Source organism: Natator depressus, chromosome 9 (assembly GCF_965152275.1).
Source record: "Natator depressus isolate rNatDep1 chromosome 9, rNatDep2.hap1, whole genome shotgun sequence".
Taxonomy (NCBI): Eukaryota; Metazoa; Chordata; order Testudines; family Cheloniidae; genus Natator; species Natator depressus.
Window position 1 is genome coordinate 87,956,699 of NC_134242.1, and position 72,089 is coordinate 88,028,787.

Sequence of the window (72,089 nt, forward strand, 5' to 3'; positions counted from 1 at the left end):
CCAGCAATGCCCCTCTGCCATGTACATTGGTCAAACTGGACAGTCTCTACGTAAAAGAATAAATGGACACAAATCAGACGTCAAGAATTATAACATTCAAAAACCAGTCGGAGAACACTTCAATCTCTTTGGTCACTCGATTACAGACCTAAAAGTGGCAATTCTTCAACAAAAAAACTTCAAAACCAGACTCCAGCGGGAGACTGCTGAATTGGAATTAATTTGCAAACTGGATACAATTAACTTAGGCTTGAATAAAGACTGGGAGTAGATGGGTCATTACACAAAGTAAAACTATTTCCCCATGTTTATTTCCTCCCCCTCCCCCTGCTGTTCCTCAGACGTTCTTATCAACTGCTGGAAATGGCCCACCTTGATTATCACTACAAAAGGTTTCCTCCCCGCCCCCCCCCCCGCTCTCCTGCTGGTAATAGCTCACCTTACCTGATCACTCTCGTTACAGTGTGTATGGTAACACCCATTGTTTCATGTTCTCTGTGTATATAAATCTCCCCACTGTATTTTCCACTGAATGCATCCGATGAAGTGAGTTGTAGCTCACGAAAGCTTATGCTCAAATAAATTTGTTAGTCTCTAAGGTGCCACAAGTACTCCTTTTCTTTTTGCGGACACAGACTAACACGTCTGCTACTCTGAAAACTGGTCTGGAATTGAATCTCTTGGTGAGCATAGAGAAAGCATTCGTAATCACCATGAGATACTCAGTCTATATAATACCGTGACAGAGCCTTGTGGATAAGGGTGAGGGGAACCAAACCAGACAAGGAAGAAAATATAAACACACACACACACACACACACACACACAAAGAGCTGGCTGCTTTAGAAAGGAGAGAGTGATTATTCCTGAACGTATCTTCAGTGCGCATCACTCTGTTGTGGAGGCTGGCTAGAAAGAAAATTTTAAAAATCCTCCTTCAGGGTACATGTCAGATCCACATGCTCCCTGGCATTATCCATATACTATTGTTTTATAAGAAGGTGCAAGTTTATCATAGCAAGGCCAAAGTCTGCTCTTGATGCACTAGCATAGAGCTCCCATTGCATCCACTGAGAAAACAATGGGAATCCCTATAGCAGGTTTATCCAGACAGAATTAGGTGCTTCACTAGTTTCAGTGACTATCATGTATCCTGCTAACCATTCTGTGCTACATAAGGGCTTTAAATATTAATTCTACTAAAGCAAGAAACAAAATTCAAGGAAATTAGTCAAATGAAGGCACATTACAAGAGGAAGAAAGGGCTGGAGGAAATGGAAACTCAAACTCTTCTCTGTTTTGATAAAAATAGCAGAAATTGGCCTGAGACACAGATTCATTTTGATTTCTCATTCCGTATTCCTTAATACCTGGAGTTCAGTTTTTAAATGCTGGAATTAAAGTGCTCAGATTCCAGGGTGATGGGTGCTAAATACAAAACCATTAGTGAGATAGAGATAATTTGGGAATTGTCTAATACACCTACTTATTAGCAGTATGTTAATATTTTTATATTCATTTGATTTTTACTTGATGTCAAGGTATTCACAGGCTCAGACAATGGGTAAAAGTCTTTGTAAGTGCAAATGAGTATAATTATTTTATACATGAATCATGTTATTACACCACCAAAGACTACTCAAAAGCTGTAGTTAATGCACAAGGTGGCTGTTGTCTTATTTAGTAGATCCTAAGAACTAGAACTAGGGCTCGTCAAAACTTGGAATTTCCATTCTGCATAAGCCAGGGTTCTCAGGAATTCCAGGCTCCTTGTTATGGAGGGGGGAGCCTTATAGCCTTGAGACCTTGGAAGTCTGCAAGTTCTGGAAGTTCAGGCTCCCCAGATGCCCACCATGTGAACTGGCAGTAAACTAGGCAGGTTTCCCACAAATTTGTCTGTGGTTCATCCAAAGTTTGCCAAACCCAACATATTTTTGTGAGCCATTTTATGGTTGCCAAGGAGGTATATTTCAATTAAACCCTGTTTCATCAGAAAATTCTTAACCACTTCTAATTATTACACCAATTCTGCAAAGTCTCCTCCGCTTAACCATTTTTTTCTGGGTGATACATCAGAGGATGTTTTTGCTCTTTTATGGTTTGGGTCTGTTCCTGGGGAGTAGGAATTAATCTCTTTTATCCTGGGATAAGGGAAGAGTCTCTCTTTAGGACCGATATTAGTCCAGCATATTGAATATTTTTTGTATTTAAGTGTGCTTATTCATAGATTTTTAAGGCTGGAAGGAACCATTCGATCATCTAGTCTGTCGTCCAGTGTAACATAGGCCATAAAATTTCACAAAGTTACTCCTGCATTGAGCCCAGTAATTTGAGTTGGATTAAAAAAGTATCGTCCTGAAAGGCATCCAGGTTTGAAGACATCAAGAAACGGAGACTCCACCACTTCTCTTGGTAGTTTGATCCAATGGTTAACACTGTTCACTGTTAAAAAATTGTGCTTATTTCTAATTTGAACTTGTCTGGCTTTAACTTGGTGCCACTGGTTCTTATCAAACTTGGGACAAATTTGCACAGCCAGGAATCGTTTGAGATGTGGTCAAATTATGTCTGACTCAATGGAAATGGAAGAGATGGTGTTCAGTGTGGTATTGATATATTTCAGTATCACCTTTCCCTGTCTGTTGAGCTAGTAAAGATCACTGCAGTTTAGTAGACAGATTTATTTATTTTGAACTCTATTGAACTACCCAGCTGATCAGTTTTCCTGTTATGGAAAATTAGATGCCCAATGGTTTCATTTTTCAGGGAGTCTGGTGAGTTTGGTACATAGTTATCTGTTAGATGTAATGCATCTGAATAACCTTTATTTAAAGCCACATGTGGAATTTGGAGGGCATGATGTGATGCCTGGACGGGTTTGTTTATTCATTGTTAGTTTTGAAATTTGTGCCTTGCTATGCTAGAGTGAGCTGGATCAAACAGGTGTTAAATAGAACTCTGTACTCTGCACCCAAAGCAAAACGGGCAATTTTGGATTGTTTTTTCACCAGTCCCTCTCTGGATGCATACTTTTGGGGTATTTTGTCAAATCCAGATATTATGAAAAAAAAAACGTATTGGGGGGGGGGGGGGAAATCCTTTTTTCCCCTGAAAACAACCAATCCATTTTCTCCCAGCAAGAAAAACTGAGTGCCAGTTATAGAGTTTGCAAGGCCTGGTCAAAGGTCATCGGGATACCTCTATAACTCTGCCTCAGCTAACCCATCCACTGGAAAGGCCCTGATGAGCAACCTGCTAGCAACTTCCTTAATAATGCTTTCCTGTTTCTTTTTCTTCTGCCCGCATTGTTTCTCTAGCACTTCTTTCACCCCCTGCCTCATTCACTGCAACTCAGTGTTCATTCTAACAGGGAGATATAGCTAGTACAACAACAAGTGAAATTACAAATGGAATCAGAACACCCAATAATCACAACCCTTTGTGTCCACCTGATGAATTCAATTGCTGTGAAGAAATATATCGAAGTACTGATTCAGAAACACAAGAAGTCAGCCAATCACCATCACTGGTAGAAACAGATGTTAGAGATAAATAAGATAATGGTTCAATACACATAGCAGAGCAGGACCACAATGTCCCCACTCCACTCTAAATAACAAGAATCTGGGCATCCTTAAGGGTCTCTTTAACAGTGGAGTTTTTTATGGGCCTTCGGTATGAGCCTCTACGGCTGCTCATAAAATGTAACTTCATTAGCCGGCAGCAGTAGTAGACTCTTTTCCTCCAGTGGCTAGTTCCTATATGAGGATGACAAAGATGCATGCTAGTGCAGATTACATATGCACTGAGTCCATTACTCCATCGGTTTTCAAGAGCACTGAATTCATTTATCTTTATACTTACTGATATGGGGAAGATCCTTCAAATTCTTAATTAAAAAAATAAAAGTAACTACTCCACTAAACTATTAACTATTGCATTTTTTAAAAGCCACCCTTTTTGTGTGGTCTACCTTCTTGAATCTACAGCAACAGCTAGAAAAGAAACACTATTCCCAGAACTATGCTAACACCACTGATGATGCTAGTGCACAAATAGGAACATAAACCAAAGAACTATATTGGTACCTAACCCATTTGAGACAGACGGAAAGGGAAAGAGTAACATTTGCCAAAGGTAACCAGACAAAAAATGATCAAGGAAAGATGGATTCTGGGTTCTCATTCGGAAAACACGTTTCCTCAAAATGGTGGAATAAACACAGGTACCTACACCATGAGAGAGAGAGAGAGAGAGAGAGAGAGAGACACAATGAGAATATAGGCCAACCACATGTCCAGTCACAAACATATACCTTACTGGTGCTAAGCAGTCACTTCCACAGCACCGGAGGTCAGGCCTTTCTGTGGCCAAGGAAGAGGAGGTTAGGCAGAACAGGGGTGCAGTGCCGGTTTAGGAACTTTGCTATTTGCTCAACCACCTTTATTACTGTGTGTGTTTGGGGCCTTCAGCAAGATTTTAGCCCCTAATTTTCAGCCTTCAAAGAAATATTACAATCAGTGGGGAGCAAAAAAATAAAGCCTATAAATTATTTAAAATTAAGAATTACCAATGTCCTTTTCCTCCTTCCCTAACCCTTAACATGGGGGTTAATTTAACGCAGTAAATTACATTTCACAGATTTTGACCTGCACCTGTCTTTCTAGTCAGTCCTTAGATATAGCCTTCCTTCCTTATTATTATACTGGGAAAAGGGCCATGAGCACTTTTCTCCAACAAATGAAGAACATTTCTGTAAAACATTAGCTAGCCTTTAAGTCATTTTAGTGATAGATTTGGCTTTTAAAATAAATTATAGCACCTCTGAGAAAATTTGAACTAAAAAGAGTTGGGTCTTTTTGTGGGAAGGGGGGCGGTTTATAAAAAAAGATTCACTTAAGTTAAGAAGAGTTTCCTACTTAGACTGAATGAAGAGGAACACTATCTTTTTTATTTTAATTAAAGAATTTCCTACCAATAAAATTTTTCCCAGAGACACTTTACAGTCCCTCTATTGAAAAGCCAATTTCAACTGCCATAGCAGCACTCCTACATCTTACAGTACAGCCTGAATCTACAAGGACTTCATTAATTATACATTGTTCTCAATGCATAATTATGTAAAGTAACAAATTTGATCTGATAGAGTTGTTTTGCCTTACGTGGCAACACTACATTTATATTTAACAAGGCCCCAGTAACAAAAATGGAAGGCTAAAATCCCTCTATTGTCCATGGTTATGAAGGAAGTAAATGAAAGATTTTCCTTTGGGTCCTTTGAGGGACATATAACCATTAAAGAGTACATGTAAAAAATGACTTTTTGTAGTGGCAAAAAAACCCACAAAATTTCTAACAATGCCATAACAAAAAGGGTTGTCTCTCCTCTCTCACCCTGCCCACCCAGGAAATTGCATCAAAGCCTTTTATTAAATATAAGCTTTTGGCTGAAACACTCAATATTGTTTTACTTTGCCAACAGCCTACGTATTTTTAAAAGCATTCTGCAGAACATCTTCTAGCAATCTTCCCAACAGCCTTACTATTTACTTCCCTATGATGTTTCAACATCCAGAGCTCACCTAAATATCCTCACCAAAATTCTCAGTATATATATGTAAACTACTTTAATTGCTGTTTTGGATTAAAAAAGGAGTTTTGGGTTGTTGCATGCCAAACACCCAGTGTACACAAAGGGAGTAGCAGAGAAATAAGCATATTAGCAATAAAATACAGAATTATTATTTATTTGTGGTGGCACCCACTACATGATAGATAATTTCCGAACACTAAAGAGAGACGGTCCCTCTTCTGAGGAGTTCCCCACCTAAGGACAGGCAGCAAGGGGAAAAGAAACAGGGAACTTACATAAAAGTCAACTCAATTTAATGTAGGCTAAGTGGGTTTTTTTCAGAAAAACTTAAATGAGGATGGGATAGAGACCTTGTAGATGAACTCAAAGAGCTTGTACCAGGCATAGGGGGCAGCACAGAAGGAAGCTTAGAGGTGACTGTGAGAATCTGGCAAAGAGGCAGATGAGGCTGGGAACATTAGTGGAGTGCAGGAAGATGAGGTGGGGACAATGGAAAGCTTGACAGGGGACTAGGAAGGAGCAGCATTATATAGAGCCTTGAAGACAAAGATGAGAAGCAACAGTGTGCGATTGTGATGGTATGGAGGTTACCCCTGTCCCAAATATTAATGATAGCCATGAGCACAAGTAGAAACTCACTCAGATATACCCAGAGATATTCATTGCCTCAGGCTTAGTCCAACCAGCAGCCCCTAACCCCTTCCTTCAGGAAACTTTTTCTGCACCTTAAAACAGTGACATTTGTTAACAGCGGAAAGAAGTAACTTCCTGTGAACATGGGTGTGAGAAGAGACTGGCATAAGGGCAGTGGCTTTCTCTTCAACATTACTGCGAGGATGGGACTTGACAAACAGGTAGTATGTGTCCTGATTTTCACACTGAATGCTACGGAAACCTACCAAAAACGTATTTAGTACAATGGAGAATAGTAATTAAACTATCATCTAGCCTATTTACACTGCCTTTGATGATTGAATCTCTCTCATTTCAGCCAACGCTGGGGCACTCTGTGTTCCCAAGTCTGTTAGATCACTACAAGAACTCTTCTCCTGAATCATTTCCCCTTTTTCTATCCAGGCAGTCCTCGGACTTACGACACAATTGGTTCCTGAAAATCGTGTCATAAGTTGAAACGTCATCACTTGGAACCGCAATCCACTCCATTGCGGGACGTAAAGTTGAAACCAATGGTCGTAAGTCAAATCAGGGCTCCAATTCAGAAATGTCGTAAGTGCCGTTCATCATAAGTCAAACGTCATAAAGTTGAGGACTGTGTAGGATATTTTTCCTATTGGTGTAGGATTGAAGATTTGGGTACAGTATACCTCTGAGTATCTCCATCTAAGTCAGCTCAGGATCTGGCATTTTCTCTCTTCCCTCAATTTAAGAAAACAAAAATAACTTCAGTCCACTCCTGGTGCATAAAATTCGGCATCACCGCTTCATTTTTTCCTTCTAAAATTCACCTTTAGGTTTTCAAGAATCTTACCTGTGTGTAAAGATGGTGACAACCATTTTGTTCTAAGAGTTGCTTCAGCTTGTTGCAAAGTAGACACACACACACACTGTGCTCTCTCATGGAGACTTTACTTTTGTACTTTGTTATTTTTCTTTAAGATTCATGGTAGACTGAAAGTTTAGATTTTGCTCTGTGTGTGTGGAAATAGAACACACTTCATCCCTGCTTCCTCTGCCTCTTTCCAGTGAAAGATCTTTTTCTACTACTCTAAACAACCAAGTGGCAAATTTTGCCAGGTAGTCTATTTTTCTTAGAATTGGTAAAATATTTTTTTCTCCCAACAACTGTTTGACCTCACTAAGCTCTCTTCACTTTGAATGCAAATATTCTATTCAGTTCTAGATAAAAGTCTACTTCCAAACTAAAAGTTTAACAAAAACTAAGATCATCAATATTTATACCTTTGTATTCACAAAAGAGGCTAAAGGAGATGGATAACAAAAATGTCTGAGAAGAAACCAGAAACGAACAGAACATTTAAAATATTAAATTAAAACCATTTATCTGAAGCAACAGATAAGTTAAAGGATTTTACAACAGAAGGAGAAGGTGACATTGATGAATGGAACAATTTGGTAACTGAAAGTTAGAGGCCATGAGGAGGAGAAGTTGTGGAGGAGGAGATCAAAGGAGGATAAATAAGAACAGAGATATTGGAGGGTGGAAGGAAAATGAGGATGGTTCTGTGTAGGCAGAAATAATGGCAGAAAAACATAAGGGGCAAATTCATCTCTGGTGAGAGTAAAGGGACCTCAGTGAATTTAAAAACAGATAAGTTTCAATTCAATATTTAGGGACCTAATTTAAGTACTACTTAGCTCCCACCAGCTGCAGACTTTCTGCTTTTCCCTCTCATGGAACTGTTGGTTCTAAGAAGCAAAGAGAACCAGTACCATTATAATGGTCATTTTAATAAAGACAACACCTCTTACCAAAATTAGGCATCTTTCCTTCGACTCCAATGAGTTCCGGATCATGTCCTTTGTGGTGCAAGATAAGGAGACGTGCAAAGTGCTATCCATAGAAAGGAAAAAAATTAGATGTGTAAGAGAGAGACTGCCCAGCAAGATGAAATTTAAACACATGCAACACTCTGGAGGGATTTTCCCCTCCCCTAGGTTCATACCATAGAAAACTGCAATGTGCAGCAGATTCATTCATTAACATTAGCCTATTGTTCACATAAGTTGTCATATTTAAAAGACAGACTTTTGAATAGTTGAAGACCTCCAAACCATTTGAGCAGCTAACAGAAAAAGTTTACTTTGATGATTCCTTTTCTGGGAAGCAGATCCTAAAGTCACATAGCCACTTCCTCCCTTATTACACCTTGAGCTCAGGAACAAAACACAAATATTCAAGACTACCGGTATCTACACTTATTTAGCATCCGTCCACCTGATCAGCTGTATATTTCCCTGCACTACATATGGGAAGACTGACTGATTTGGCCATGTGTCTTAAGTCTCATCTTATTAGTATACAGTGAAAGAAAACATGGCCAAAAGTATTTACATTGCAAGAGCACCTGTCGCCCCAAAGGACCTCAAGGTGCTTTACAATCTATTCTGTTCTACTCAGGTTTTTCTATTGTGCCCATTGCTATGGTATCAATGTCTTTCAGTGGCACATTAAGCAACATGAGTAGCATCTGTCATGTGCTGGGCCTGATCCAACCACTCTCACTCAACTCACAGGAGTAGTCGCTGCCATCCCTCTTTACTCCACCAACGATGCCAGTCTTGACTATCCATTTGTGTACATACCTCACAAACATCCCATTTTCTTCTATGCTGCCCTTTCTACACAGAATACCCTTACTGAACTAATATGGAAGGCTACAGTCTTCCCCTCAACATCAACTTACGCTAGGATACCCACAAGAAATCAGCCAGCTAGATTGTGGAAGAACTTGTGATGACACTTCATGATCAGGAGCTGCAGATCCCCAGCTACTCTGAAAGTCAGGCATAGATACTGTCCGTAATTGAGCACCCAAAAACTGAGGCCCACTAAATCAGTGAATACTTCTGAAAAGGCTGGTCTTTAGTTTCTCCCATTATTCACACATGGAGTTAACTTTTTTTAAATGCTTTGTACTTTCTTATTGTCTACATTTGTGCTGTACTGCATTGAAGTGGTTCAATATTTAGCTTCCAGCCCTCTCCCATGAATCTTACATGAAAAATCAGTTAATACAATCCTTAACAGCAAATTATCTGAAAAGACGACTGGCTGAAGGTGAACATCTTTAGTCTACATATTACTGGAGTAAAAATGTAATCAAAGTAAGATCATGAAATGGAACTGGTGCTTGTCCAGATAGAATGCAAAGCTGTAGGAAGTGAAACCCAAACAAGCAATATGAGCCAAATGGGGATTACTCACTGCTGGGTGTTTTCTTGTGGTCATGTCTGGCTAGTTCCATTCAAGTCTGATGCCCTCTTCTTTGCACTGAGCCCCTCCTCCTCTTTGGGGCGCTTCCTCTTCTGACCAGGAGGCTGAGCTACGATCATTATATTCCTCCCCTTCTGGGATATCAAATGGCACTGGACAAGGTGCCCACATACCATTCCAGACAGTTTTCCAATCCAAGGCAAGGCCCTGAGCCTCTTTCCCAGTGGCTGGTAGGAGAATCTGGGGACACCCACTACTCTGGGGTCCAGCCTAAGGACCCTATGTTCACCAACCATGGTTTGCTTGTTCCCAGACTCTGTAGCTATTTACCTGGACTCCTTCCTACTGCCCTTCTCTGTCTTCTGCCCCCTCCTCCACTTTCACAAGCTCAAATTCCCTCCTCCCAAGGAGTAACTGTAAATTACTTCTCCTCTTTGATTTCTTGCCCCAGACAAACGTCTCTTCTCCCAGGGAGCCGCTGCAGACTGCTTCCCCTAAAGCCTCTTTCCGGTCTCGGCTAAGTAACTGAGGAAGAGGCCCAAGGATACTACTGAAGATACTACATATGAAATTCTTCTAAAGGAACTTTCAATAGCAGTCTTCCAATTTGGCTAACCAATTAAGAATTTTCACAGGTAGTGGATAGCTCAGACAAGTGAGTGGTTAGAGGAGGCTTTTTATCTTCAGACTTTTTATTTTAATAGTGTAGCCCTTAGGGCCAGCTTAGCCTTATTTTACTTAGCAGTAATGTAAGGAACCTACAGGCCTGCATCCTGTAAGATATTGGATTAAGGAAGTTAGCATAAGTGAAGCATAGGACTATGACCTTTAGCATGGATAAAGTGGCCTAATGGTCACCCTAGATTTGGGGGACTTGGGAATAGCTTGCTTAAGAGAAAAGTTGGCATAAAATGAGAAGAGGCAACCACAGGAATACTGAAGTGATACTAAGCTTGGATGATACTAAAATAGGATCATTGGTAGATGTCTAACCACCAACTTGCTTTAGAAATATGGTAATGAGTCAATAGGAATTAATATGCTAGCCTATCATGGAAAGGCACCCCAATATTATGAGGGTGAGGCAGTTGGATATGGACAGAGGAGGTCAGGTGTTTGTATGAATATTCATGGTGATTCCCAGGCCTTATATAAGCAAGAACCCGCATGAAGAAAGTAGTTAGCCCTCCACCCTTCAATATTTTAGTGCTATAATTTATCATCTATCTTCAAGCACTGGGGATCTGGACCATCAGAGACATTTAGCATGCAAGACAGGGCTGGTCCTTTGTCTCTTACCACCAGGTCTTCAAGAAAGGGGTGTGAATATATGCTATACAAGGAATAACCGTTAAGATTTCTCTAATATGCTATTATTGCTATTTGTTTATGTAATTTGGAGCTTTCCTGTCTCTATTAATTGTATTAATAAAGGTGGTTAAGGTTCTGTTTTACTCTCCATGTAAATGCCCTTGCCATACACCTTGGGATTCCCTACAAGATATTGAACTTGTCAATTTTGACTCTGTTGTGTCTGATTCTGGGACTAAAACCTCAGTACACTTCTCATTAGTTGAGTACCAATTGGCATTCATTAAAGGATCAGGCTACAATAGAGCCCAAAGTCAATAATAACCAAAAGTTGTTACCACCTGAGGAGTGTAAACTATGAAATGAGTTTGGTGCGCACAATCCAATTCCCAACAGAAAGTGTCCACATCTCAGAAAAAGCACCAATTCAATTGCCAATAATAAGCACCCCTGCTGAAAGCTCCAGGAGAACTTGAAAAGTAAAAATTCATTTCAGCCTATAATTAAATCCCCATGAAAAGTATAGTTTTAAGTGTAACCTAGACATGTTTCTTCCTCTATGTTTAATATAAATGGATAAATAAAACTAAGTTAGGAAACATGGTCTTTGATACCACTGGAATTTCTAGATGAGCTTGGACTCTAAACATTTTGATAACACATTCAACGCTTTTAGACTACACGTAGCTTTCTGCAAAGGCAGCTGAGACGGGGATGGGTGAGAGGGGAAGAGGACATGTTTTTTCAGTAACAGAAGAATTAATGCTGCATTTTGAGTCCTTGGCAAAACAGTGAGCTGGCAAAATGTCAACACGAAGATGCCTATTAGCACACTTTACTGTGACAGCCATTGCATCTTTCAAAAAAACCAGTGGTGTTTTCACATCTTCTTTAGAAATCAAGAAGTTAGTAAATTCAATAGGCTAGGATTCCTTTTCAAGGTAGCTAGTTATTGCCCCACACTATAGAAGACAAGGTGAAGAAGTTATCTTAGAATTTAGGCAAGAGTTGAAATTATGAGTGATAAAAGAATGAACTAATTCACATTGTCTGTGTATATATCGGCTACAACACACTCATTAATATAGGACTCTGCATATTCTCATTGCCACCAAAGAAATTTTTTAAGACGACCAACTTGATGCTAATTGCTCAGAACAGGGCAATAATCTGTTTACCTGTGATTTGCATAACTGATTTGACATGGAGTTGCAACAACCTAGTAAATAATAATAAGAGCTTGAAGATTATGCTTCTCAATATGAGATAGTCTTCCAGGAATAAAGGGAAAAGGGGTCCTATGGAATATTGATCACTAACTCATTTGGGGAACTTCTTGCCCAGTTTACCAATGTGCCAAGACATGGAGTTTTATTCCCTATAGATACAACGGTTTAAGATGGGACAGATATCAATGAAAACATATGGTTCCATTTGTATCCACATGACAAAACTACCATGGGAAACTGAATGGTTTCGGGGATACTAACGGAGCCCTTTGCCTCTAGGGCCCAATTTTTCAGACATGGCTTCTGATTTTGGGTGCCCAACTTGAGATACCAGGAAAATAATAATTCTAATAATCATCCATGTGGAACTGTATCAAATGCCTTACTGAAATCCAGCTAGATCAGATCTACTGCATTTCCTTTGTCTAAAAAAATCAGTTATCTTCTCAAAGAAGGAGATCAGGTTGGTCTGGCATGATCTACCTTTTGTAAAACTATGTTGTATTTTATACCGATTACCATTCACCTCTATGTCCTTAAATACTTTCTCTTTCAAAATTTGTTCCAAGACCTTACATACAATTGAGGTCAAACTAACAGGGCTGTAGTTTCCTGGATCACTTTTTTCCCCCCTTTCTTAAAATGGGAATTACATTAGCAATTCTCCAGTCACAGGGTATGACCCCAGAGTTTACAGATTCATTAAAAATCCTGGCTATTGGGCTTGTAATGTCATGTGCCAGTTCCTTTAATATTCTTGGATGGAGAGTATCCGGGGCCCCCAATTTAGTCCCATTAAACTGTTTTGAGTTTGACTTCCACCTCGGATGTGGTAATTTCTACTTCCATATCCTGCTGTCATTAGCCACCCTGCCACTACCACTAAGATCTTCATTAGCCTCATTAAAAACTGAGGCAAAATATTTGTTTAGGTGTTGGGCCATGCCTAGATAATCTTTAATCTCCATCCCATTGTCAGTGTTTAGCAGTCCCACTTCTTCTTTCCTTGTTTTATTTTTCTTTATATGGCTATAGAACCTTTTACTGTTGGTTTTAATTCCATTTGCAAGGTCCAATTTTGCTTGGCTCTTGGCAGTTCTCGTTTTATCCCTACATTTTCTGACTTCCAAGAGAGCTTTCCTTGCTGATTCCACCCATCTTCCATTCCTTGTAGCTTTCTGCTTTCTCTTAATCACCTATTTCAGATGCTCTCTCACCCATCTTGGTTGGCAACCCTTACCTATGAATTTTTTTCCCTTGCTTGGGATACAGCCTTCAGATAGCTTCTGCAATTTTAACTTAAAGTAATTCCCAGGTTCCTCCACATTCAGATCCTTGAGTTCTTCAGTCCAGTCCACTTCCCTAACTAATTCCCTTATTTTTTTGACATTAGCTCTTTTGAAATCAAGGACCCTTATTGAAGTTCTATTTTAATTTAAACTCATGATCACTTGAGCCAACGTTGTCGCCTACAGCCACTTCTTCTACGAGGTCCTCACTATTCCCCAATACCAAATATACAATGACATCACCTCTTGTTGCTTCAGCAAATATTTGGTGAAGAAATCTGTCAGCTATCACATACAGGAAAATCTGGGCCCTGCAATTATTAGTAGCCCTTATCCTCCAATCTATATCTGGGAACTTAAAGTCTCCCATAATCACACAATTCCCAGTAGTATTTATTTCATTCAAAACATTAAAGAGGTCTCTATCCATACCCAAATCGGATCCTGGTGGTCTGTAACACACCCCAAGCACTATATCAGGGAAACCTCTAGTATCATAGAATATCAGAGTTGGAAGGGACCTCTGGAGGTCATCTAGTCCAATCCCCTGCCCAGAGCAGGACCAATCCCCAACTAAATCATCCCAGCCAGGGCTTTGTCAAGCCTGACCTTAAAAACTTCCAAGGAAGGAGATTCCACCACCTCCTTAGGTAACGCATTCCAGTGTTTCACCACCCTCCTAGTGAAAAAGTTTTTCCTAATATCCAACCTAAATCTCCCCCACTGCAACTTGAGACCATTACTCCTTGTCCTGTCATCTGCTATCACTGAGAATAGTCTAGATCCATCCTCTTCGGATCCACCTTTCAGGTAGTTAAAAGCAGCTATCAAATCCCCCCTCATTCTTCTCTTCCGTAGACTAAACAATCCCAGTTCCCTCAGCCTCTCCTCATAAGTCATGTGTTCCAGACCCCTAATCATCTTTGTTGCCCTTCGCTGGACTCTCTCCAATTTCTCCACATCCTTCTTGTAGTGCGGGGCCCAAAACTGGACACAGTACTCCAGATGAGGCCTCACCAATGTTGAATAGAGGGGAACGATCACGTCCCTCGGTCTGCTGGCAATGCCCCTACTTATACACCCCAAAATGCCATTGGCCTTCTTGGCAACAAGGGCACACTGTTGACCCATATCCAGCTTCTCGTCCACTGTCACCCCTAGGTCCTTCTCTGCAGAACTGCTGCCTAGCCATTCGGTCCCTAGTCTGTAGCGGTGCATGGGATTCTTCCGTCCTAAGTGCAGGACTCTGCACTTGTCCTTGTTGAACCTCATCAGATTTCTTTTGGCCCAATCCTCCAATTTGTCTAGGTCCCTCTGTATCCTATCCCTACCCTCCAGCATATCTACCACTCCTCCCAGTTTAGTGTCATCCGCAAACTTGCTGAGGGTGCAATCCATACCATTCTCCAGATCATTAATGAAGATATTGAACAAAACCAGCCCCAGGACCAACCCTTGGGGCACTCCACTTCATACCGGCTGCCAACTAGACATGGAGCCATTGATCACTACCCGTTGAGCCCGACAATCTAGCCAACTTTCTACCCACCTTGTAGTGCATCCATCCAGCCCATACTTCTTTAACTTGCTGACAAGAATACTGTGGGAGACCGTGTCAAAAGCTTTGCTAAAGTCAAGGAATAACATGTCCACTGCTTTCCCTTCATCCACAGAACCAGTTATCTCATCACAGAAGGCAATTAGATTAGTCAGGCATGACTTGCCCTTGGTGAATCCATGCTGACTGTTCCTGATCACTTTCCTCTCGTCTAAGTGCTTCAGAATTGATTCCTTGAGGACCTGCTCCATGATTTTTCCGGGGACTGAGGTGAGGCTGACTGGCCTGTAGTTCCCAGGATCCTCCTTCTTCCCTTTTTTAAAGATTGGCACTACATTAGCCTTTTTCCAGTCTTCCGGGACTTCACCCGATTGCAATGAGTTTTCAAAGATAATGGCCAATGGCTCTGCAATCACATCCGTCAATTCCTTTAGCACTCTCGGATGCAACGCATCCGGCCCCATGGACTTGTGCATGTGCAGCTTTTCTAAATAGTCCCAAACCACTTCTTTCTTCACAGAGGGCTGGCCACCTCCTCCCCATGCTGTGCTGCCCAGTGCAGTAGTCTGGGAGCTGACCTTGTTCGTGAAGACAGAGGCAAAAAAAGCATTGAGTACATTAGCTTTTTCCACATCCTCTGTCACTAGATTGCCTCCCTCATTCAGTAAGGGGCCCACACTTTCCTTGGCTTTCTTCTTGTTGCCAACATACCTGAAGAAACCCTTCTTGTTACTCTTAACATCTCTCGCTAGCTGCAACTCCAGGTGTGATTTAGCCTTCCTGATTTTTCATTCCTACATGCCCAAGCAATATTTTTATACTCATCCCTAGTCATTTGTCCAATCTTCCACTTCTTGTAAGCCTCTTTTTTGTGTTTAAGATCACAAGGATTTCACTGTTAAGCCAAGCTGGTCGCCTGCCATATTTACTATTCTTTCTACACATCGGGATGGTTTGTCCCTGTAACCACAATAAGGATTCTTTAAAATACAGCCAGCTCTCCTGGACTCCTTTCTCCCTCATGTTATTCTCCCAGGGGATCCTGCCCATCAGTTCCCGGAGGGAGTCAAAGTCTGCTTTTCTGAAGTCCAGGGTCCGTATTCTGCTGCTTTCCTTTCTTCCTTGTGTCAGGATCCTGAACTCGACCATCTCATGGTCACTGCCTCCCAGGTTCCCATCCACTTTTGCTTCCCCTACTAATTCTTCCCGGTTTGTGAGCAGCAGGTCAAGAAGAGTTATCTTCCTCAAAGTGATTTTGGCCTGAACAGACTCTGTCTTATCCATTCCATCACTTCTCATTTCTTTACAGTCTACCTCATCAATATATAATGGTACTCCACCACCTTTGCCTGTATTTCTGTCTTTCCTAAAGAGCACGTACCCTTCAATACCTTTACTCCAGTCATGACTACCATTCCTCCATGTTTTTGTTATCCCTATAATATGTGGTTTCACTTCCTGCACCAATAGTTCTAGTTCCTCCATTTTGTTACCCAGGCTCCTTGCATTGGTGTATAAATACCTTGACTGTTGCTGCTTGGCTTCGCCCACATTCCTCGCCCAATTGGGTACAGTCATTCTACTGCCAGTATTGCCTGACTGATAGCTGCACTGTCCTTTCTCTTGATGTCCATTCTCCTACTCACTGCTATTCCTTTCTCCATTGCTGTATCCTTTTTTACTTGATTTTCTCCCTCTCAATGTTAAAATCAGGCATGGTGATTACATGAACATCTCCCAGTGCTCTTCCCCCCGTTCCTAGTTTAAAGTTCTTTTAATGAGTTGTGCCAACCTCCATCCCAGAAGTCTATTTCCCTCCCTGCTCAGGTGGAGTCCATCCCATGAGATCTGTCCTCTGTCCATGAATGCCTCTCAGTGATCAAACAGTTAGCCCATCCCTTATGGGAAAGTCCTATAGAATTCAAAAAGAATGAAATTATTAGGAAACTAAAGAAATTATTCTGAGATCCTTTAGCCATCCATAGAATTTCACTGATAATTCTATCCCTGTTCTAGATTTCTATAGGTTGATTTATTTAAACACACACACACACACACACACACACAAGAAACACCATTCTTCTCTATTAAATTCTTTAGGATTTTTCCATAAGGGATGAATTAACTGTTTGAGTTGATTAGCCTGAATTTAATTTTCATTATTTAGCCTGAGACAAGGGGAGTACATAATTGATCTATCCATTATGAGGCTTGCAGACACTATAATAATCATTACCAACTGTGCGGCAGTTTTATTTAACAACGTCCATCACAATTATTTGTTATTTTACAGAAACCACCTAACTGCAGATCTTACACATGCAGAATAATTGACAGATTAAGTTCTAAGAAGGCAATGGTAACTCCCCTGCCCTGCAGCAATGATGAGCTCTGTGAAGGTCAGTGCTTAAAATGAGCATTTGTTGTTTCACATCTTACTGAGCCATTTTGCACTAATAGCTAACCCACCTCCTATTAATGCTGAGGAGTAAGTCATATTGTCATGGCCCTGTAAGGCATACTTAATAATGATTTTATTTTTACAACATATATCTTCAGGCAGTCTCCTTGAACTGATCCAGGAGTGTATTTACATTGTGGTTAGAAAGCAGATGGATACTGCATTTTGATTGGCTTTGTGTACCGTAATTCATATTTCCATGGAATCACAATTTGCCCTCAGCCAAGTGGTTGAATACCCACAAGAATTGTGCTTCTAAATATAGATAAATATTAGTGCTCTAATCATTTGTACTTCTCAAAGGCATCAGCCTAGCCGCAGCAGATTAGCAATTTCAAGGTATATATAAAAAGAATGTTTTCATGTTTATCAATTTGCATATTTAAACAGTAATGTTCTTCCACACAGTTACAAATGAGATGCTCAATTTACCTCTGATGTTTTTGGAAGTCAACGTTTATGATTCACTGCATTCAAATCAAAATGTAAGGAATGGATTTACGGATTTTAACAGAGGCAGTTTTATAAGCACTGTGCAAAGGATTACTATTGGAAGTGAAGGAGCAGGAGAGCATCTTTCCACCCTAACCAATCACCACCACTTCCAACATTAGGTTATATTCTGTATGTGGCAATGTATATATACCTCTCATGATTCCTACCCTCTGGACATCAGGAGGAGATTGTGTGCACCTTGCTAGCTATATCTTGATAATGGTAATTCTTGTAATTATATTGTCTCCTTCAGCTTCTTGGTCTTTTTGAAGATTACTCTCACTGTGTTATGGAAACTATTACAACCAGGAAGACAACATTCATTAAATGTAATGAGGAGATGCTAATCTCAAGGACAGGGAACAGGAAAGGGGTTGATTCTTTATCCTTTTCATTCAGAAAGTAGAAGAGCAATGATGTTTTATGTAATCTTGGTATGGTATGAGGTCATACTGAAGTTTTAAATCCCGTAATTCCGTATTATGTTTCTCAGAGACTTTTCAAACTTATCTTTCAACCCAGGCAATCTCTTCACTGAAGGAAAAAAAAAAAAGTATTTGCCTCCCAGCAGAAGAAATGCTATTCCTTTATTAAACAGGTACCTGCACAGTACATGGCTAGTGCAGATGCTTAAACACACCTGATGAGATGTTTCTTATTTCTTCGCTTTGGCATTTGCATTTAGAATACTTTGGTATTTCATTGGAAAGAAAATTGTATTTAAAAAAGTATTACTTGTATTAGTTATACTTTTGTGTACAGAAGATTGGAGTTAGTAAAATAATTATACAGAAGCGCTTGCAAAGCCATGAGATAAAAATACAAACCCCAAGTTGAGTGTTTAAGCATTAAAGGTGTGTAATTCTCTGTCTTCCGAGAAGGTCTGCTAAATACTTTCTGAGTGGTAGCCATGTTAGTCTGTATCAGCAAAAAAACTGAGGAGTACTTCTGGCACCTTAGAGACTAACACATTTATTTGGGCATCAGCTTTCATGGGCTAAAACCCACTTCATTGGATGCATGCAGTGGAAAATACAGTAGGAAGATATATATACACAGAGAACATGAAAAGATGCGTGTTGCTGTACTAACTGTAACGAGATCAATCCATTAAGGTGGGCTATTATCAGCAGGAGAAAAAAAAACGTTTTGTAGTGATAACGGCCATCCTGATTGCCACTACAAAAGGTTTTTTTTTTCTCCTTCTGATAATAGCCCACCTTAATGGATTGGTCTCGTTACAGTTGGTATAGCAACACCCATTTTTTCATGTTCTCTGTGTATATACATCTTCCTACTGTATTTTCCACTGCATGCATCTGATGAAGTGGATTTTAGCCCATGAAAGCTTATGCCCAAATAAATTTGTTAGTCTCTAAGCTGCCACAAGTACTCCTCGGTTTTTTTGCTAAATACTTTCTGAAACTTTGGAAGTGATGTTATTGCTCTATGAGCACGATAGCCGCATTAAACTGATAACATGCATCTCTATATCTTAGGGGAAAAGTAATAAACCCTGCTGTGAAATGCTATTTCCGTAGTCTCTTCTAGAGAAGATAACTTTTTACACAAACTCATTTTTCATTTCCACAGCATTGTCTTCCCTTCTCCAAACAGGATATAAGATGATTTCACAGGCAATTTTAGAAGTAAGCACCTACCAAAGTTCACTCTTTACACAAAGACAGTCCACCTCCAGAGATGACTAAAATTAGGAAAGCATATTTCTCAAATGCACGCACACACATGTGCACGCAAACACACAAAAAAGAGACACACAACAATAAAGATCAACACAGCTAATCTACTTCAGATTCTTTTAGAGGTGGAGACATAGCTAACTTCCATCAGCTAACAGGGCAATTTAATTGAGAAACAGCATTCCATACAATAAAATTTACTTTGTCGGTTCTCCTGGGACTAACTAGTCAACTAGAAACACACACTTACCACCATTTATTTAACTGTAAAATCCAAAGGACTCAGTAATGGTATTTTTCTATCTTATCGTAAAATGTTTGTCTTGGGAATACATTTCTAATGTACTCAACAAGCATAAATTTCCTTTTGTTTTTCCACCTAACTAGAATGACAGAGTTCTATCTTTAGTAGCCATTTCAGCACTCTGGATTCTGTGAAGGAAAGGTTCAGGCATCAACTTCCCTGGTGGCAGAGAAAATTGGGCTGAATGTTTCAAACATTTACTCAATTTCACAACCGCTACCATTAATCATACTTCCATTGCTTCCTTCTAATTTACTTTCCCTTTTGTCTTGGGTTATGGCTGTCTGCAGCACCCCCTGGTGGCCAATCCTGGCACTGTCAGCACTCCCTGTCTCAGTTTCCCTCCACAAGTTGGGTCTCCTCATTTTTCCACACATTGGTCTGTGCTGGAGATGTTGCTTATCCCTCCACAGCTAAGTGATTTAAAAAAAAAAATCTTACCCCCTTCCAGATTAGCAAAAATCTGACTAAAGAGTCCCAAACAAACAAAAGATTCCTTTGCTCTTCAGGGGCTTTTTTTAGCCTGTCTTCTAGGTCCTGTTTCCAGCCCCTGCTGGTCTCCCTGATTGAGTCTTTCTGACTCTGGTATAAAGCACTCAGCCTCCAGACTGAGTCCCATGCAGGGCTTTATGTTCACATGGGATTTATAAAAGGACTGAGGAAGATTAGTCTTGATATGCAACAACAAGGACTCAGTAGGCTTCTGTGGGAGGCCCAGAGCCAAGGTCTGGAGGAGGCTGAGTACCCCAAGGGAATCTTCTTAGTCTGGCCCCTCGGGCTAGAAGCAGCTAATTAGTTGTGTTGTGGCACCATCACCCCTTAAAGGGTGACACTTTTGAGCATGTTTCTGAAAGGTTAGAATGACTGTCTTTATAGTCCTTTTGAGTCAGACTTGATCCGAATTTATAGTCATTAGCAGCATAATGGCAGCATTACCAAGGTCCGGATCTCCAAAATATTTAGGTGCCTAATTCCCATTGAAATCAATAGGACTTAGGCACCTAAATATCTTTAAAGATATGGGCCTGACTTATCACTGATGGAATGGGAAAGGAGGGGATCCTCCTCAGCCAGTGATCCATAGGAATGTCAGGTCTCAGCCCTGCCAGACCACAGAGCCTGTGAGCTTTCCAGTATCCTCCCCGCTGTATGTCTGGGTCACCTGCCTTGTACTCTCCAACCACAGCTTCTCCTCTTCCTCAATGCCACGTTGAGGTCATTAATGCTGGTCACCAGCAGTGTTTTGCATGGGAATTTTAGGACTCAATCCTGCAAGGTGCTCAGCACTCTGGCTCTGTTCCACATGCTTAAATTGGCCATTTTTGGCCAGGACACATTTCAGCCCACTGGCAGCCAGTCAGGAAGTTGGGGAGGATGCACCTGGTAGCCTAGAAGTGACTGGAAGGAGAACCAATCTCCCACGGTGCCCCAATCACACAAGGTTCACACAGAGGGGCTTCTCTGGGTTCATACTACTCGCCCCCCACTCCCTTTCTAGTGCAAGTTCCTCTCCTTTGTTCCCTGCAACACAATGCAGCAGAGGGGACCACCTGTGCCTTGATGGCTGGCTTCCAAGGTGCTGGAATGTGTCCTGGACAAAATCAATCATTTTCTCATTCTAAATTTGGTTTTTAGAACAAAAATAAGAACAGTAAAGCAACCCTGGGGCAGATCAATGGCCCATTTAGTCTGACATCCCATCTTAAACAAATACCAATGGTTCAGCTCCCACAGGCCAGTTAATTGTACAGTGCTCGGCCATAAGGAATTTCTGATTGATCCCAGCTGGGGATCAGGTTTTGTCCTGAAGCATGATTCAGGGTCTGGCATTTATTGCTTCTCTATTTCCTAGTGTCAATGTAGCCCGACTATAATACTTTTTTTTTCTTTTTTTTCTTTTTTTTTTTTTTGGAACTTACCATCCTGTAGCAGTGAGTTCCAGAGCTAGACAGTAAATTGAATTAAAAACCTTATTTGCCTTTATCCATTTTAATCTTTTCTAGCCTCTCGATTTCATGTACTGCTTCTTTGTTCTTGTGTTATGGGATAAGCGAATTATCAAAAATCCACCACTTCAGAGGGAAGTTTAGGAGGCCCAGAGATGGATTTCCAGACATGACGACAACACTCAGCAAATGTCAAGCTTGAAAACTGTGCGACTTTTAACACACCTTTGGAAAGTCCTCTATACATGGCACTAATATTTCAAAATGGCATCTTATTTACCAGTATACTGTCAAGTAAAATAAAGCTAGTATATAGAAACAAACATGAATTCCAGGGCCCTAACAGCAGAAAGCAATGTATTTTTTTCCCCTCGAGAGGAAAGCAAGCACCTTTTATCAACGAGTCCGTTAATTAAGAGAAGGTGTTGTACTGGCAACTACTGGTGCGGGGAGAAAACCCTTAAAGATACAGAATCCCGTTCACATTTGGCAAAGTTGTTATCCATTCGTTTGGATGTGGTCTTTTCACTCAGCGTAGCAGAAGCGACGGCTCTGAGTTCAAACCCGTTTACTTCCTATTGAGGATATAGCTGCAAGTGCAAGCTGAGCAAAATGACAGAGAGAAAATGCTCAGACCTGAGTAAAGCGCTTTCTACTCTGCATGAGAATGAAGAGAAGCACAAATAGCACCAGATACCAATTTCTTCTGATACAGAAGGCAATTCCTTTGCTTCTTGTTTAAATGAAATCTCTGAATCCCAAAGGTTGATCCACAGCCTGTCAAGAAGTGTGTGAGTTATGAGATATATTGTGTCTGGATGTGAGCCAGTCATGATAAGTTCAAAAAATGTTCTTTACCTGAAGAACTGCCTTGAGCCTCACAATCTCCAGGATCAACTGAAAGTTTCTCCGAGATAAGGTGCTTCACACTAGTTAGCAGGTAAGCGAGACTCTTCTTTTTCCATTCTGAAAAACCAAGAAAGTAGGATTAGGGTATGTCTACACTATGAAATGAGGTCGATTTTATAGAAGTCGATTTTTAGAAATAAATTTTGTACAGTCGATTGTGTATGTCCCCACTAAGCGCATTAAGTTGGCAGAGCGTGTCCTCAATACCGTGGCTAGCATCAACTTATAGAGCGGTGCACTGTGGGTAGCTATCCCACAGTTCCCGCAGTCTCCGCTGCCCATTGGAATTCAGGGTTAAGCTCCCTATGCCTGATGCGGCAAAAACATTGTCAAGGGTGGTTTTGGGTACATTGTCAGTCACTCCTCCCTCCCTCCCTCCCTCCCTCCGTGAAAGCAACGGCAGACAATCGTTTCACGCCTTTTTTCCTGAGTTGCTGCAATGTGGTTCCCTAACTGTGGTGGGGCAAAAGATGGAACACATATCCCTATCTTGGCACCGGACCACCTTGCCAACCAGTATGTAAACCGCAAGGGGTACTTCTCAATGGTGAGGAAAGCACTGGTGGATCACAAGGGACGTTTCAGCAACATCAGCGTGGGACAGCCGGGAAAGATGCATGATGCTTGCATCTTTAGGAACTCAGGGCTGTTCAAGCAGTTGCAAGAAGGGACTTACTTCCCAGACCAGAAAATTACCGTTGGGGATGTTGAAATGCCAATAGTTATCCTTGGGGACCCAGCCTACCCCTTGCTCCCATGGCTCATGAAGCTGTACACAGGAAGCCAGTAAGGAGCAGTTCAACTATAGGCTGAGCAAGTGCAGAATGGTGGTAGATTGTGCCTTTGGACGTTCAAACAGCGCCAGCGAGCTTTTACTGACTAGGTTAGACCTCAGCGCAACCAACATTCCCATTGTTATTACTGCTTGCTGTGTGCTCCATGATATCTGTGAGAGTAAGGGGGAGATGTTTATGGCAGGGTGGAAGATTGAGGCAAATCGCCTGGTGGCCGATTTTGAGCAGCCAGACACCAGGGCAACTAGAAGAGCACAGCTAGGCATGCTGCGCATCAGAGAGGCTTTGAAAACCAGTTTCATGACTGGCCAGGCTACAGTGTGACAGCTGTGTGTGTTTCTTGCTGTAACCCCATACCCTTTGTTGATTTTAATTCCCTGTAAGCCAGCAACCCTCCCCCCTTCGATCACAGCTGGCAAAGGAAATAAAGTAACTATTGTTTTGAAGCCATGCATTCTTTCTTTAGCCTAACCAAAACAAGGTTGAGGAGAGAGTAATCATATCAGAAGGATAAATACCGGAGAGGGAGAGGAATTATTTACGCTCAGTACCAATGTGGACACAAGAACAAATGGATATAAACTGGCCATCAGGAAGTTTAGACTTGAAATTAGACAAAGGTTTCTAACCATCAGAGGAGTGAAGTTCTGGAATAGCCTTCCAAGGGAAGCAGTTGGGGCAAAAGACCTATCTGGCTTCAAGATTAAACTTGATAAGTTTATGGAGGAGATGGTATGATGGGATAACATGATTTTGGCAATTAATTGATCTTTAACTATTCATGGTAAATAGGCCCAATGGCCTGTGATGGGATGTGAGATGTGGTGGGATTTAAGTTACTACAGAGAATTCTTTCCTGGGTATCTGGCTGGTGAATCTTGCCCACATGCTCAGGGTTCAGCTGATTGCCATATTTGGGGTCGGGAAGGAATTTTCCTCCAGGGCAGATTGGAAGAGGCCCTGGGGTTTTTCGCCTTCCTCTGTAGCATGGGGCACAGGTCACTTGCTGGAGGATTCTCTGCACCTTGACGTCTTTAAACCATGATTTGAGGACTTCAATAGCTCAGACATAGGTGAGAGGTTTATTGCAGGAGTGGGTGGGTGAGATTCTGAGGCCTGCATTGTGCAGGAGGTCAGACTAGATGATCATAATGGTCCCTTCTGACCTTAATATCTATGAATCTATGAATCTATTAATTAAAAAAAAAAAAAGTCAGATAACTGACAAGGTAGCCTGGGTGGGATGGGGTGCAGGAGGAGGGAAGGACAAGGCCATATTGCTTATTGTGGCCACACTACAGATCAAAACTGTTTGAATGACAGCCTTCTCTTGCTTGGGCCATCCTCTGGAGTGGAGTGGCTGGGTGCCCGGAGCCTCTCCCCCCCAACCCTGCATTCTTGGGCATCTGGGTGAGGAGGATATGGAACTTGGGGAGGAGGGCAGGCGGTTATACAATGGATGCAGCAGGGGTCTGTGCTCTTGTTGGCTTTCCCGCAGCTCCAACAGACGCTTCATCATGTCAGTTTGCTCCCCCATTAGCCTCAGCATCACCTCCTGCCTCTGCTCTTTGCGCTCACTTAATGCTTTCCTGGCCTCTGCCACTGTATACCTGGCTAGTGCATCGGAGTTCAAAGTGCTGTCCAGAGCGGTCACATTGGAGCACTCTGGGATAGCTCCCAGAGGCCAATACCGTTGAATTGCGTCTGCGTCTAAACCACAGCAAATTCGACCCAGCAAGGTCGATTTTAGCACTACTCCCCTCGCTGGGGAGGAGTACAGAAGTCGATTTTAAGAGCCCTTTAGGTCGACGGAACAGGGTTGTTGTGTAGACACATTCATTTTAAAAATCAACTTAAAATGGTGGGACAAAGTTCCTCCTCTGCCTCGGTGGGTCCTGCGCTTATTGGCAGATTTGCTTGCCTCAGAGATTCACGGCAGCCCTCAGTTTGGCCACTCTTGCTAGTGGCTCAAACCTGCTGTCCACTCAGCTAACATCATCACTGGCCAGCATGGGGGAAACGGAGAACAATCCCCACAGTCTCTGTGTCCCACCTAGTGGGTTGGGGACAGGGCAGATCCTTTTCCAATTTAGACCTTCCCTTCTGGTGTTTCTCACAGACCAGGTCAACTCCTCCTGTGTCCGATCAGGAGTTGGGGGGATGCGGGGGAACCCAGGCCCACCCTCTACACCTGGTTCCAGCCCAGGGCCCTGTGGATAGCAGCTGTCCACAACGTTCCCTGTATCAGCTACGTGACAGCTACAACTCCCTGGGCTACTTCCCCATTGCCTTCCCCCCAGCACCTTCTTTATCCTCACTGCAGTATCTTCCTCCTGAAGCCTGATCACGCTTAAACTCTTCACTCCTCCAGCAGCACGCCTTCTCACTCCCTGCTCCTGGCGTGCCCCCCCCCCAACTGATGGGAGGTCCTTTTTAAACCAGGTGTCCTGATTAGCCTGCCTGCCATAATTGAATCTAGAAAGTTCTTAATTGGCTCCAGGTGTCTTGATTAGCTTGCCTGTCTTAATTGGTTCTGGCAGGTTCCTGATTGCTCTAGGGCAGTCCCTGCTCTGGTCACTCAGGGAACAGAAAACCGTTCATCCAGTGGCCAATATATTTGCCTTCTACCAGACTCCTGTACCCCCCTGGTCTGGATCTGTCACAATGGCTAAATTCAACCTAACCCTGTAGTGTAGACCAGGGCTTAGAGTGATGAATAATTTCTAGTCATTACAATGCCTAGGGAGTGAAGCCCCTTTTGGTGTTTCTCAAACTGTAGCCCATGGAGCCCTTCCTTGTGGTCCACAAAATTAAATATTTTGAGAACCAAGCAGTGAGGTATTGAGGATTGGAAGGACAGATAGTCCATGAGAGGGGAGTGGTTCACAAAGTTTAAAACAACTGGAAACTACTGGTCTAGAAACTGGAGAAAGAGAATGGAAGCAAGGTCTCCTCTGTTCTATTGCCACCCTGGTCACTGACTTACTATGCAACCCTGGACACATCAACTAACTGCCAAGTGCCTTATTTTATTTCTCTCTTACTAACTATTAATAATAGTACTTAATACCTCTTGGGGGGTGTCAAATATAAAGGGAAGGGTGACAACCTTCCTGTATACCGTACTATAAAAGCCCTCCTGGCCAGAAGCACAAAATCCTTTTACCTGTAAAGGGTTAAGAAGCTCAGGTAACCTGGCTGGCACCTGACCAAAAGGACCAATAAGGGGACAAGATACTTCCAAATCTCGGGTGGGGGGAGGTTTTGGTCCGTCTGTTCTGTGTGCTTGCCTGACACAGATCAAGGAAGCAAGCAATCCAACTCCATTAGAATCAGTAAGTACTAGCACGGGAATGCATTAGCTTATTTTTGTTTTGGCTTGTGATTTTCTCTGTGCTGAGAGGAAGGTGTATTTCCGGTTTTCTTTTTGTAACTTTAAAGTTTGGCCCAGAGGGAAATCCTCTGTGTTTTTGAATCTGATTATCTGTGAGATTATCTTTCATTCTAATTTTACAGAGGTGCTTCTTTTACCTTTTTTCTTTCTAATAAAGTTCTGTTTCTTTTAGAATCTGATTGGGGGTTTTGTGTGCGTGTGCGTCCTAAAAAAAACCCAAGATTGGTCTGTGCTCATCTTGTTTATTCTCAGGCCTCCCCAGGAAAGGGGGTGCAGAGGCTTGGGGAGGGATATCAGGGGGGAGTAGGAACTCCAAGTGGTCCTTTCCCTGAGTTGGTCTAAATCACTTGGTAGTGGCAGCATTACCTAATCCAAGGTACAAGGGAGAATTTGTGCCTTGGGGAGTTTTTAACCTAAGCTGGTAGAAATAAGCTTAGGGGGTCTCTCATGTGGGGCCCCACGTCTGTACCCTAGAGTTGAGAGTGGGGAGGGAACCCTGACAGGGGGCTTACACTGTCTACAAGGCACTTTAAGTTCTACAGATGGAAGGTGCTATTTAAGGCAAAGTATTACTATTATCATTCATCCACCTGAAGCAACTCTCCACCAAGTGGCATTTCTACAAACACCAAATTACACTTTCAGAAGCATTAGAGCAAGCAAGAGTGAGAGAAGGCAGTCGGAACGCAGAGCGAGATGAAAAATACTCAAGCGTTTTCCAAGGAACAACAAAAGCAGTGAGACTAGCACCTCTTTCTAAATTCCACATTGACCATTTTAGCCCCTTGTTGGGATTCCGATTTAGAGCAGGTATGGATTACCCTGGCTACAGTCAACCAGCATGAGAGCTAAATAATTTCCGTATTATTTCCATTGTTAGCTCATTCAAGTTCATGTTTCTGCTGAGGCATGCTGCCTCCAGCTCTTGTACTGTGCCAGTATAAGTGGGCTGTCCTCTTCTCAACCCCGCCACCACCCCCCCCCCAGATGTGCTCACCCAAAGGAATATAGGGATTACCATATCTAATCAGGTCCATCAAGTCCTGGTGTATTCTGAAACTGGCAATGGCAAGTCACTGAGGCTTCAGAGGCAAGCAAAAATCCCCAGCATGCACCTAGGCAACAGTGCAATGGTGTAGGTGGTTGTAGGTGGGGATTCCTTCCTGATCCCTACAGAGACCACTTTAGAAATTAGTGGATGGGATCTAACTATCCTTATCTTAGACTGGATAATTACTAATTTTATTGCTTGCTGCTACTACTCCTTATTTATGACGTTTTGGAGCTCCTTTATTAAATCTAGCCACATTACTCCATTCCGTTTCTCTATCTGCCTTAAACATCTCATCCAAGAAAGGGATAGTGGAGATTGTGCTGGCACATCATAGAGCTGAACTGCCATTTCTCCAGGCAAACAGTTTTGTTCTTTTGTTACACACCAATTCCACTGAGGCCCAACTTGACTGAATGCATTTCCTCTTCTGAAAAATACTGTGCCAACCTCCCTAAAACATCTATTAAATCATCAGAGGTACATAATTCTGATGTTCTGCATGTGGAAGCAAAACTATAAATAATCCAGCCTGAGTGGTTGTTACAGATTTAAGGCTGGAAAAAAAGGAATTACATGAGCAGCACTGTTCCATTCAGTGGGCTAAGTCTGCTGCTGCTTTCCTTACTAGGCAAATCTAGCTTTCTCCCAGCTGCTCCATAAAAATGCAGCATGGTAGTGCATTCTACTTACCAACTCTTACCTGGCATGAACCATAACTTAGGCTGCTGCCAGTTTGATGACAGGTGAGAGCTTAGAAATGCTTAGGTATGAAGGAGATAGGCACCCAATAAATATAACGGATGAACAGACAGACAGATGCTATCCTAGGCCTGCAGATATAAGTAGTTGTAAATGAATAAAAATAAAAAGGGGACCTTTAGGCTGAATTTAAAACAAAAACTTCTCAACAGTGAGACCTCTCAGGCTGTGGAATAATCACTTTAAGGAAGTGATGAAAATCCTGTTCATTGGGGCATCTACAAACTAGACAAAATCATGTGCTGGATTCTTCATCACTTGCCATCTTTAAAGGCAGGACGAGAGGTCATCAGAAAGATAAACCAAGGCTCAAACAGAAGTCATGGGTGTGATGTGAAGACCGGGTGAAGCGGTTTGATCTGCATTATGCAGGAGCTCAGACTAAATTATCATAATGGTCCCTTCTGGCATTAAAATCTATGGAAACACACTGCAGTGAACAATTTCTTATAGGCAGGGAGACTAATTAAATGCTCTATGATGTCTTTACCTTCTCTAACTTCTAAGATATCATGTGTGTCACTGGGCAGGACTAGATATTTTGAACAATCTAAACTACTTCTTTTTAAGAAATGTATAAGATTGATAGAAACTACCGTGACAGATTAAAATAAAACATCTTATTTTACAGCAATTTCTTTCAGAAGTAATAAGTTGCTCCAAATATATTGAATATGATTTTCCCAGTGACACTCACTAATACAAAATTGTATTTACTCTGCACTTATTTTTCTATTACCAATAATATAAGAAGCAGGCTTCAAAACTGCTTCTCTGGATCACTGAATCCAATTTAGAGGAGAAAACGTCTGGTTTGGAATACAATATATTGGCACAGGCACGAGCCTTCAGCTGCAACTAAAACAAAGGAAACCCTGCAGGATCAATGTTCTAATTGTTCCACAGTTAGCTGGATGGCTGGATGAGATGGTCCGAGGTAACAACAGTGATTTTTATCAGGCTATAAATAAATAAATAATAAAAATGAAAATAAAATTTTGATGTGAGAGTTGTCATCAAAGTCTACGTATACTGCGTTATACCTAAATAAACCAAGGAAAGAAATATACACACTGTTATATCTCCACTGGTTTTTATGATTAGATAATCATGCTCACACCAATATCTAATTTCGTACTAACACATGTTCTAGTCAGTCAATCTCTCTCCAATACTAAAAGTGGTATTGGCAGCTGAGAAAGAGTTGTGAGGGGCTGAATGCACACAGACAGAACTCCAGTCTCAGCACTAATTATGATCTCACCAAGTAAGGATGAAGACTCAGTGACAGGGAAGACATAGCAGCGGAGTGGAAACCTGCCCTTCCTCTCCTCGTGCCATACTTGCTCTGAGGATAAACTGGACTTCAAATGGCAAGGTTACCAAATGGGCACTTTGCACAAGCTTCAATTCACTTAAACAAAGATTCCTGCCATGAATACCCAATGCCCGTTCTACCTGCTGCTTTAATATCTGTTTGCTGCAACTTACTGAACCCATGCATTGCCCCTGCAGGGTCGGGTTTAGTCCTTTGTTTAAGTCAATTTCCATTTTCACCATTGCAAAGAAGTGCAAGACAGGGCCCCAGATTAAATAAAGACCCTTCCCATATCTCTTTAGGAGCACTGGGACAGGTTTAAAAAGTCCAAAACTACCATTTATATGAGGCAAGTTCTGATCAGCAGCTCCAACACTAACTTTAGGAAGGGGTGCACTCCACACCCAGTCCATCTGTTGACTTCTCACTGTAGTATCAGACACCCCTCTTTAAGCTCAAAATTCATTAAATAATTTGTAATTTCATAAAATGTAATATACGTCTTTACAAATTACCAGAGAGAAAGGAAACATTCAGCATGAAATGGAAGGACAATTACTGTTCCAGTATATTTTCCTTGGTGGCACAAGGACTAGAATAAATCATACAAAGACATTTCTGATCAGGCTATATCTGCACATGAAATGAAGAGAATCTCCTTGATTATACAGGATATGTATAAGATTGTCCACACCCTCCCACTATTTACGGCACCGACATATTTCTGATTGTATGAGAGGAAATACCATTAAGTACTTGCTTCTTGGGCAACAGAGACAGTCCATAAGCCATATGAGATTATGTATGCACATCAAAACATTCAGAATGGGGCTCTCAATATCAGTTGCTTTATTGTGGTTAACAAGATAACATGCTACACCTTAACAGCACAGAACACAGCACTAATACCGACTGTGATTTGTTTTTCCAAAGATAGCGGGCAGAAAGAACAAAAGACCCCTCTGTAATCACAAAGAAGCTGAATAAACTACAGGATTATTATATCTGTGTCAGCACTAGTAACAAGAAATAATTTACTGCTGAAATGTCATCAGCATTTTCTTCAAGTGTCATCACAAGATTATGCATTATTAATCCTGAAACAAACACCAATAAAAATAAATAAATCAATCAGAATGACACCAGTAGCCAGTATTGTAACGTATGTCAATACCAGTCCTTCCCCCAACCATGCCAACACTAGGTGGAAATGGAGGGTAGGGGGTTGGTTAAATTAATACATCCAGCTCTAATTTGTTTTCTTCTTGTCATTAAGGCTAAATTTACGTGTCAGATACATTCCCTAAAAAATCAAAGCCTAACACGGAATCACCTCTCTGATAAGCATAATCACAAACTGACAAACAAGCTGGCAAGACAAGTAAATTCTTATGTAGTCACCTCATTGCCACATCTGAGCCAAATGAACAAAAAAATCAAAAGCTCATACTCTGAGTTTACCTTCATAGCTGTAATAACACAAAGAAAACTCCTTTATTAAAGGTTATTAAAAATGCCTTTATTTGTTGACGAGTGCTGATACTGAAACCGTGGTATTGCTTTGGCTGAAAGCGAGTGACCAGAAATGTAATATATACCAGCCAAGTACAATGACACAAGAGCAACTCTTGAAGATATAACAACAACTTAGTCAAATATCAACCATGTATCACAAAAAGATATGAAATCCCATACAAAGTCCTTAAAAAGAAAAAAAGAAAGGTTAAGCACTCACATCTTTCATCCAATGCCAGGAGACAGTTAGTCTATAAAGGACAATCCAGAGAGGAGGAAAAATTCAAAGATCTTTCAAGTTTTATAGAAAGTCTGATATACTGCATTGATTATAACTCTGAAATTATTGTAAAAGAAGAAAGTGAAGTGTTCTGTGAATTAATAGAAGTAACTAAGATATTGCTGGAATGTCAAATTCTTGTATACAAAGGATGATATATTGTGGAAATACTTCCACTCATATGCTGTGCTATACTTAAAACTCAAACTATCAATCATACACATACTGTAGCTTCTCTTTTATTTTATATGAAATATTTCTGATAGCATGCCAACTTATTTCTTCATTCATAAGCAACACTGGAACCACTGAAATGAGATTTGAATGCTGGCAAAGAACATAGAATCATAGAATATCAGGGTTGGAAGGGACCCCAGAAGGTCATCTAGTCCAACCCCCTGCTCGAAGCAGGACCAATTCCCAGTTAAATCATCCCAGCCAGGGCTTTGTCAAGATCTATTATGATTTGTTAAGATCTACATGGGTACAGAAGAAATTAAGTTTTCTGAGCTTTTTCCAGATCCATTCATGTACAGCTTTGTTCACTTCCATCAAACAGCCTGAAAAAATCACAGCTGGATATTGTCATTAACCATGGCTTTAGTTACTCCCAGTATATATTATAGATAAGCCATGACTGAAATTCTTGATTTGCCAGGGAACAGACAGCTAACATCAAAATACTCCCATGTTTTTGGCCATTCCACCCACATATTATCTGAAAAAGTCTGGGAAGGATTGTAACACATTTGACCAGGACAGCCTTGGTTGGCCAGGACATCCTACACCCATCAACATCTGGTCCTGAGGAGGCTTGTTCTAGCTTTCTCTCCTGAGCTTATGACTAGCTGGGGTTTTTTGTTTTGTTTTACCCCCTCCACAGCGGTGGTTTTATGCTTTTATTGTATTGGGGGGGGGTTCCCCCATTTATTTGTTTTACCATTGGTTCCATTTTATGTTTCCCCTATATTTGTTCTAGATCATTTGTCTTCCTTGGGGGTAAAATCTTCCTCTCGGAACTCTTATCCGTATCATAGATCTCTACTATCTGCTCTGTATAAACGCCACAGAGTGCGGAGGAGCACAGGAATTGCCATACCAGATCAGACCATGGTCCATCTAGTCTAGTGTCCGGTCTCTAACGGCAGCCACTGGCAAAAGCTTCAGAAAAAAACATATTGACAATCATTTCCTAGCCAGCTCACAGGGGAATTTTCTTCCTAAGCCCAAGCAATTACTGACTGGCCACGTTCTGAACCTGGGATGGACTTTCCATAATGCTTTTTAATCCTATCTGACGTAAATGGACATGTTCTCATCATTGATATAAATGTCTAATATTACTGAGTTCCTCTTTCTGTGTATGGATTTACCTGTCCTGTCATTTCCTCATCCATTTTTATACACAAACATATTTGCATACAACTTTTTCTTGTCAGCCATTTAGTCTTGTGGGAGGAAACGCATGAGCGGTTGATTGGAGGGTGGGGCTAGGATGAATGACTCCTGGGTTCTATCCCCAGCTCTACTATGAACTCAGTGTGTTGGAACAAGTCCCTTATCCTCTTTGTTCTTCATTTTATCTGTCCATAAAATGGGCATAGTGAAAACAACCTCAAAGGTGTTTTGAAGTAATTCAATAATGTTTGCTTCATTGCATAAAGTTTGTAAAGTGTGATGTAAACTTTGGACAAATAGCATTATATGAATGCAGACTTATTGTTGGCCAAGTCCTAAAGAGTGAAATTAACCTAATGTGCAGACTGTCAGAAGTACCACTTAAAACTATTTTGAGGGCTTCGGTGTGACTTACATTGTGCATAAAGCTTGTGTTGCACCTATACACTCTGCTTTGGCAAACACCCAGCTTGGAGCAATGCCTGACTAAGGGCTGCAATGTTAGCTCATTCTTATTGGGTGAAATTCTGACTCCACTGAAGTCAACAGCAAAACTCCCATTAACTTTAATGGGATCAGGATTTCACCCATAGTAATTAACAATCCTAAAGGATAACAGCACTTGGAACTTAGGAAACTACCCATTAGATTTTACTTCTGGTGGCCTCACTACCCACGTTATATTAGGCCTAGTCTACGATAGAAAATTAGGTCAGCGTATCTACATCACTCAGGATGTGGAAAATCTACAGCCCTAAATGGCATAGTTAAGCTGACCTAAGTCGCCATGCAAACAGTACTAGGTCACCAGAAGAATTCTTCCATTGACCGAACTACCACCTCCTGCGGAGGTGGCTTACCTGTGCTGTTGAGACAACCCCTCCTGTTGGCATAGGTAGTGTCTACACTGAAGTGCTACATACCCTCACGTTCTCCTTGCCACACGTGCTATTGGCCATCCGCCAGGTTTTCTGTCATACGCGACCATGGTCATTGCCAGATTGTAAACTGGACAAATTACATACAATAAGGTTGCATGTTTACTTTTAAAAGGTGAAAGGGAGAAGCAGAAAACGTTACATCCACTTCCTCCTTGAACATCTTCTTGCTTAGGTTGATGTTTGTGCTTTAAGCCTGTGGTTGGCAGAGAAATTGCAGTCTCTGCTGCCAGAGCTTTTATCTTCCTGCACAGAGCAAAAAAGAAAAAAAGTCAGTGCAGAACCAAGACAGAAAATGAGGTGTACATATGTGACCTGATGCAGATCAGTAACCTTGCAGTTTGGGTCAATTAATTTTCAGTTTCCCACCATGGTCAAATACTAATTTTGCTTTAAAATTGGTTATTTCTGCATTAACAACATTAGCAGCAAACAGTTAAAAATTATGGTTTATCAGGTCTGTTTTTTTTCCCTTTCAGGTTGCTTTTGCTTACAAGTATCACCCAAATGAAAACGACAGAATAAAGGTAAACCTGCTGGACAATACATAAGGATAACAAACCAGTTTATTTTTAAAGCATTCCTTCAACTCTGCCAAGGTGCTCAGGACACTGTACAACTTGTAGCATAGTAATATGCTCAACACCTAAAATGAATACACACTGAAGCTAAAAAGGAGAAAGGATCTAACACAGGGGAAAAAAGGAGAATTAGAAAGCATGAAAGAAAGGAGCAAATAAAGTTGCCCAAGGGAAGTAAAACTATAAACAGCATTGGAAGGTGGAAGTTTAAAAGTGCCATTACAAGTGATGAACATGTGATATGGCTGTAGGATGACCAGATGTCCCCATTTTAGATGGACAGTCCCGATATCTGGGGCTCTGTGATATCTAGCCGCCTATTACCCCACACTCCCGTCCCGATTTTTCAGACTTGCTATCTGGTCACCCGATAGGTGATCCTTTTGTGGGACTTTAGGGGTAAACCCCTGAGAATCCATGAATTACAGGAAAACATTGTCCGTGGTCAAAGATAATGTCCACATGCATGTGGAACAGTAGTTCACAAGGATTCCAGTACAAAACACCAGCACCCACTTGCAAAATTCAGCTGCAAAAATCCTATCTACCAGCACAACTAAATGGTAACCATTGCTCTTCTCATAGGAGTACAGGTAACAGACTCCCCACAGCTGGCTAAACTCACATACTGCCTGGAAGATGAATACATCACAGCTCCAGCCCCACCTCTTTGTTTATGCGTGAAGCTTTGTCATACACCAAATAACCAACCAGATCCAGAACTCACCAGGACAAGACTGGGCTGGCAACGTCACCCAAGCGCGGGTCACTATAATGTGCAAGATCAATGCAACACCACCACAATAAAATCCATAGCAGACATGTTACATAGCCTGATTACAGATCCTCAGCAAAGCCTCCAAGAACCTATTATAATGGCTGTCCACTTTGTATAGCCTGGACTGGATTTGCAAAGAACAAACCAACGTTCAACTACAACTGCAGTTTCCCGGCAAAATAAAAAGCACAAAAGCACGTAGTTAAAATTAAAATTCAGCCCCATGTCCTGCATGCTACCTGATGCAATCAATACCTTCAACAAAGTTAGCATCACTGAGATGCAAGCAACGGCCCCCCAGGCGGAATCAGACAAGAGGGATAAAACACTGCTTCAAACAGCCAGACCCTCTCCGCCCCCCACAGCTAAAGCTGCTGGGATTGCTAGCAATACGGCCCGCAATGACAACCTTGCTGCCCGCAGTATACTAACAAGGGTTAGGAGCTCAGCAGGATATCTGTGGAAGAATTTGAACAAGCTCCTCGCCCTCCAAGAGAGCAGAAACCAAAGCACTGCAGGATTTGAAAGAGAGAGAAAGAAAGAGTAATCCTGTGGGAAGAACAAACAGATGTTCCTGCCTGCTCTTTCAGAGAAAGGGACTTTTTCCCTCCGATTCAGCAGTACTGATGTCAGGAGGTACAAATCACATCTCTCCACATCAGTGAGGCACCTTGTCGTAGGGTGACCAGACGTCCTTTTTCTAAAGGGACAGTCCCGTATTTAAGCTCTCCTACATGTGTCCCAACTTTTTCTTAAAAATGGGTAAATTGTCCCGTATTTTCCCCCAAACTGTCGTCCCCCCCACTCCCCATCAGTTCTGGTGGGTCCTGCTGCTGGCTGGATCCCTACTCACCCACCAGCGGTGAGTGGGAGGGTCCAGTGCCTGATGATGGGAGTGGGTGTGCAAGGCTAGTGGCGGGCCAAAGCTGCAGCGCGTGGGGCCAGCTGCACCCCCTGCTGGTCCATCAGCACAGCCCTCTCTACATGCCAGCTCTTGGCCAGCAGGGCCTCTCCCCTGGCCCATTTCCGGCCAGCGCTGGCTGTACCCTGTGGCAGTTGGTGAGTGCGAGCAGGCGCTAGGCAGCAACTGGTTATGTGGGGCCTCTACTGCCCACCCATCGGCCCTTTACGTGCTCCCCCTCTCACTGTGCTCTCCCTGCTTTGCCCCTTCAGACACACCCAGCCTTGATGCTCCTCCATATCCCCCACAGCAGGGCGCATCCTGCTCCCAGTGCTGTGTGGAGAACCAGCCCCTGCTTGGAGCGCTCAGCTCACCAACAGCCTGGCTGGCAGGCTCCTTCCTTCCCCCACTTCCTCTGGCTGGACCTGGGAACGCCCAAGACCCTCCAGCCTGAGGCACTGGCTAGGAGGAGCCAAGCCCTGTGTCATAAATATAAAGGGAAGGGTAAACCCCTTTGAAATCCCTCCTGGCCAGGGGAAAGCTCCTCTCACCTGTAAACGGTTAAGAAGCTAAAGGTAACCTCGCTGGCACCTGACCAAAATGACCAATGAGGAGACAAGATACTTTCAAAAGCTGGGAGGAGGGAGAGAAACAAAGGGTTTGTGTCTCTGTCTATATTCTGTCTTTGCCGGGGATAGACCAGGAATGGAGTCTTAGAACTTTTAGTAAGTAATCTAGCTAGGTACGTGTTAGATTATGATTTCTTTAAATGGCTGAGAAAAGAATTGTGCTGAATAGAATAACTATTTCTGTCTGTGTATCTTTTTTGTAACTTAAGGTTTTGCCTAGAGGGGTTCTCTGTGTTTTGAATCTAATTACCCTGTAAGGTATCTACCATCCTGATTTTACAGGGGGGATTTCTTTATTTCTATTTACTTCTATTTCTATTAAAAGTCTTCTTGTAAGAAAACGGAATGCTTTTTTTTCATTGTTCTCAGATCCAAGGATTTGGGTCTGTGGTCACCTATGCAAACTGGTGAGGCTTTTTATCCAACATTTCCCTGGAAAGGGGGGGTGCAAGTGTTGGGAGGATTGTTCATTGTTCTTAAGATCCAAGGGTCTGGGTCTGTAGTCACCTAGGCAAATTGGTGAGGCTTTTTACCAAACCTTGTCCAGAAAGTGGGGTGCAAGGTTTTGGGAAGTATTTTGGGGGGAAAGACGTGTCCAAACAGCTCTTCCCCAGTAACCAGTATTTGTTTGGTGGTGGTAGCGGCCAATCCAAGGACAAAGGGTGGAATATTTTGTACCTTGGGGAAGTTTTGACCTAAGCTGGTAAAGATAAGCTTAGGAGGTTTTTCATGCAGGTCCCCACATCTGTACCCTAGAGTTCAGAGTGGGGAAGGAACCTTGACACCCTGCATGTGCCAAAGCTCCACACAGCACTAACACACAGCCTCTCCGCCCCTCAGCTCAGCTCTGGAGTGGCAGGGGGAGGAAGCGATTTCTAGCCTATTCACACCCTGACCCTTCAGGCTCCACAGCAGCCCCCTGGGCGGAGCTTAGCACCCTCTTCACCCTGGGTACTGCCCCCAGGGAGCACAGGGCTGCTCTGTCCCCTAGGCACCCTCTGCTGCTTAGCCACCTCTCTGGCTGGGTTTGCTGAAGCCCCTGCCGTCAGGTTCCCTGAGCCCTGGTGCACAACACATCTATGGCTTAACCCCTTCCTTCCCATGCTGTAGCTGGGGGGCAGGAGGGGAGACAGGAGGTGGCTGGGTTATGTCAGTGCCCAGCAGCAGCCGGGAAGAGGTGTTCGCTGCCTTTTGACACTGTGTGGGCAGGAAGGGACAAGCTGCTTCCAGCCACAGAGAGGTTGGGGGGGGGGGGGGGGGAGAGAGAGAGATGAGCTCTGCAAAAACAGGAGCCAGGTCATCCCTTCCCTCTCCCTCCTCTCCTGCGGCTGGAAACAGCTCCCATCCCTTCCCTCCCATACAGGGCAGAAAGGTTGCTGCTGGGCACCTGGCAGAAACTGGGGGAGGCACGTGACCCTGTCTGCTCTTCCCCCCCATGTTGCCTCGGGAAGACACGGCGCCAGGTACCAAGAGATGCGGGTCCATCCAAGGGGCCCAGCCAGGCATGGAAGGCAGAGAGCGCTGGGCAGGGAGGGGAGGGCCGATGGATCACACACACATACACCCCCTGTAAGAGAGGTGTATGGGAGGGAGAGAGAGAGGTAGGAGGATGGGGGGGATGTCCGTGTGTGTCCGTCCCTTCCCCCTCTGAACCCTAAAGCCTTAAAGATAAAAAGGTAAATAAAAATAATCCAACTATGCCAAAGGGGGGCAAACTACGGCCCGCAGGCCACATCCAGCCCGCAGGACCCTTCCCTCTGGTCCCCGAGCTCCTGCCTGGGACCAGGGTCAGGCCAGGCTTGCAGAGGAGCCAGTGCAACTCCCCCACAGCATGGTGAGCGGAGCGGACACTAGCCCCTGGCCTCCCCCTTCTGCTCCCCTCCGTCCCTGCTTCCCCCGCAGTCAGTTTCCCCAGAACCTGGGCAGCATGGCTACAGCTCTGACCAGCTATAGCGCAGCCAGACCTGGTGCTCCAGGGCAGCACGGTCAGGGGGAGTTCCGGGGGGGAGGCAAGGAGCAGGGGGGGTTGCACAGGGGCATGGGCCTTGCTGCCGGGAAAGGGACAGAGCAAACCAGGGCCCCCCCTCCACCTCCAGCATGCTTGCCTCCTGTCCCCAGCAACCAAGCCCAGACAGGGAGCGAGCCCTGCCCGACTGCCAGGGGGAGCAGCCAAACAAGCAGGGGAAACGCACAGGGAAAGGACTGAGCCCCCTTTCCCCCACCCCACAGGTAACGTGGGGCAGGGAAAGCAGGGAGGGTTGGATAGGGAGCAGAGGGGTCCCAGGGGGATGGGGAGCAGGGGAGATTGGATGGGGTGGGGGCCCCAGGGGGATGGTCAGGGGACAGAGAGCAGGTGTGTTTGGATAGGATGTGGGAGTCCTGGTGGGCTGGAATGGGGGCGGGGGCCAGGCCACGCCTCGCTGTTTGGGGAGGCTTAGCCTCCCCCAGCCTTCCCTACTCCGCCCTCCATACAATTACTGTACCCAGTGTGGCCTAAGGCCAAAAAAAGTTTGCACACCCCTGAACTATGCCATATTTCTTTTTAAAAGGGGCTCAGTCAACTTGATGTTTAATTTGAACATTTGTACTGCATAGTTCTGATTGATTGCCGTTGAACTCGATTGAATACAAGTAATTTTACCAGGTGTCCAGTATTCTGCATAGGGAAATATGGTCACCCTACCCTGTAGGCACTCTAAGGGAGTGGGCTTCAGCCCAGCAGAATTAAGACTTCATTTCCCTGGCTCTAGCCTCTGCAGAGTGCCTCACAAGCTCTGCTAACAGGAGCTAATGGTGGGCGACACTGAATCAGTGCACTCACTGGATGCTCCTTCACAACCAGTGCTCCGATGTGAACGACTCAAGCTGTACTAGCCCCAAAGGCCCCGTCACAGAGTGCGTTCTCTGATTAAAGACCATGCTGCTGGCTCTGGTTTTACATTCAAAGAAAGGAGCTCCATGAGCAGGATGGGCTGGAACTCCCTTTTCCGTTCATGAGCAAGGGACAAGGATGGCTCCTAGCTGTTTACCGTTGGCCTCTTGCAGATAGCGAGGAAAGCTTGATTTCTGGGACATACAGTCCCTCCAAGCAGCTGCATTTATAGACCTGAAGGCTGGAGAGGCCTGCTGAGAAATAAGGGTGGGAGATATAAACAGATTCCTTGCAATACACCAGGGAGAGTTGGGGAAGTCAGCAGATTATGCTGAAGAAACCTCTAATGTTTTTCTTTGCTTGCTGTAATATTTTCCGTTATTCAAGTTTTGAGACAGGCAGTAGGTGCTTTGTAAAGCTCAAAAGTCAGGAAAAGCCATGGCTCCAGTGACACACCCAACTTTTAACTTGGCCCCCTTATGATACAATCTTTAACTACACGACTGCACATTATTACTCAGACAATAAAATATACGAGGTGCTTTTTCCCCTTCACCCTAGGATAACAGTATAGCATCTAGTAACATTTATTCAATCTTACATACTTCCATTAATGTATCTTCCAAAAAGCCTGTACGGTACCTAGCACATTTGGGGTGTTACTATCATATAAATCACCATGGTACATTTTTATAGAAAGGCTTTTTATATAAAAGTTATTTCTGCCTCAGATTTTATTTTTAATAATTCAGGCTGCAACCACATACTATACTCTTTCTTTCCAACCAGTAGCACCGCCTCTCTTAGATGTGTGTCCAGGTTCAAGGGCATTACCTGGCCCCCTGTAAAAAAAAAAAAAAAAAAAAAAAAAAAAAAAAAAAAGAGAGAGAGAGAGAGGCTCATCTCAGCTCAATTTCCCTCCACCCTTGCTCAAGTACTCAGAAAGAGGATAATAAATTATGAAGCCACCCAGGCTGGTCACCCAGGGATACCGAACTCCAAGCGGTGGAGATTTTCACCTCCTTTTCCACTTACTTATTTTGCTTTTTCGTTATGAACATACACCTCGAGGAAGAGACCTTTCTTTCTGCTGAGTCACTCAAGCAGTTTATGAGGCACAATACAGAAGATAAGGCAGCTAAACTACAAAGCTAATTTAGCGGAGAACACAAGACAGCTACTTTACCCGCATAGATGTCAGCACATTTTTGCTAATAATCATTGGTTTTTTAATCTGTAGTATCTCAAACTGTTGATATAAATGACTTAAATGGGCTCTGCCTGGAATATAGAGCAGAACACTGCACTAAAAGATACTGTAGAAAAAAATACATTGTATTATTTGATAAACAGTACTGGATCCTGTAATTAACATCTGTATCATTCGGCTGTGCACCAATGGGCAGTTACAGCTAACTCTGTAACCTTCGTTCTGGGATTTCCCAGCATGTTGGGGGTTTTGTTGGATGCTTATCCATACAGCCTTAACGTAGGTCTTTGATGGAATTCTCATGGGGGGCAGGGGAGGGGGGGGGCTGGGAGAGAGAGTGTTAAGAAAACATTTTGAAATCATTTGCATACTGTAGAATTATTTGGTTGGACATTCTATTCCATTCAAGATTTATGCCTCATGCCTTTCACTGTGGTATCTTACATCATCAGACTCTTCAATCTCATGCACCTTTCACAAGTTCAGCAGGAGTAAGCTCCTCTCCCTCTAACTGTAGGAGCTATACTGCTTTTACTTTCAAGATAGGTAGAGTTAAGCAGGAAAGACTTTATAGGCCCTTTGCATAGCATTTTGATTCCACCAGGCTCCCACCCCTTCATTTGGAAATTTTCACATGCTCAACACAAGCTTTCCACATGCAGCATTTCAAACTTTCAAGAAAGAAATTCACACTTGGGCAGAGACCAACCCTAGGAAATTGTAGCCTAGTAGATGGAAGTTTCACACGGTTCTGACTGACTGAAAACAGGGAATTAGAATAGAAACTAGTATGCAACCTTAATTGTAGTTGTAGCCTCCGTGACCTTTGTAACAATATGTAACTGACACCTTATCAACCATATGAAGAACCTGTCAACTATAGGAACTATAAGCCACATGTAACACATACAGCACCATCAATTTAATAAAAAGGAAAACCAAGGTGATGAGTAACCGATCAACAGAGAAGAAATAATAGGCATCAGTTTCAGCCAAGAGAACGTAGGTTAAATATTTGGATGAAAAAAAAAAAAACTTTAAGAAATGTTAAGCAATGAAAGACACTACCGAGAGAAGAAAAGGAGTACTTGTGGCACCTTAGAGACTAACCAATTTATTTGAGCATAAGCTTTCATGAGCTACAGGTCATCACCAATAAAGATGTTCAAGGCTACCCCTGTCAGGGTTGTTGTAGGTGTGATGGTGTTGTTGGTGGCAGCATCACTCATGGGTCCTTTATTGCGCTGTTTTGAGTGAACATTACAATTGTCTCTTTTTGGATAGGTTGCATTCATTGCACCTCTATCTAGTAAAATGCATATAAAGGCCTTCCCATGATTTCCAAATGCTTACATTTCTAGCATGCTATCATTCATCTCTTGCGATTCCAAGTTTTCTTCTTCATTGCAGTTGACTACCACCAGCCTTTTGTTATACCAGCCAGCTGCATGGCATATTCCTCTAGATTCTTTGTCCTATATCCTCCAGACTGAGCTATCTGACCTGTCAATTAAGCCTTCCGTTATGATCAGCAGCATCAGTATTCCCTCCCCTTGCTGTTTCATGAGGTTAGACAAATTTCATACATCTTGTTGCACTTTCAATTTAAAAACAGGCTATTTTTCCTTAGTCAAGGCAGGCAGGAAGTAGAATTGGCTTCAAGATGCCCATGTCGATGCTAAGCTGTAGGGTTCAAAAAGCTGCAGGTCAAGCTGAGCTGCAAGGCTGAGAGGAAAAAGTATTTTCTTTTTTTTTTTTTTTGTTGCCTTCCATTTTTATTATCCCCTTTGACATTTCCGAGTTCACAGGGCAATATACAGTCAAAAAGAAGAATTCCTCTCCTCACACTCAGCTGGAAGCTCCAAAAGACACCAACAAATTAGCAGGAATGGATTGCAAAGGAGAAATTGGGTTTTGCTCATCTGCAGCTGAGCTCTGCCCCCGAGGGGCAACTTTTATAAATACAATGCTATTGTTATCGTCGTTCAAACCACATTCTTAAATATCTAGGCTGCAGCACATTACTCTATGTAAGAAAGGTAGGCAAGAATCTCAAAAGAAAGCTGAGCGAACCATCACAATAGTCCAAGAAGTGAAGAGCAAATTAAAAGGGTGAAGATTTTCTCAATATATTTGCATTTCTATGACTGTTTCTGTAGCCTGCCTTGCTGCAGCCCCAAAACAGTAGCTATAAAAGCGAGGGCCTTAAAAGGCCTTATGTAATCTTTGTGTTTCCTATTCATCTTCAGTAAATGCTAATTTTACACAGCACTGAGTATAGAGTCAGTTGTACAAAAGAGGAATTTTATAGAATTCGGGAGAGCTGATGTCATCTGGGAACAGCATACTCCATCCATGCATTATGTTTGAAAAAACAGGGTCAGACACAAATCACAAGGAAATGCACTTCATATTTTATGAGTTCATAAATCTACCATTATGGATAGGCTGGGATCAAAGTATGAATCTTTAAGCACCATAATTCCTGGGCACTAAAGATTAATTTTAACCACAAAACGTTTGGACTATGAGCAAAACACACAGCAGCACAGGCAAATATATGGCATGCATAAAAAGAGCACGAACTAAAAATATTTCATTAGTGTTGCTCTACTGAACAAGTTCAAAGGCATTGTTATAAACACAAACAGTGCGTATCAGTGATATACGCATATGTGAAAAGAGACATGCATTGTCTGAACAGTGTGTAACATGCCCTCTAGTTTGATGGGTCGTTATATTGATTTCATTTCTTTCAGTCTGGGCGATTTATTTTTTGAAAAAACACCTATAAAATGATTAATGTACAAGAATCAGGAACTTATTGTGACTCTTTTCATTGGCGAAATATTACTTGTGTATGGCATGTATAAAAACTTCCTGATTGGAAGGCTGTGCGTTTTGCCACTGATTTTATCAACATGGAAGATGTGCTAATGCGTAAGAGCAGAGGGTTTAATCAATGCAGCATTTCTGCAGGCCAATAGTTGAAGGCTATGTCAGCCATGCTTCAATGTGGCAGCAAAATAACCTTCTCTTTAAGGAAACAGGACAGAATTATATTAATAGGCAAAATGTAAGATGTCCACTGATTTCTGGGACAAAATATATATATATATGTAGGATGAAAAATTGCGTTTCCATAATTCCTTCTGGGATCTATAAAGACTTTGAAAATGTCAGTGAATTAGTTAAGCAGATGCCAAGTATCAGAAGGGTAGCCATGTTAGTCTGTATCCACAAAAACAACAAGGAGCCCGGTTATACCATAGTTATAACCATACCAAAATGGTTATACCATCTGAAGAAGTGGGGTTTTTACCCAAGAAAGCTTATGCCCAAATAAATCTGTTAGCCTTTAAGGTGCCACCAGACTCCTCGTTGTTTAAGCAGATGCCTAACTTTAAACAGATGGAATGGTCTCACTGAAGTCAGACAGACTACTCAAGTGCTTAAAGTTAAGCACATGCTTAAGAACCTTGCTGCTCTGGGGCCTAAATGCTACCTGGGATCATTATCCCTATTTTACAGATGGGAAATTGAGAGGCAACATGACTTGCCAAGCCCTCATGGGATGTCTGTGGCAGAGCAAGGAAGAGATTCCAAGCGATCCGCACCTGTGCCTTAACCACACGCCCACCCTGACTCTCCAGAACTCCAGCCACCATGGCTACAGCGCAGTGATATTGCGCTACCATTTTACAATGCGGAAAAGGTGCCATACTATTTTAGGTACAGAATGCTTGAGTTCAGCCATCTTCATTCAACTGTCTCTCAAAGCACTTCACCGTTTGGTGGCAGCAGAGCAATAGCCTGTAGCACTGCATATCTATAGCATGCTATGTACTAGTACTTTAATCTTTTGGGAATCTGATCCAAAGCCTACTGAAATCAATGGAAAGACTCTTAATTTGGATCAGACCCATATTGCATCTTCCATTCAAGGATTTCAAAGAGCTTCACAAATATTCATTAAACCACATAACACCCTTGCAAACAGGTGTTCTACCCATTTTGTATATGAGTAAAGTGGGGCACAAAGATCATGTGACTTTCCCATGGCCGTAGATCTCAGTGGAGTCCAGAAGTCCTGACTCCCAGCCCCCTACTCTAACCTCAGTCGCCACAACCATCATAAAACAAAAGGTCATCAGAGTCAGTTAAAATACAGCAGAATTGTTTCACTTTGCTGCTTTATAGGGGAGAAAAATGGGCCAAATCCTCAGCTGGTGGAAACTAGCAAGGCTCCATTGACTCTACTAACCCCATGGACTTCAATATAGTTATGCCAATTTACACCAGCTGAGGATCTGTGAGTAGAGGAAAATATAATGGGAGTTCTGGATATTTCCAACTGTGGTTTTTTCCCCCATTTTCTTGAACAATTTGTAGGAAACAAATCACGTCTTCCTAGAATAATTCACATCTTCTCCATAATTATCAACGTTTCTTGGACTGTAGTAAAACAAATAATAAATAATAATAATACCTAACTGTTACACAACACTTTTTATCTGTAGAGCTCAAAGCACTTTTCAAAGGAGGTCAGTATCATCAACCTCATTTTACAGACAGGGCAACTGAGGCAGAGGGCAGTGAACTGACTTACCTATGGTCACAGAGCTGGGAATTGTACCCAAGTCTCCTGAGTCCCAACCCAGTACCCTATCCACTAGATCACACTGTGCAATGCCAATTTGTGTTCCAGTTATATAAATTACATGCACATCTGAGATATAACAAAGCAACAAAGATTTTACCCTGCAATTATTTAAAATAGGTTTCAGTAGCCACTTGTGTGTTCCAGCTTAGGCTTCCATTAATTTAAAACAAAAAAATTGACATACAAAGTTTAAGATCTCATTTGGGACTGAGAACTAAACAGATGATGTAAGCTATTGAGCAAATGTTGAAATAAACCTTAGATCTCAGCTGTACCTTTAAGGGGAAAAAAAACCACAAAATTCAGTGAGTGACTTAAGATTAAGGAAAAGTGTACCAATGTGAAACTATACCCCAATATGTGCATCTCTCAATGAAGTTAGAAATCAGATTTTTTTTTTTTAAAAGACTCATACCATTTTAAGGGAAATCTAGCTTGCAATGGGTTACAGCAATTTTGTGCAGTGACATCAATACTACTCCTAGTTAAAATAAATTACATGTTGGGATTTAATTATCAAACCCTGATGAGTCATAGTGATATTTCTGCATTTATCTAAACAAAACAAAACAAAATCTAGGAAGCCTCTAGCTCCACAAAGAAAATTCAAAGGAAAGGTGCATTCAAGCATTTGAGGGGTGGGGGAAGAGAGAACGAGAGAGAGGTGCATTAATCAGCAGGTTCAAGCTCCCAATGGCAGGGAAAAATTTATTGCTCATTTCAGGCATCCTTCAATCTGACCTGCAAAGCAAGCAAATTGAAAGTAGCATTCAGTTCCTTATTGAGGCTTGCTGGCTGCAGGCCAAAACTGTCTCCATTATTTGCATTTCTCTACATACATACAGATAAATGTCTTAAGCACATCAAGGTCATTCAATATCAAGGCCATTAAATTAAGTTTTCCTCTAAAATGAGGTCTCATTATCAAGACTAATTAAAGGATGACAAAACTGACTGAGCCGTTCCCTTCCTTTGCACAGGCTTATTCAGGACTAGGCCATTCCCTAGGAATGAAGTTGATTAAAATTATTAAAAGCTATTTTAATCCCTGAGGCTGTGTTAAAGGTCTCTTGACCATCAGCAATAGAACAGCATAAAATGGCGAAGATCCGTGTTTTTTCTATTTGCACTTTAGCCACATGCTTCTCACTGATCCTCTTGATTTACCTAGTCCCCTAATTTCACTGACTATCCCCCACAGTTCGTGACTCACAGTATGTGGAATAAGGGCGGGATGCAATGTGTCATTTCATCTAGTATTTCCATGTGAGCAGTTAGCGCAGAGACACAATAGGCTTGATCCCCAGCTGGTAGAAACTGACCAAGTTCCACTGTAGCCAATTTACACCATCTAATTCCTACCATCAAAGGTGATGTCAAAAGCCATGTTGATCTGCGCCAGGTGCTCTGAGAAGGGGGAAAAGCTCATTCCTTCATACAACTTTTAGTATCTATGCAGCACTGTGCACATGCATAATGCTCTGCAAACTCATCTGGGGTCTGCCTCTCTATTCCAATACACCAGCTTGTACCAGTTGAGTTCAATGGACATACACTGATGCAAACCCAGTATAACAGAGTGCATAATCAGGCCTGCAAGGTGTAGGGAGTTTTGTGGTACTTAAGTTGGAGGAGGAATTTATATCTCCAATCTGCAGATGAGTATACAGCATATCTACAGCCCATAGGGCACTGCCTACCCACCCCCCCCACACACACACACTTTCATAGTTTAAGACCAAAAGGACCATTAGGCCATCTAGTCTGACCCTCTGTGTATCACAGGCTCTTAAATTTCACCCACTTGCCTGTGTTGTGCCCAGTGGTTTGCATTTGATAAAATACAACTTGCGTTTGGCTCAAGCAGATCTTCTGGAAAGGCATCCAGTCTTGATTTGAAGATGTAAAAAGATGGAAAATCCACCTCTTCTGTTGGTAGTTTGTTCCAGTGTTTAATCACCCTCACTGATAAAAACGTGTATCTTATTTCCAGTATGTATTTTGTCAGGCTTCAGCTTCCAACCATTAGTTCTTGTTCTGCCTTTCCCCACTATATGAAAGAGCCCTTTAGTAGGTTGTATTCTGTCCCCAAGAAGGTATTTATACACCATAATCAAGTCACCTCTTTATCTTTTTTGATAAGCTAAATAAATAGAGAACCCTAACCCTAAGCTCTGTCCTCTCATTGTAAGGCATTTTCCCTATTTGAATAATTTGGGTGGCTATTTTCTGCACCCTTTCAGATTTTCAATGTTTTTCCAAATGTGAGCACTGGACCTGTACACGGTATTCATCTCAACAACGTCATATACAGAGTACGAGTCACCTCCATACTCTTACTCACTACTCCTGTTTCTACATCCAAGGGTTGCATTAGCCACGGCATCAGTCTGGGAGCTCATGTTCGGTTGCTTTCCACAATACAGATCCTATTCTGTAGGAATGCCTGCATTCCTTTTCCCTAGATGCATAACTTTTGCAGAGGGCCGTACTAAACACAAACTTTGTTTGAATGAGCCCAGGTTACCAAGCAATGCAAATTGCTCTATAGGACTGCTCTGCCCTTATCATTATTTACCACTCTGCCAATCTTTTTGTCTTCTGCAAATTTAATCAGCAGTGATTTTATAATTACTTCTAAATCACTGATCAAAATATTGAATAGCATCGGGCCTAGTGCTGATCACTGTGGAACCCTGCTAGAAACAACCCATTCAATCATGATTCCCTTTGGACAATTATTTTTTTGAGATCGGTCAGTTAGCCAGTTCTTAATCCGTTTAATGGGTACTTTATTAATATTGGATAGTGCACAACGTCATGCAGTACTAAGACTTGGTCTGCCCTAAAAAGTTCTCAGCATAGTACTTCAGTCAAGGGAGTGAAAAAAAAAAACAACAAACACACCTCTGGCCGACGTAGCTTTGCCAACTGAACCCACAGCGTAGACACAGTTATGTCAGTGGAAGAGGGCTTCTGTCAACATGGCTAACCTCATTTGGAGAGGCAGTGTTCCTACACCAACAAAAAAAACTCCTTATGTCAGCATCAGCTGCATCTACACTTAGGGGCTATGCCAGCAGGGATATAGCAGCACCATTACGCTCGTATAGTCTCTGTAGTGTGGCCATACCCTAAATCAAACACCTCACAAAAGCCATAACCACATTGGTCAGGGGTGTGTTTTTTTTCACACTCCTTACCAATGTTCCTATGAGAATATCACTGTCAAGTGTAGACCAAGCCTAAATATATTGAATCTTGGCAGTTACCTTACAGGGAACTGAGTCAGAGAGAGGCTAAGTGACTAAGTGTATGCCCAAGGTCATACATGAAGTCTGTGGCAGAGAAAGGAATTAAGCAAGTGTCTCCCCAGTCCTAGGCTCATGCCCTAGCCCTGGGTTAGGCACTTCATGTCTGGGCCAGGAGGTGCCAGTAATATTGAAGCAGCAGCATGTTCAGACCCTTCGGAAGGAAGAATGCCTCACTCTAGCCACAGGGAGCTGCTACAGTTTGGGAACTATCTGAAAAGTCTCTAAAGGGAGACTTCAACCTTTTCTCCTTATCTGCAAGGAGGTGAGGTCTTGAGAACGGGGAGGATAAGGACTTGTCTTCACAAACTATTAGACCACAGCAATCTGGGGTGTGAATCTGCCCCAACCTAGCTTGCCACACTCTAACTGTCCATGTGCACCCTGCTGATGCACAAAAGTGTTAAAGTGCTCTGAGCTAGTCCTCTTTGAAACAGGACTAACTCAAAGCACCTTAATGAACTGCTAACGCACATTGCCAGAGTCTGTCTGTGTGCATCCCTGCCAGTTAGATCACTGAGTAGATTCACATCCCAGTTTGCCTTGGCCTAATTGTTTGTGCAGACAAGCCCTATGTGAGAAAAGTGAAGGTGGACTCCTTGAAGCTCAGAGTGGTGAGAAAACCTCTCCAATCCACCTTCCAGGCCTCACACACTAATTTTACACACACACACACACACACACACAAAGGCACCCACAGCAACTTGAACAGAAAACATATCCCAGCATGGGCTCTTTTGACCTTGGCATGCTCTTATATTCTTCTTTCATAGATCTCTGTCTACCATTTTCATAGGCCTCTTTCTCTGCTTGTCTCTAGCATTTCTTCTCTTGATGGGCCTCTTTCTCTTTGCCTATGTAGGCCTCTCTCTCTCTCTCACACACACACACACACTCTGCTAAAATATACCACAGAGCTACTTTTTTTACTCTTTATCCTTTTTCACAATATGTGTTGTCAGCAAGCGTGACAATGTATTTACTGGTTCTACATGTTGTAGATCAAAAGTCACTGCAAATCCATTTCATCAATCATTTCTCCATTATTGAAAAACATTATAATCCAGTTGTGTGGTTCAGCAATTTCAAGATTTAGAAGGACACCGTCAAGACATTTTTTATTGCTTTTAATTTTATTTTAGTTTGTTTTATACTCATCATGTTTTAATACCCTCACGGCAGCTTGAAAAGCAAATGTCTTTCCCTATTGACTTTGTTCTTTCCCTTTGGCCAACATTGATTTTTCCCTGAGTTTTGAATGATTCTGAAATTAACGTGACTGCTCTGTTCAACACCAACAATTTTTAGCTGTCTGCGTTAGCCCCCTCCTGTGCCAAACAATCTCGTAATTTGTGATTCAGCATCGTAAGCAATAACTAAGCACTCTTCACAGAGCTACTAACTCTGAGTCAGTTTGGGAGCCCAAAAGGACATTTTAGTGAGCCCCATAAAAAAGGCTAGCTAGCTTTGGCTTTTGTTTAAAAAATTGTTTTTTCAGCTATATTGATATTTGGAATCAGGAGGATTTCCTCACATTAAACCATTAATAATGGAGAGTTCAAATAAAGCTAATATTTTTTCTGAGGACTTGTCTTCAAGGGGACACTCAGAAAAGTTAAGGCAAATCAGCTAAAGGTATGAAGTCAATATTCACAAGTTAAAGCACATTAAACCCCTATATGGCTGCTCTTGTTTAGGAGTCAAGTGGCCTTAGTTCACCATAACAAGAAGTATTCGGGGCTAGTTTACACTACAAAAGCTTTGTCGATACAGCTGTAAACAGTTTAGCTAAACCACCAGAGCCCCCTAGTGGAGATGCAGCTTATATTAAAAGGAGTTTTTCTGCCAATATATTTAAACCACCTCCCTGAATGACAGACTCTTTTCCTGGTATAGCTATGTCAGTCAGGGATGTGGGTTTTTCACCCCCTAGCCAGCACAGCTATGCCAATAAAACTTTTCAGCGTAGACCTGGCCTAAATTAGGGCATGTCTAAACTACAGCCACTACAGGGGCACAGCTAGGATGCTGCAGCTGTGCCACCACAGCGCCATGGTGTAGACGCTTCCTAAATCAATGGAAAGAGTTTTTCTGTAGATGTAGCTAATCCATCTCTCTGAGGCAGTAGCTAGGCTGACAGAAGAATTCTTCCCTTGACCTAGCCACGCCTACACCGGAGTTTAGGTTGGCAAAATTTTTCACAGTCCTGAGTGATGTAGCTAGGTAGATCTAATTTTTAAGTATAGACCTGACCTTATCTGTCTACACTGCAACATAAGTCCAGGGTTAGTAGAACCTGAGTTAGCAGCCCTTGGATTTATTAACCTAGGGTTTAAGTGTCTACACACATTTGTGATGCAGGTTAAGAATTGTTGAACCCTGAGTCCCATCCTAGGGTTCCAGCATCTACACTGCATTATGCAGGCCTGAGTCTAACCACCTATATTCCAGACTGCCTAGAGCCCTCCCAAAATGTAGCTGCTCTAGCCCCTTGCTCATGGTGCAGTGGGGGGAAACTTGACTGTCCAGAGGACAAAGAAAGTCTATCCATGGGATTGTGAGATACTTTTGGTGGACTCCCAGAGCAAGAGTCCAGTGGGGCTGCATCTATGCTACAAAGCAATAGGGCATGAACCCTGGGTCCCGGCTTGACTCAGGTTTGGACCCTCCATCCCTATTTGGTCCTGGGACTCTTGGTCTGAGCCTTAGGTTAGCATGATTTGTGTGTAGATGGAAGGGGGCTCAGGCTTGACCCTGAGTTCAAACCCTAGATTTACATTCAAAGGAACTCAGACCATTGTACTCCTGAGTGAGAGCATCCATACAGGGTTTAACAAGCTATAACTTGTATGTGTGGATATTGCACCTTAACTGATTCACATTAACTTTCCTGAATGTCCACAAAGGGTTCCTGTTATAGGATTTAGGGTTCTTCCTTTGGTCCCCCCTGCTCTCAGAGGTGCTGATTCATGGTGACTCATCGTGCCAAGTACAATTCTTTAACTTTGCCTTGGGTATGATGGATAGAGAAGTCCTACAGGAGGAACAGCCAAGTCTGGGGAGAAGACTTAGGCAAGAATCCACGTTTGTTAGCATCTTTGTTAAAAAGCTGAACCTTGGAAACGTGGAGAGTTTTATCTTTTCCAGTGTGTGCAGACCATGGCCCTGATCTTGCCATGAGCTCCAGGCAGACAGACCCCTGCCTCCATCTACAGCCCCATTGATTGGGGCCTTTATTTGGAGCAGGGTGGGAGCAGTTCACAGCCTGATTCTCCACTGCCTCATCCCCTGTGTACTCATTTACAATTACTCCTGATCTGGCAAGGAAATGGAGAATAAGGCCAACAATATTTATTGGGCCGTTTCATGGGACAAAAATGCTTCTCCTGGTAGAAGTAAAATATTTCTAGACTGCAAACGTGTTCATCAGACAGCTCAGAATCGTTTCAGGAGATATTAGACAGTGCAGTCTGAGATGTTTATACAGCACTTAAGAAGTCTTGAGGAGGGAGATTCAGTCTAATGCTTTTTATAAGACAAATAGAAAAAAAGCTTATGGTTGCTGCAGGGAATAAAAATAATGTCAGCATTACTGGTCTCCAGATTTTCTGCTGCTAACAGAAACATTCCTTGCATACACTGCACTTTACATCTCAGCGGGATTTTACAATTTCCCACCCCCTGGGACAGGTAAGATTTTGGATCCTTTTGACATTGGCATTTGTGATTTTTAGTTTTGTGTTTCGCAGCTGATCTTTGACTGACACTGATGCAATTTCCCTGAACACATCACCTAGGCTCATGAGCGCTTCACGTGAACTGAAGCTGACCACTGGCTCACTGACATTTATCTTTATAGAGCCACAGAGGGCAGCAGAGGTGCTAAGAAAATGGAGGAGGTAGGAGGGACAACACAAATATATTACAGAAAAAGAAGGAAATTAAACCAAACCAGGATTCCATGCCTGCAAACACTCATGTGTACTTCACTTTATACATGCAAATAGTTCCAGTGACTTCAGTAGTTCTAATGCAGTGGTTTTCAAACCTGTGGTCCACGGAATCACCATCCTACAGTTACACCACAGGCTGCAGCTAGGAGTTGTGAGACAAAGTTTAAAAGAAAAATGTAAGCTAAATACCAGGAAATACTTCCTGACATGGAGATGTGTAGAAGAGCCTCTAATGGGAAGTGGTGGAAACTCCATTGCCCTGCACGTGTAGAATTAGACTTTGCAAACACCAGTAAGTGTAGGATAGGAAAGAACCCTGAATCTGCTAGAGATGGACGAGATGACCTAATGGTCTTTTCAAGAGACAGACAGAGGTAGGTCCAGGGGCTAAGGCACTACACAGGGACTCGGGAGACTTGGTTCAATTCCCTGCTCCACCTCAAAATTCCTATATGATCTTGGGCAAGTTACTTAGTTTCCCATGTAGATTATAACACTCCCCTACCTCACGGGGTGTTGTGAGAAGAAAAACCTTAAAGATGGTGAGGTACTGGGATACTACAGTAATAAACACCATAAAAGTACATAAGATAGAGGTTCACTCAGAAATCAAAGGTTCTGTTAAAGCCACAGAAGCCAAGCAAGTCAAAGTACATGCATGAAGGCTAAAGAGGAACAATGGAAGAACCCTCTTGGAATAGACAAATATTGATGTCACTGTGGAAGTGAATTATGGGAGAGGCATTTTGTTAAATGTCAAGCCACATGAGATGCCAGGAAGGACGACTTTGTTGTTCAGAACAGTTAAAAACATGTCTTGATTAAGAAATCATCATCTGCTTTGTCACAGCTTCAGGGATGTAACACTTCTAGTAATGGAGACACTACTGCCAAAAAGGCAGGAGGAATTACATTTGAACTTGATTTTCAGGGACCAAAAGGCATGTCATAACATGAGGTGGCTACAACAGACTCTGGATACATCTGTGATGTAAGTGAATATGTGATTGTAGTGCCTGTAGGACTAGATTTACTCTAGCTAGGACAGGCAACAGCAGCGTAAATGTGGCAGCACAGGCTTCAGCTGCCCGAGTACAAGCTGACCGCAGACTCTGGGTATTTACTCGGACACCTAGCCTGCACCGTAGCCCATGCTGCCACATCTGCATTGCTACTGTTACCTAAACCAAAACTAGTGAGGATATGCCCAGGCAGGCTACAATCACACTTCAGTGTAGATACACCCTGTGTGAGAGCCCAGACTAGAGAGAACAGATTACCAGTGACAAAGCCTGTCAGGTAATATTGCTGTAATTTACAGTACAAGATCAGAATCACTTAAGGAACAGACTAGCTGACTCTCTAAGCAAACCTTAATTGTTGGCAAAAACAAAGCAAATGAGCAGATATAGGTCTCATCACAACTTAGAAGTCTTCCTGATCCATAGGCTTTCCCTGTACCCAACACTGAACACAGCCAGGTGCTTTGGAAATAAACGGGCACCATTGTGCCCATACTTCTAATCAAATGTTACCTCTGTCTGTGCTCTTCCTGACCCAAGGCTAGATGTGAACTTCCAGCAGCACCAGCGCTCCCCACTAACAGTTTGCCTTATTAGACAATCATTCGCACACAGCTCACTCTCCAAAGCTGTGGGTAAGAGGACATGTCCCCACTGCTCACTACACCTACTGTCCTACTAATACTAGTGTCCTATATTTATTCAGCACCTTTCCTCCAAAACAGACCCCCAAACACTTCTAAAATGTTGAAAGTTATAGATACAAAGGCATCTGTGAACCCATCACTGAGAGGCAGCCACCTCTGGGAGAGAGAATGGCAGCTATCTAACAACACATGCAACTCTACACCACAGGAAGTGAAGAATGTGGTGGCAGTGAGCCCCACAATGCCTGGATAGAGGCCATGTGATGGAGCGGTGGGAGGGATGGGGGGTAGAAGAGATTCCCGTAGGTTGACACTTCTCTGTGTTCAATGACAGGAAGTAGGTAGAAGAAGTACTGATTCCTTTCCAGCTTTATCCTTCAAAGGCGCTGAGGCCAATTAGCATGGTTTAGCACTGCTAAAATCTCCTGCATTAAAACCCATGTAGGAGAAAGGTTTAGTCTTATTATAACTGAAAGCTACAAGTTAATATCAATCTTCATTTAACAGAAGCTAGTGTCATGATACTTAATGTGAGCATATCTTTTCCTATGTTGCTTTTTTCCCCTCTGAATAATGAATTATTTTTCTATGCCAAAATAATGAGGCATTAGAGGCTCTCAGTAGACAGCATTGTGGGGTTTATATTATCATATTTAAAAGGTGACCCTTACATTTAAAAGCAGAGAAGTGATAATGAAGTTTAGGAAGTGTCTGGAAAGAAAATAAACCACATTATGTACTTATAAAACCCCCTTCACCACAGTACCTGGGCACTGCACAAACGTTAATTCATTTATCCTAAACTCCCTGCAGTGAGATGAGAGAGTAGTATTACATCCCTTTTACAGATGAGAACCGAAGCAGAGAAAGGATGAGATTATGTGACTTGCTCCTAGAGTGGCTGGACAGAGTTCACAGCTGAACTGTGATTTGCTGGAGGGTGGCCTGGCTGGGCTATGGAGAGGGGGAGAGAACAAAGACCCCCATCACCACAAGGTGCTCTAGGCCCACAAAACCAGCCTGGGAGCACCTCAGGGAGCCAGGCAGCAAATGGGCTGGAGAAGAGAGATGGAGACGGAACACAGAGCAAGAAAAAGGACTAGCAGAGGCAGCTGATTGAGGGTGTGAGCAGTTGGGAGTCTCTTACAGGCCTAGCTTTTGGGCACCTACACTTTCCATAAGGACAGCATTTGATGTGTATGAGGGCATGGCTAACCCCAGCAGCTACAGAACTGAGGGATATTCATTCCCTGGCGCGCGCACGCACACACACGCACGCGCACACACACGCACCCCCCCCCTTAAGTAGACTGTCCAGAAATTCTTACTACTGTGCAACTTTTTCCATGACTAGACATAACCCTTGGGCTTGGGCATGAGAAATTAGAGCACAGAAGAGCCTTGCCAGGAATTGAGCTCATCTTCAGACACGAAAACAAGATTTCTGGACAGTAAAACAGTGATTGCTTTTTCATGCAACTAAACCTGAGTTTAGAATTAGGCAATAATAATCTCCTCCGGCAACTTTTGTAACCTGTGACTAGAATTTATCCCTACTGAGCTGAAAAGCAATCCCTGTCACTATAGCCACGCTAACAAAGTAACATTCTGATAGAAACAAGAGAGACCTCTCGAGTTGCTGCAAGGATATTAGGCAGTAGGGGCAACGGGATTCCAATGCCCATTTATTTCACTGAAGCTAAACAATAGGGAGGAGGGGAAGAAGTTATTTCATCAGGGGCTGAAATGACTTCCTTCTAGAGTGGAAGATCTCTGGACTGAGGTGATTTGAACTCCCCTCCCCTGACTCATTTTGAAAAGCTTACCAACCCCTCCCATCTTGTATTTAACCTGGGACAAAATGCTACTTGGAAAGCTGCCGATACTGACACATGGCAATTCAGTTGTTTCTCTTGAAGTGTTAGCTGGTGTGGCAGAGACAATGTTTGTTTTCATGACTGGGGCTGAATTTTCAACACTCAAATTTTGGCACTGGCTAGGATGAGGGAAGTGTTTGACTTAAATGGTCTAAATTCAGAAGGGACTGATTACTTCTGAAGCTTGGATCCAGTTCAAAAGCTCTGCCCACCGATGCTACCTCTCAAACTGCCAGAAAGCCCAATTTTCAGGCTCCCGCAGCCTTGCGTGGTGCTAAAGCATGCAGTATATTAACGTATATTTTAAGGTTAACTTATTGCTTGTGAAAGGTGCCAGGTTAATAACCAGTTCGCACCCTCACCCCCACCAGGGTAAGTTAAAAACAGTGTACCCAGAGACAACCACCTCAAGAGACCATTCCAGCCATAAGGAACAGTCTAAGCACACCCACTAACTGCAGATTGTGAAGTTAGTGTGGCACCATCTCTATGCCACTCAGAAATTCCTCTTGCCTATGCAGGAGGACGTCCCAGCTCTCCAGATCCACCGGGTTATGGCAATGTAAAGGGACCATAAAGGAATGCAGAAACCAGCTGAACAGGACTACAGGTCACTTTTGAACTATGACCTTTGATTTCAAGCTAGATATTTTTATCAGGCTCTCCACCCCAACATCTGATTTGTGTTACGCAGAACACTATCGAGTCTATAAGTCTGTTAATTACAAATTATACATAAAAATAGTGCCAAAGATTTAGCTGCTAATTTATGTGAAGCTATTAAAGAGATAAAAAAGATCCTGGCACATAGTCCTAGCTCAGAGAGACATCACAAATAACCTATCATTATACACAGAGTAACAGAAAGGACACCCTCCTCCCTTGTGAATTTCAGCTGTTATTTTATTACTTTTTATCACTACAGATTTCCAAGGCAGAAATTAAGACGCAATATATAAAGACACACAGGTACCACTTAACTGACTCTCAAAGTAGAGCAGAAGTCTTAAGAAACTCATGACCCCTTCTTACAAAAACGCATTCACAATTTAAAATAAGTAGTTTTTACTGTCTGCAACAGACATGGACACTGGACTCAGAATCACAAGAGAACAGCTTTCATGGGCTTGTTGGAAAGTGCAGCATAGCATTATGGCACCCAAACATGTTGATGGAAAATTCATCCTTCACCTTGGAACTCCCAGGTGAGACACAGGACTGCCAGTTAGACAAAGCAAGGGGTAGCCAAGTGTGCTGAAGTATGGACCATGCAAAGAGACTCTCTCCAAGCTCCACCCACCAAGAACTTCTGTTCAGTGTCCTAGAACTCTATTCCCAGGTCATGTCTTCTCTCCCCCTACTTCTGCCTTTAAGGATGTGTATAGGGTGTGGGGGCAGGGAATGTATCTGGTATATGTAAAGTATTTATATAGCCCGCATTACCACATTATCTGAGGGCCTGGCAATCTTTAATGCATTTGTCCTCACAACAGCCCTTGGAGGTGAGGTAGTGCTATTATTCCCGTTTTACAGATGGGGAACTGAGGCACCGAGAGACTAAATGACTTACTTAAGGTCACACAGTAAATCTGTGGCAAAGCAAAGACTTGAACCAAGGCATCCAAAGTCCTAGATTAATGCCCTAACCTCTAGGCCATCCTTCCTCTCTCAGGTTAGACAGCCTCTTTCCACGTGAAGAATCCTATGTTCACAGGCATTTAAACACATTAAACACGGGGAGGGGAGCGATGTTATAAAACAAAACTAGCCTATCAAAATGTCTTCCGCTGTCACTGCTTTAGCCCAGGATCTTTCTGCCCCTCCCAGCTTCAGGAAAGGCCAAGGAGGTTGCAGTTAAGTTCTGTGCCTTTCAGACAATGAGGAAGGCAAACTGTAGTCCTCCGGCGACAAAATGACATAATGAAGCATAACCAATTGCTTTTGGGTGTCAGGACATGAGGGCAATTTGCTAAGAAGCAGAGGGTGTGGAGCAATCTCTCTAGCATTTTGATTTCACTGAATACAGCAACCAGGACATGAAAACAAACCATGGGCAGAAGGGTCTCAAAGATGACAGTAAAATGAATTTGTAAAAGCACTCCAAGCTCGGGTAACTAGGGATACAGGTCTAACATTACCCAATGAATTAATCTATAACAAGATCATTGCTAGAGCTTTGATTGTTGTAGGTCCATAAGTATGAAAAATATAGCATCAAACCCTTTTCGAGTTAACGTACAACCAATAAATCAGTGATCCAGCGATAAAAAGAAGTCTCTCTCTACTGTCAGCAATGCCTGGGATTCAGCAAAACAAAATATTGCTCAAGACAAAAATGTACAACTTTGCTTTGAATAAATGGATTCTTAAAACACTTACTAAATCATTGCACAATAACCAGTTCTATAGCACAGTAAACCTCATTCTCTTTTAATAGGAAACACTAGAAAAACAGCTTTATTTTGCAATGTATTTTTTGAATCTGTTATGAGCTGAAATTATGGAGCTCAGTCAGAAGCAGTTGCTTTGGGATTCATATGCTTTGCCCATTCTCAGCTAACTGGTATATGAAAGGCTAGAAAACAAGAAATACAACCCTTCAGTTCTTTACTGAACTAGCTTCTTCCATATCTTAGAGTATTTCCTCCTTCTAAAGCCACTTATATAATGTGCAATACCCAAGCTGTAAGCATCAAGCCTCAAGGTTACACACCTCATTGCTCTTTGTACAGTACATTGCTACCTAAACTTCTGATATCTGATGGAGAACCAAACTAAACATTTTGTACACCTGACCTCCCACAAAACCAGTTATTTTCTCAACTCCTTCCTCTCACGTTGTATGCTCTAAGAGGTCAGTTTTCAGTGGCTCAGTCACTCAAGATCAGATGCTCAGTCAACTGTAGGATGAGCCAAATTCTTGGGAGCAAAAGGGAGAACAGCATCGCTGCTGACATCAAATGTTTTTGCTTCCAGGAGCTTTTAATGAAGCAGTCCCCTACCCATTCCACTGAGCCACTCGAAATTTCAAGAATGCTTTTTACCCACAGCACTTGTGCCAACCACCTGACACCACATGCCTTAGCAGAAAGCCGTTTTGATCCCAGTAAAGAGAGAATTCATATGCTTCTGGACTGGGTGCAATGGCTCAGAACTATGTAGCATCTTGTTCAACAACATCATGCAGCAAGGAGAGGTGCTGACAGTTGTTTCTCAGGTGTTCATCAGCCTCTCTTTTCAGTCCTGCTCCACTCGAATCTTCGCAGACATGCCCGCACAAAGGAATATTTGATGGAGCACAATCTCAGCCAGAAGGCATGCACAGACTGGTGTAGTCTAGAGCAGACTTGACTCAACAGAGAGGGAAAGCAAACAGGGAGCTTTAGTCTCGGCTGTGAGGAGACAAACAGCTTGGCCATCATTAAAGACAGACTCATAAAATGGAATCCCACTTACAGAATGGCAGAAGGAAATACTGACAGGTTCTCACTGCAAATCCCAAATTAGCTCCTTATTTGGTCTTTGAGTGCCTGAGATACCAACCATAGGAATGTGTGTGACCATACACTGCAGTAGGTGAAGCACAAGATAACTACATCCATTTTCCCTAAATGAATGGGGAAACCCAAACCTAAAACCCCAAATCATGACAACCCTGGACGTTGAAGCATTTTCAGAATTTAAACCCACAGCCAGTCCCTGATTTCACAGCTGAGGCTCAACTGTATAATGGCCTGAACTAAACCTCCCAAATTAGAACCCCATATCCCAACACCTGACTCTTGGGAATTTCGGATACAGGTCCTTAACTTTGAGGTGCTTGGCCATCTCTTGCTATGATGTAGATGTCCACGGACTCAAAAGTGGACTAAGACCACAGAGCACTTTATACTCTCAATTCCCAAGACCGCTCAAGGTCAGAGGTGAGACCGCAGTAGGTCTAGACATACCTGAACTGGCTTTGATCTAGCAAGCTCAAACAATAGCAGTGAAGTTAAGCACCAGGGGGGGCAGTTCAAGTACATACCCAGGGTCCCAGGCGGAGCTGTACAGCCTGTTCTGCTGCTCATGCTACACCAGCGTCACTGCCATGCTTCTCATGCACAGTGTCCTTCTCAAAAGGAAGGGGATGACTTCTGAATACACAGCATCAACTTCTGCTGCATGAAAATTTTTTTTAATGCATCAGAAAGAAGCCATTTATTAAACACTGAACAAACCACCACCAATACCTTACACGCTTTGAGGTGTAACCATGCATTACCACCTCGGCAATGTGCATTCTGTAGCAAATCTGAGGAAAGGTGAGCTGCACCACACCAGTCCTCATAGGGTGAAAGTCGCTGGCAACAAGCGACCACAAAGGTTTAGGGCTGGTTACCTTGCATGTATGCCCCACCCAAAAATCCCTTGCTAGTAGCCTTGGCAAAACAAGACTCTAGCAACATGCTGACCTGACACAAGAGAGGACAGCGATAGGACTTTGCAACACCATGGCGGATGCTAAGAATATACCCATGTGCTGCAAGTATAAAAGTGTGCTAGGAGGGTGAGATTTTCAAAAGTATGCCAGTGCTGGTCTAACTCTATTCCCCATGAAGTCAAGGGGACTTTTAGGGCATTTCTACACTACAATTAAACACCTGCAGCTGGCCCATGTCAGCTGACGTGGACTTCCAGGGCTTGGGCTGTGGAGATGTGAAACTGCTGTATAGACATTGGGACTTGGGGGCTGGAGCCCAAGCTCTGGGACCTCATGTGCAGGGTGGGTCCCAGAGCCCAGGCTCTAGCCCAAGCATCTACACCACGGTTTTACAGTCCTGCAGCCCAAGCCCAAGGTGGCTGACACAGGGGTTGAATTGCAGCGTAGACATACTCTTACAGTGATTAATGGACACAGAGCTAGGCCAGCTTTGGCAAGTCTCACTTATAATGTAGACTATTGGTTATCCTAATAAACGGTGTATGAGAATGCATAGGAGCTGGAACTAGGGGTGCTGCCACCGCTGGCTTCAAGTGGTTATCATCATCGACACGGTTTACAGTTTGGTTCAATGGCTCTCAGCACCCCCACTACACAAATTGTTCCAGCACCCCTGAGAGAATGCTCATAAAAACAGTCAGTCATATAAAATATAAATGGGGGTTCAGCACTTGGCTTTCCATAGCACAAGCCAAGTGCAGCCCAGCACCATTACCGGCAGTAAGACAGCCATCAGATGGTAATACTCTCTTACTCTTAACCGGTGCTGGATTTGAACCGGCAGTTTAGCAGCTAAAAGCTTACAGTCCATTACCAATACCCTGAGCCACCCAGGTCCTTGAAGCTTGCTTTTAAAAACCTTTGTTGCTTAGTTCCCATCATGTTTCTGAGTTACACTTGACCTATTATCCCACTTTCCAAAACACTCGTTTACTCCCCGCAAGTTTTCAAATTAGCCTCTAGATCCTAATATCGCCTAATACTGATCCTCAGACACCAGCTTCCGAATTAAAGTGTGCCTGGATAGCCTGTTTTCAACCGTAAGAGCACAGTGGTTAACCAAAGCAAAATTCGGTATGTCGGGTTTCTCAAGATATCTGAGAGGATTTGATGCTGCCCAGGATGGGGAGATCTGCTTTGCCAATGGGTCAAAATACGTTCAGTGAAAGGAAACTCTCACCCTATGCAAATATTTTGTTAGTTTCCATTAAGATCCAGTGCATCCTGATTTATTTTACCATTCAGAGCCTGTTTGAGTTCTATACTTTCAAGGCTTTAGTCATAGTAATTAAGAAAGATCTGCCATGTGTTCGTATAATCCTAAATTAAACTGTCTCAACATAATTAGGCAAGTATCAGAAATGGCATTAAAGCTATAAATGTACCCAAACTGTGATTGTCTCTTGTTTCCCCCCCTTCCAATGAAATTAGTACTGTAGTTCTTCTAGCTTATTTAAAGAGGGGGAAAAGGGGAATTCCCTTTCCTATTTTCAAATTTCCCTAGTCTGAACACAGTGAAAAGCAAAGGAGTGCAGAGTGTCAAACCTGTGCAGAGATCTCTGGGAAATCTCTTCTAAAGGAGACTCCACACAGCACCTGTCAAGTCGCATAGTTTCATAGCCCATAATCGCTTCCGCGAGAAATTCTCAGTCACGCATCATCATCATTTCACCCTGGCTGAGCTCCCTCCTTGTCCTTATCTATGACTGCTGAACTAGCCTCACCTTTTCCGCATCTGTCTAGATCAAATGCCAGCAGGGACTGTCAGCTCCTACACGAAAGGGACACGACTCTCTAGAGACAGCAAAGAGGCAATTTTTTTTTTTTTTAAATCTCACTAAAAGACTTTTCCAGTGCAAAAAAAAATATAGCACTACAAGGAAACCAATAATATTAATTAACAAGCAGAACACAACAAGGAGTAACTGTCTGTACAGAAAAACAAAAACATCTATTCAGTATTTTTGCCTCTGCCGTTCAGGACTGCAAAGTAACTTTAAGCTGCTGGCTGTGCCATACTGACATAGCATAGGCCCCAAAACCTTTTGTTTTGACGTATTTCTCCTTATTAAAGAAAAGCAAGTGAAATGGCAAGTGACGCAGGCTCCCTGTGGGCTCAAAAATCAAGCACCCCATTTGCAGAAGAGCAGAGAGAACCAGGTAATGGGCTTGTTTCCCCACACATGGGCAGGGAGCAGCTGTGCCAGTACTAGCACTCAGCCCTGAGCCAAAGTAGGGCTGAGGCAAAGGGTTCTGCAGGGAGCAACAGCTGTAAACTCCATCCAGGGTTCCTAGTAGCTGTAATAGTGCGCTTAGCGGCCCTTCTTCAGTTCCCCTCCCCGTGGATGCGGTTAGCTCCTCGGCTAAACCATAGCTCCATACCTTCCAGGGCAATGAAGGTCCCAAATGAATAGAAGCCCCTAATGAGCAGTCGTCCTCCCCGTCTTTCACTCTGGGCATTTCCCTCTCCTTTGAGGAGCAGCACCTCCTCAGCCAGTATCACTCCCTTGAAGGCCTGTCAGTCTTCTCCCCTCTAGGGGATGAAAGCATCCCTGTCTGCCCCTCTTTGGAGTACCCCAAGAACCAGATGCCACCCCACAGCCCCTACAACCGGTCTCCTCCCCAGCTATCTGCCTGCATGCTCTGTACCCTGAGGTTCCTCACCCCCCTCTTACGCCTCTTCTCAGCCTCTTTCTCCAAGCTTCTCTCAAGGCAGCAGGGAGCTGGGGAGCCAGAGCTGGAGTCCAGCTTACAGGCAAGGAATGGAGAGAAACAAAAAGTGCAGGGTGGGCCGCATAGAGAAAAACACAGCAGACGGAAGCCTGGGAGGCGACCCACTAAAGCAGGCCACACCCCACCCCTTCCTCAGAAGGAGGCTCTGTGCCAGGCCATTTGGACAATACCCCAGAAGTCCAACCACTTGGACAGCACAGTCAAAAAGCCCATCTTCTAAAGTCATCACTTTCAAATATAATCATTGATAGATTTTTACATTGATAGATTTCAACTACAAGCCAGGGCTGCAAGGGGCAGACGTATGGGAATGAGAAGTGTTTCATGACAACAGACTCAATTACCATTGTAGCAGAGTGTAAGGGATGCTTGCTCTGGAATTTCGTCTGACCATGCTGCAGAGATCAAAGTGACTCGTGCCAGGGCATTCTTGCTGCAGACCGACCTGCTGCTACAGGGTGTCTTCAACAGCGTGGGCCACTTGCAGGCCTCCAGTGATTGTAATCCAGACTGCAAATCTGCCCCCACAGTATCTTTTAAAGTGATCTTTCCCACCTTGATTTTTTTTGCACCTTGCTCCTGAGAAAAACCACATATCTAATTTTTGCCCCACCTGATCCCAGTAGTGATCATACTGGGATCTCTTACAAAAGTCCTTGCCTTTCACAAAGCTGCCCAGCCTTGCGAGTGTTGTCCAAATACATAAACCAAGGAAAAGCTCTCTGTGTTTACACACTCCGTGTATTAATGGACAGTTAAGAGCATGCCAGTGAATCAGTAAAGTATAAAAAAAAATTACGTTTGACCAGCATGTCAGTATCAACAGTCAGAAAGCAGTAGTGAAAATTAACTTTGTGATCTAACGATTACAGCCTTATTACTTCTGCATGACCTACATATATTCTTCCGCTTCACCTGCTCTGTCCTCCGCATATTAAAACAGTGTTTTATGCAGCCTATTATGCTTCATAGCTTTCCACAAGAACCATTATGACAGCAGTGCTCTTTTCTTACCTGTATTATTCTTTTACAAAGCTGTCGTTTGATAGAGAGGTCAGACAACAAGAAGGGTTTAATACGATAATAGCGCACATTTGGGGCTATTGCATGCAATGATTTGAGATACGATCACTTGTTATGCTTAATCACATCTATCATTTCATTCTTTTAAAAAAAAAGACAATTCAAGTCAAGTGCAAGAATGTAAATATCAAGATCTAGTTTTACTGTACAACAGCTTCTACTGGATAAAACCAAATTTCACGATTAAGAAACTGACACTTGAGCAGTGGAGACTATATTCCAGTGGTTTTCAAACTTTTTAGACTGCATACCCCTTTCCAAAAAATGTAATCTACTGCCTACCTCCCTCTGAGATAAGGTCATAATATACCTATGATTAGATTGCCAAGTCTTACTAAATAAATGTGTTGTCCACCATTACAGGATTTTTCTGGTATACCCTGATGAGAGCTTGCGTACCCCAGTTTGAAAACCACTGCTCTATTCAATTCTGTGGAAACTTTTACTATACAAGGAGTCTTCTTAAAGGATTCTGTTCTTTTATGGTACATGGATCCATAACTAGCTGTGAGGAGATGATCTCAAGAAAGGGAAAATTTATGCTGAATATCAGGAAAAGTTTCTTCACAGTGACAGATATTAGACCCTGGAACAGTTTCTGGAAGGAAGTAATAGAAGAACCTTCACCTGGGACTTTTAAACATAGACTGGACCAAAAAAGAAAAAAATCCCTAGAAGTGTCAACAGAACAATTCTGCATTGGTAGATGGATGGCCCCCATGATCCAATAAAACTTCACAATCGCTAAGGCTGGATTCTCTGATCTGCTAAATTCACTTTCTGGCACTCACTCAAGTAGTGCAAAGTGGATTTAAAGTGGCCAGAAATGGCCATGGGAGCATTACCTTTGTGCGAGGCATATTTCTATTGACAACAAAGCTTTGGAGGGGGCAAAGCCAGCCCAGGGCAGGGGGAGGAAGAGACATGTCAGAGCAGAGTTTTACTATGCCCAATACACCACTAGTATGCACCCTGACTGATTTTACATCAGCGGAGGAAGTTAGAGCTGCTCTTGAATCTAATCCCTGTGATCCTACAACTCCACTGGTTTAGCTTTTAGAACTGTAATCTCTTAGTGCAATACTTGACATTGCGTCCAACATGTGCCTGCTCATCTTTTTAGGAGATATTTCAGAGATACTTAGGAATTAGGGATTACTGCTGTTTAAATTACAAATAATGGCAGCTTGATCATGGTCTTACTATATAGGCATAATTCCTTAGAGTAGGGGAGGGAGAGATTTATTTCTGGGGAAATTGCATGCAATCCCTTAAGGGGAAATTTTAACCCACATGCTAATATTTTTCCTTTTCTCTATGTTCTTCCCTCCCCTCACCCCTTAAACTGTTTTGCTGGCTATTTTTAGTTCCCAATTTGCAGTTTGATTCATTGTTACATTAATTTTCCATTCCTTTGTGTTCATCTTCATCAGCTCCATTGTTAATAATTGTACCAAAAATAAGCAGATGTTCTGTATGGCACACCTGTGTCCAATTAAAATCTGCCAGAAGTTATGAATTTGCAAGTGGTAATATGGGAAGAGAAATATGGGGAGAAAACAGAGTGGCATGCAGTGTTAATTTTCCTTGTCCTGAAATACAGCATTGCATGAAAGCAAACAGTCCTAGGAAAAATCTGTCACGTACATTTAGAGGAAAGATTTGCTGTCCCAAAGAACAATTCGTGTTCATTTCTGCCAGGAATATTCAACCATTCTTTAATTTTTTAAAGAGTCATGCAGCTACTCCAGCTTTTATCCCCCATTATGAAAAATATGTTCGCTCTAATTTTGGATTGTAATAAAAGCGCTGCCTGGGGCCGCTCAAATTTTTCTATTTCTGTGAGGCACATGTCCTTGAACCAATTCAAGGTAGCCAATACATCTGCTTGTGAAAGTCTGCACAGGTAAATACCTAGAGAACATACCTGCCAATGACCTTGCTGCGTACTGCAAAGTGATATTCTAACGAGAAATCTATTTTTTCAACCTTTCATGGTCAAGTAGCATAATGCATTTTTATTGCATATTCTGCCTTAGACAAAGAATTCAACAAATATTTAAGTAAGGTTTTACATATTCAAGTGTTTCTTTCATGCAGCTTATTACATGTTATTGGGACATCAGAAGTTCACTCCCAGCATTATTACAGTCCATTCCTGGGGACGCTGTTTTAATATCTATTTGCACTAAATGATTTCTAAAGCAGAGATACATCCAAGACAAAACCCCAACTCAGAACAGGACTGAGCTTTGGAGGAGGTTACATCTGGGCTGAACTTCCCAATTGGCACTTATCTACAGGGGCAGCAGATTTGTATAATATTTGGTGGTGCCCAGAACAGGTCCCAGGTACATACACACACACACACACACACACACGCCTTGTAAGCTAATATATATATTTTTAAGTAATGTAAAAATGGACTGGAAACAGTAAGCATTTAACAGTTTCCCTATATTGCACAATGTGAGGGCTCTGGCTGGGGGTGAGAGCTCTGGGGTGAGGCTGGAGATGAGGGGTTTGGAGTGTGGGAGGTGGCTCAGGGGTAGGGCAAAGGGTTGGGCTGTGGGGGGCATGGAGATGAAGGGTTCAAGGTGCCGGAGGGGGCTCAAGGTGGGGCAGAGGGTTGGGGCGCAGGGGTGAGGGCTGTGGGGTTGGGCCAGGGATGAGGAGTTCACAGTGCAGGATGGGGCTCAGGGTGTGGGGGGGTGAGGAGTTTGGGGTGCAGGCAGGCTGCCCCAGGGCTGGGGCCAGAGAAGAGGACTCCACAGTCCCCCGCATCCCTCTCCCCACTGGCAACAGCGAGCTCTGGGGGAGGGGGTCTCCTCTCCCCCCCAGCAGCACACTCACCCGGCACCATCACTGCATGTGCTCCTAGAGGCCGGGCCCCTCTCGGGTCCAGGAAACCCCCTCGCCTCCCTTGTGGGTCTTGTGCCCAGCTGAGAGTCTTGTTTTCCTGTGTAGCCATTCCCTCTGTGCACAGAACTCCCACTGACTTGGAGGGTCGTTCACACTGGCTATAATCCCTTGTGACGGGGCAAGGCCCGATGGCTATAGAAAGATAGTGGGAGATAGATATATTAGCTCCAGGGTAAACAAATCCCTGGTACCTGGATAAGTGAAATGGCAGCTGCTCCAAGTCAATTAAGACATCTGGGGCCAATTAGAACTTTCCAGAAGGCAGGGAGAACACTAGGTTGATTGGGACACCTGAAGCCAATCAGGGGCTGGCTGAAACTAGTTAAAAGCCTCCCAGCCAGTCAGGTGGGTGTGCATGTCAGGAGCTGTGGGAGGAAGTTGTGCTGTTGGAGAGACTGAGTAGTACACACCATATCAGGCACAAGGAAGGCAGGCCCTGAGGTAAGGGTGAAGTGGAGCTTGAGGAAGTGAGGGCTGCTGTGGGGGAAGTAGCCCAGATAATTGTATATGTCATGTTTCTAAAAGGTCAGCTACCATAGCAGATACTATTAGGGTCCCTGGGCTGCAGTCTGGAGTAGAGGGTAGGCCTGAGCCCTCTCCCCCCCTTTGCCCCCTGATCAATCATGGAGACTGGGAGACAGAGACTGCAAGGATAACTTCTCCACCTCCCTCGCTGGCTTATGATGAAAATGGCTCAGTAGACTGTGACCCTTGTCTCTAGAGAGAGAAGGGTTATGTGGAGGGTCACAGTGAGCCTCTGAGGCTAGCGAAATCTGCCGGGACCCAGGGAGGCAAGGACAGAGCTTTGTCACATCCTTTAAGGTGAAACATGCATTTACACAAAGATCACTTCCTCCACCCCTGAAATGCAGCCATGTCTAGTGCATAAGTGTGGCGTGCGATTGACAGCACAACTGAGGATAAAAAATAAAGAATACTGAATCCAGTTAGAACTGCAGGGGGAACAGTACGCAAAATGCATTTATCCAAATTGAGGTTTGAGTAAGACATCAGGGTTAAAGCTCCTGCTCCTATGAAAAATGCCATCAATCTTTAAATGGACACAAGTGATTAGGACCTCTTGCTAAAGATCATCATGGCAAATTCCAAAGGAACATGGCTTCCTTGAAAATCAAGTACCACCTGGATCAATCTCTGGTTAGGTGCTCAAGTGGGCAGGATATATACTCAGTTTATCTTTCTCAAGATAGCACTTCCAAAATAAACACCCTCTTGCACCATGCTGGGGTATACTGGATGTACTATGTGCCATGCAGTACCTCTTGCACTGATATGGCACAGCCTGGGACAACATCTACGACAGATGGAATATGGATACGCATTTGTTTTCATAAGATCTTTTTCCCTGTTCATTTTGTTTTGACTTGGTCGTGTGGCAGGCTCTCCAGTAGACTTGATGCTGTGGAGTGATTTTCCACTGCCTTGCACCCGGTGTACACATTTACACCTATGCAAAGTGGATGTAAAATGATAAATTCTGAGCTGGTAACATTTAACTCTATGTTGCTCAAGTGTAGTTGACTGCACAAGATACCTTCAGGCCCATTGTCTCCATGCATTCTTCAGCAGACCTGTTGACCAAATTCAAATACTCCAGGCAGCCTGCAGGGCCCCACCTTTCAGAAGAGCAGGTCAGGGAATAAGGATTTTAGTTTCAGCCCGAGATGGAGGAGGGGAAGAAAGAGGTTTATTATATCTCTGGGGATAGTGTTCTAGCCACACCATACAGTGAATCAGAGGGAAGGATGCCACCGCAAGACTAGGTGCTCTTAGGAGGGCTCTAATCCAAGCACAAGCCTAGGCTGACCTTGCCTACTTGGTGGTATATGGCAGGAGCACAGCTGCAGGCACTTAAAGGATTTTATGTTTGAAGACTTTTCAGCCATTCTCTACTCGCTTGTTTGATTTCTTCTGGTTGTTGACATGGGTTTACGTGCTCAAAGCCAGGTAATTCCAATATCCCTTCAATAGCTAACTAGAGTACGTGCAATAGAGTTTTGCATTACAGCGCTGATTATCCTGAAAATCAATGCCTGCATACTTCTGTGGGCCAGGTCTTGAAGGTAATTTGGCTGCAACACTTTATGCGTTCACATGTACTCACATGTACCAGTGAAAGCGTAATATTGTATAATCTGTATCAATACTGCTGCAGAACCGGAGACTGAACAAAAAAGCATTGTTAAAACCTCTTTGATCCATTAGCTGAAAATCATCTCTCTCTCTGATCTATTTACAGGACACAGACTGGAATGGACAGTAATCATGGAAAATTATTACTGCAGGAGTTCAAAATGTGAACCCTGAGGCCCGATGCCTGTGGCAGCCTGAGGGAAAGACTGGCTTCCCAGCAGTCACTCAATTCTCCATTTGTTTTTTTCCCTTGAGAATGAATTTACTCTCCCTGACCACAGGAGGAAGAGCACAGCCCTCACAAGGGCCCTACCAGACAAACAGCACCTTCAGGTGGAGAAAGGAGGAACAACAAGTTACTTCACTCAGCCAAGTGAAGTGGGGCAGAAAACAGAAGGGCAGAGTCATGCACAAGATTAAACGCTCAGCCAAGGAGCCCATGAAAGGTGCCAAGTTCCAGCAGGTACAGCACGGCAGCAGCAGCAGGGAAGGTTATTCCCTTTGCCCTGTGCCTCAGATGTCACCCAGAGAGATCTGTCTAGGGGTGAGAGGATTGTTTGCTCTCCGGGCCTGTTCAAGCCTTTTTGCCTCCAGGCACCAAGGAGTGCTCATAGTAATAGCAATTTTGTGTCACCTGGATATCTGTTCCCTGAGAACCAACACCAACAGATGATGGTAATGACTCTCAGCCACTGCCAACTTGCAGCATCGCCCACTGAAAACTTGAGTCACCATTTCATTATACACCCTTCGAAACGGAGAACACAATGAGGATCCATCTCCCTTTCTCTGGGCTATATATTGGTAGTTGATGTCAACTGTGACAGATTTTTGGAGAGCCTGTGAACCTCCAGCTCAGGGACCTTATCTGATACCTAATGTATCTCTGGGCACAGTTTCCCTGACTTTAACAGATTGTATGAGGATTGACTAGGTATCTGTGGTGGGTTTTGTACCTCCTCAACCCTGGATTTTGATTCCGGGGGGGCAAGGTTAACCCCGCCTCCTACACCCTCCCCGGTAGTCAGGGCTGTATGGCCCAATGGCCAGAGTCCCTCTAAATCATCTTCCCCGGATGGGATAGTGTGGTCTAGCGGTCAGAGTCCCTATAGTGTGCTCCTAAAGCAGCGTGGCCCAATGGCCAGAGTCTCCCAAAACTCTCTTCCTCTGGTGTGATAGCGTGGCCTAGCGTCCGGAGTCTCTCTAGTGCACTCCTAAAGCAGTGTGGCCTGAGGGCCAGAGTCCCTCTAAGTCTTCTTCCCCCTCATAGGATATTGCTGCCCAGCAGCCGGAGTTCATCTATCTCTTCTGAGATAAGAGAGGGGTCGGTGAACTATGTCGTCACCAAAAAAAAAAAAAGGGGGGGGGTGGTTTAGAGACCCCCAGTAGGGGAGCCTGGGTCCACCTGCCTTCACTGGTCTCCAACCCAGGGCCCTGTCATTGATGGCGTGATCTGCCCCGGCTCAGCGGGGAATCCTTGCCCTCAGAGTGGTGGGAGATACCACTCCCTTCTCTTTCCTGGGTCACTTCCGACCAGTTCACCAAACGTAGCAGTTCCTGTGGCATCAGGATCTTCAGGTTTCCCAGCTCCCACAGCTGCCAGTCTCTGGTACCACTTCCTGGCCCCTCTGCTTCCTCCTGTACGAGTCGCCACTGCTCCTCGGCTGGAGCCTCCACTGAGTGTCCTCCTTCCTCAGCTGCCCACCCTGACTGAGCAGCTCTGCAGGCTTTTATACTTGACTCTCTGTTAGAGCATGCCCAGCAGAGCCTCAGGGGCGTGGCTTCCTCTGCCAGCAGGGAAGGGTTGACCCTCATTCCCAGTGCGGGGCCAGTCCGCCCTGTCCCAGTATCCAAGGTCTGTGAGCTGTTCAATCACCACCATTTACTGACTGCATTTTATTCTGCCTTCTACCATTTCTTTAATTCTCAATTCCATCCAAGTTCTGTAACAGATGGAAAGTAAGGAAAGCCTTTGGTTTAAATACCTCTGATTTTAAGCTCCGAAATCATGTATCTTATCTTGGGCTTGGGAGATACTGTAAATAAACAGCACCTGGTCACATTGCAATACACTTCTGCAATTTGAGACCGTTACTATTTTAACCACCA

General features: G+C 43.1%; 1 long non-coding RNA gene across 1 annotated transcript; it reads right to left on the minus strand.

The window, feature by feature from the left end:
• Nucleotides 1–8,071: 8,071 nt before the first annotated feature.
• On the minus strand, nucleotides 8,072–40,125 carry LOC141993620 (uncharacterized). The gene is made up of 3 exons (XR_012640912.1): nucleotides 40,080–40,125; nucleotides 22,661–22,768; nucleotides 8,072–8,126 (listed from the first exon to the last, which is right to left on the minus strand). It is a non-coding gene; the product is annotated as an uncharacterized LOC141993620 (long non-coding RNA).
• Nucleotides 40,126–72,089: the final 31,964 nt, after the last annotated feature.